The sequence below is a fragment of the Triticum aestivum genome, chromosome 5B (assembly GCF_018294505.1).
Source record: "Triticum aestivum cultivar Chinese Spring chromosome 5B, IWGSC CS RefSeq v2.1, whole genome shotgun sequence".
Classification (NCBI taxonomy): Eukaryota; Viridiplantae; Streptophyta; class Magnoliopsida; order Poales; family Poaceae; genus Triticum; species Triticum aestivum.
In genome coordinates, this window is record NC_057807.1 from 282,770,078 (window position 1) to 282,842,166 (window position 72,089).

A 72,089-nucleotide genomic window follows, 5' to 3' on the forward strand; every position below is an offset into this window, starting at 1 on the left:
CTTACTACAAACAAGCAAAGTTGCACTAATTAAACTCTGCAGACTATTTCTTGTCACCGACCTACGGGATGTACCCCACATAACTGACTAGGCCATGGACTTCGTGAGAGATGTCTACCGGCACCATCGTCATCTCGTCTACCTTGGAGAACCTAACATAGCGGTCTTTCCACTCGTAAACATGACGATGAAGACAACCCGCATCAGATTTGTTGGGAAGCTGTACAAGAACCACACCCTTCATAATCGAAGGCATAGCTAGGAAATTGTTGTGGAAAAGTACACCCTTGAGAACACGCCTGACAACAATGCTACAGGAAAACACTTGTTCACGACACGTGGCGACAAGGACACGTCAGCTGGATAGTTTAGTACTAGAACTCATTCTCAAGTCTTCCTGTTTGCACGGCATGATTTTGAGAACTTCATCTCCAACGCAGACCCGGTTCTAATTCAAACAGAAACCAAATATTTTACTACTACCTCCATTTGGAAATATAAGATGATTTTCGATATTTTACTCCATATAAGACTACATATACGCACAGAAAAATGAGTGAACAAAGACTCTAGAACATGTCTTCAATGGCATGAGAGCAGAGGGATTACCTGCAATATCTGTCACACAAGTTATTGAGGCTACTATCCTCTCTTCAAAGGCATGAGAGCTAAAATCTTGCATTTCCTACAGCTAGCATTGATGTTCATAAAGTAGTTGAAAGTAATCTATATGAAATCCGTGTTTTGTGCAAAAATCATATGTATGTCAACCCCTCGCATGTTTTGGTCAAAAGAGAAATTTAGAACCGTCATTTGGCACACAAAAATCACATGCAAGATCACCGAGAAAGTTGTACTACTAGTACTAGTATTGCGTGTGAGATGAAAAAACACGATCAAGATCACCAAAAAGATCGTCAAGAAGAGATATTACCTGGACTGGCTTAACGAGGGATCCTGGAGAGGGGGGCTTGGACAAAGCGATCGCCTTGAGCTTGTCTACAGTAGTCCTGGTGGGGTGCTTGCGCTTCTTCGTATCCTGAGCCTAGACACTTTTGGCCAAAGCCATAGACATCACTTTGGCCGGTGCTCCAGGGTCCATCAAGAAACTGTCAAATAGAAATAAAAGAAAAGAAACCATAATCACAAACCCAAAATAAGAACACAGAAGGAGTTATATGATCAGTCGCGGGGTTGCAAGACCGGACCTTGGCAAGAAGAAACACCATTGATGTGCTCACCTTTCCTTCTTTGGGAGAAGAACAATGGCAGAAGTGCGCCGGGGTTTTCTTGAAGAAATGAGGAACAAGACAAGGGAGAAGTGAGTTGGGGGTTTCTTCAAGAGAGGAAGATGAGGGAGAAGATTCAAATCATGGTTGCTTCGTCCATCCAACTTACTGCTGGAAAGGTGGGGGTTTTGTCATTTGACGGCTCGTTGGGCATTACGGTGGCGCTTCGACTGGTTTAGTCTACCATGCAGTTGTGCACTCTAGTACAGAGTAATTTAGTGCATGGCAAGTGGACCCCGATGTTGGTTGTCCCACATGTCAGCGAAAGTGAGTAGCAAGGTTCCCGATAACCGTCGAGGAGGATCCGCATGGTAGAGTGTGTCCACTATTTTTGAAAAAAATCATTACAGCAAGCGTTTCCACTCTTATGATGGAGGAGTGCAAAACACGGTAGCCACTTGAACTTACACAGTACTCCTACTACTAGGCATGTGCGGTGGTTCATACGTCAGTACTATAATCTTGTTGCTAGTGTAAGGAGATATGACGATAAAAATGATGTTGTGCGCATGTCAACTATATGAAAAGTAATGTAACATGCCCCTTTTTTGACTGTCCGGTCGAGAATGAATGGTGAGATCAATGTTAACAGAACTAGGACTACAGCGGACGAAGAGTGCATGAGCCCACACTAGGTTAACACAAATACACTAGGTTAACATGGGATCAGAGATGAGCATGAAAGGTGCATGAGCCCACACTAGGTTAACACAAATACACTAGGAGCATGTAGAGCATGCATGAAGAGGGGTGCTGAGATGAGCATGCACGAAGTGGGAACAACTATGTTGAGATGAGAATGCAACAAAACACACCCTCATGCTTTGTGCTACAGTGGCTGATGTGCACCGTCTGAGTTGGATCCAATGGTCATGTTGTGCTGAGACATGCGCAGCTTCTCAAGGCGCACGACGGTGGTTATGCAGGGTGCCACCGCCCGTAGAGCCCGCTCCCAGTCGACGGGTGATATGTCTCCAACGCATCTATAATTTTTTATTGTTCCATGCTATTATATTATCCATCTAGCATGTTTTATATGCATTTATATGCTATTTTATCTGATTTTTGGGACTAACCTATTAACCTAGAGCCCAGTGCAAGTTTCTATTTTTCCTTGTTTTTTAGTATCACAGAAAAGGGAAACCAAACGCCAATTGACCTGAAACTTCACGGAGATTATTTTTGGACAAGAAAAAGCCCACGGAGCATCGGAGATAGGCTAGAAGAGTCCCGAGGCATCGACGAGGGTGGGGGGCGCGCCCTACCCCCTTGGCGCGCCCCCTACCTCGTGGCCGCCTCGGGGACCCCCCTGACTTGTTCCCCACGCCAACACCTCTTATATATACCAAAACTTCTAGAACATAACCTAGATCGGGAGTTCTGCCGCTGCAAGCCTCTGTAGCCACCAAAAACCAATCGGGACCCTGTTTTGGCACCCTGCCGAAGGGGGGATCCCTCACCGGTGGCCATCTTCATCATCCCGACGCTCTCCATGACAAGGAGGGAGTAGTTCACCCTCGAGGCTCAGGGTATGTACCAGTAGCTATGTGTTTGATCTCTCTCTCTCTCTCTCTCTCTCTCTCTCTCTGTCTCGTGTTCTTGAGGTGGCACGGTCTTGATGTATCGTGAGCTCTGCTATTATAGTTGGATCTTATGATGTTTCTCCCCCTCTACTCACTTGTAATGGATTTAGTTTTCCCTTTGAAGTTATCTTATCGGATTGAGTCTTTAAGAATTTGAGAACACTTGATGTATGTCTTGCATCTGCTTATCTGTGGTGACAATGGGATATCACGTGATCTACTTGATGTATGTTTTGGTGATCAACTTGTGGGTTCCATGACTTCGTGAACTTATGCATAGGGGTTGGAACATGTTTTCGTCTTGACTCTCCGGTAGAAACTTTGCGGCACTCCTTGAAGTACTTTGTGTTGGTTTGAATAGATGAATTTGAGATTATTTGATGCATGTCATATAATCATACCCATGGATACTTGAGGTGACATTGGAGTATCTAGGTGACATTAGGGTTTTGGTTGATTTGTGTCTTAAGGTGTTATTCTAGTACTAACTCTTGAATAGATCGATCAGAAAGGATAACTTTGAGGTGGTTTCGTACCCTACCATAATCTCTTCGTTTGTTCTCCGCTATTAGTGACTTTGGAGTGACTCTTTGTTGCATGTTGAGGGATTGTTATATGACCTATCTATGTTATTATTGTTGAGAGAACTTGCACTAGTGAAAGTATGAACCCTAGGCCTTGTTTCCTACCATTGCAATACCGTTTACGCTCACTTTTATCATTAGTTACCTTGCTGTTTTTATTATTTCAGATTACAAAAACCTATATCTACTATCCATATTGCTCTTGTATCACCATCTCTTCGCCGAACTAGTGCACCTATACAATTTACCATTGTATTGGGTGTGTTGGGGACACAAGAGACTCTTTGTTATTTGGTTCCAGGGTTGTTTGAGAGAGACCATCTTCATCCTATGCTTCCTACAGATTGAGAAACCTTAGGTTATCCACTTGAGGGAAATTTGCTACTGTCCTACAAACCTCTGCACTTGGAGGCCCAACAACATCTACAAGAAGAAGGTTGCGTAGTAGACATCAAGCAATTTCTGGCGCCATTGCCGGGGAGGTTAGTGCTTGAAGGTATATCTTTAGATCTTGCAATCGAATCTTTATGTTTCTTGTTTTATCCCTAGTTTATTCTATAAAAGAAAACTACCAAAAAATGGAATTAAGGTCTCCTCATATGCTTCATCTTGTTAATGTCTTTGGTATGATGGGAAGGAAATTTGTGCTCAAGTACTAGAAGAAGAATTACATAGAATGCTTGGCATAAAATATGTGAATGATGAGCATGATTGCAATGTTGTTAGTATGAATTCTTTGAATACCCATGATGCTAATGATATGCAAAGCCACAAGCTTGGGGATGCTATGTTTGATGAAGATGATATGTTTAGTCCCCCAAGTTTTGATGAGAATATTTATTATGATGAAAGCATGCCTCCTATTTATAATGATTATATTGATGAAAATGGGTTTGGAAGAGTGTAAACTTTAGGAAGTAATGATCCCACTATTTTGGAGGATGCTGAATATTATTGTGATAATTATGAAAGTGGATTTGGAGAGGTCATGACTTTATTTAGTGATGAATCCACTATTTCGGAAGAGGTTCCAATTGATTATGAGAACAAAGTTGCTATTTATGATGATTATTGTGATGATATGTATTCGATAAAGAATAATGATAACCATGCAACTTCTCATCATGATTTAATTTTCAATTGGATTATGCCTCACATGATAGTTATTTTGTTGATTTTGCTCCCACTACTATTCATGATAACAAATTTTCTTATGTGGAGAGTAATAAAATTTCTATGCTTGTAGATCATGAAAAGAATTCTTTACGTGATGGTTATATTGTTGAATTCATTCATGATGCTACTAAAAATTATTATGAGGGAGGAAAATATGCTCGTAGGAATTGCAATAATATCAAGTTTCCTCTCTATGCGCTTAAAGTTTTAAAGTTATGCTTGTTTTGCCTTCCTATGCTAGTTGATTATTTTTCCCATAAGTTGTTTGCTCAGAAAATCCCTATGCATAGGAAGTGGGTGAGACTTAAATGTGCTAGTCATATTCTTCATGATGCTCTCTTTATGTTTTAATTCTTATCTTTTATGTAAGCATCATTGAAATCATCATGCCTAGCTATAGGGCCGTTAAACGTTAGCGCTTGTTGGGAGGCAACCCAATTTATTTTTGTTCTTTGCATTTTGCTCCTGTTTAGTAATAAACAATTCATCTAGCCTCTATTTAGATGCGGTTTTATGTTTTAGTTAGTGTTTGTGCCAAGTAGAACCTTTGGGAAGACTTGGGTGAATTCTTTGTGATCTTACTGTAAAAAACAAAAACTTTAGCGCTCACGAGATTAGTTGCCGTTTTTTACTGGAGAGTACTTTTTGACAATGATTATTTTTGCAGATGATTAATAGACAAATTCCTCACGTCCACCAATTTATCTCAGAATTTTGGGAATTCCAGAAGTATACGTTTGATACAGATTACTAGAGACTGTTCTGTTTTTGATAGATTCTGTTTTCATTGTGTTGTTTGCTTATTTTGATGAATCTATGAGTAGTATCAGAGGGTATGAACCATAGAGAAGTTGGAATACAGTATATATCAAACCAATATGAATTTATAATTAGTTCACAACAGTACCTAAGTGGTGATTTATTTTCTTATACTAATGGAGCTTTGATGTCTACTACACAACCTTCTTCTTGTAGACGTTGTTGGGCCTGCAAGTGCACAGGTTTGTAGGATAGTAGCAAATTTCCCTCAAGTGGATAACCTAAGGTTTCTCAATCTGTAGGAAGCACAGGATGAAGATGGTCTCTCTCAAACAACCCTGGAACCAAATAACAAAGAGTCTCTTGTGTCCCCAACACACCCAATACAATGGTAAATTGTATAGGTGCACTAGTTCGGCGAAGAGATGGTGATACAAGTGCAAATATGGATAGTAGATATAGGTTTTTGTAATCTGAAATTAATAAAAACAGCAAGGTAGCTAAGCGATAAAAGTGAGCGTAAACGGTATTGCAATGATAGGAAACAAGGCCTAGGGTTCATACTTTCACTAGTGCAAGTTCTGTCAACAATAATAACATAGATAGATCATATAACAAGCCCTCAACATGCAACAAAGAGTCACTCCAAAGCCATTAATAGCGGAGAACAAACGTAGAGATTATGGTAGGGTACGAAACCACCTCAAAGTTATTCTTTCGGATCGATCTATTAAAGAGTTCATACTAGAATAACACCTTAAGACACAAATCAACCAAAACCCTAATGTCACCTAGATACTCCATTATCACCTCAAGTATCCGTGGGCATGATTATACAATATGCATCACACAATCTCAGATTCATCCAACCAACACAAAGTACTTCAAAGAGTGCCCCAAAGTTTCTACCGGAGAGTCAAGAAAGGTGTGCCAACCCCTATGCATAGGTTCATGGGTGGAACCCGCAAGTTGGTCACCAAAACATACATCAAGTGGCACATGATATCCCATTGTCACCACAGATAAGCACGACAAGACATACATCAAGTTTTCTCAAATAAAGACTCAATCCAATAAGATAACTTCAAGAGGGAAACTCAATTCATCACAAGAGAGTACGGGGGGAGAAACATCATAAGATCCAACTATAATAGCAAAGCTCGCGATACATCAAGATCGTGCCATAGAGAGAACACGAGAGAGAGAGAGATCAAACACATAGCTACTGGTACATACCCTCAGCCCCGAGGGTGAACTACTCCCTCCTCGTCATGGATAGCGCTGGGATGATGAAGATGGCCACCGGTGATGGGTTCCCCCTCCGGCAGGGTGCCGGAACAGACTCCCAAGAGGTTTTAGGTGGCTACAGAGGCTTGCAGCGGCGGAACTCCTGATCTATCTTGATATTCGATGTTTTTAGGGTACGTGGGCTTATATAGGCGAAAGAACTCGGTCGGGGAAGCCTCGAGGGGCCCACGAGAGGGTAGGGCGCGCCCAGGGGGTGGGCGCGCGCCCTATCTCGTGGCCTCCTCGATGATCCTCTGGCTTGCACTCCAAGTTCCTGGGATTGGTTCTGTTCCAAAAATAACTTTTCCGAAGGTTTCATTCCATTTGGACTCCGTTTGATATTCCTTTTCTTCGAAATACTGAAACAGGCAAGAAAACAGCAATATGGGTTGGGCCTCCGGTTAATAGGTTAGTCCCAAAAATGATATAAATGTGTAAAATAAAGCCCATAAACATCCAAAAGGGGTAATATAATAGCATAGAACAATCAAAAATTATAGATACGTTGGAGACGTATCAAGCATCCCCAAGCTTAATTCCTGCTCGTCCTCGAGTTGGTAAATGATAAAAACAGAATTTTTGATGTGGAATGCTACCTAGCATAATTCTCAATGTAATTTTCTTTATTGGGGCATGAATGTTCAGATCCAAATGATTCAAAATAAAAGTTCATATTGACATAAGAAATAGTGATACTTCAAGCATACTAATCAAAGTAATCATGTCTTCTCAAAATAACATGGCCAAAGAAAGTTATCCCTACAAAATCATATAGTCTGGCTGTTGCTCTATCTTCGTCACACAAAGTATTTAATCATGCACAAACCCGATGACAAGCCAAGCAATTGTTTCATACTTTAATAATCTCAAACTTTTTCAACTTTCACGCAATACATGAGCGCGAGCCATGGACATAGCACTAAATGTGGAATAGAATGGTGGTTGTGGAGAAGACAAAAAGGATAAGATAGTCTCACATCAACTAGGCATATCAACAGGCTATGGAGATGCCCATTAATAGATATCAATGTGAGTGAGTAGGGATTGCCATGCAACGGATGCACTAGAGCTATAAATATATGAAAGCTCAACAAAAGAAACTAAGTGGGTGTGCATCCAACTCGCTTGCTCACGAAGACCTAGGGCATTTTGAGGAAGCCCATCATTGGAATATGCAAGCCAAGTTCTATAATGAAATATTCCCACTAGTATATGAAAGTGACAACATATGAGACTCTCTATCATGAAGATCATGGTGCTACTTTGAAGCACAAGTGTGGAAAAAGACATAGTAGCATTGTCCTTCTCTCTTTTTCTCTCATTTTATTTTATTTTTTTATTTTTTTTCTCTTTGGCCTTTCTTTTTTTTCTTTTTGGCCTTTTTTTCCTTTTATTCCCTTTTTTTCTTTTTGTAAAGTCCGAAGTCTCATCCCGACTTGTGGGGGAATCATAGTCTTCATCATCCTTTCCTCACTTGGACAATGCTCTAATAATGAAGATCATCACACTTTTATGGATTTACAACTCAAGAATTACAACTCAAAGGTAGAACAAGATATGACTCTATATGAATGCCTCCGGCGGTGTATCGGGATATGCAATGAATCAAGAGCGACATGTATGAAAGTTATGAAGGTGGCCTTGCCACAAATACGATGTCAACTACATGATCATGCAAAGAGCAATATGACAAAAGTAATGCGTGTCATATGAACGGAACAGTGGAAAGTTGTATGGCAATATATCTCGGAATGGCTATGGAAATGCCATAATAGGTAGGTATGGTGGCTGTTTTGAGGAAGGTATATGGTGGGTTTATTGTACCGGCGACAGTTGCGCGGCACAAGAGAGGCTAGCAATGGTGGAAGGGTGAAAGTGCGTATAATCCATGGAATCAACATTAGTCAAAAGAACTCATATACTTATTGCAAAAATTTAGAAGTCATAAAAAACAAAGCATTATGTGCATGCTCCTAGGGGGATATATTGGTAGGAAAAGACCATCGCTCGTCCCCGACCGTCACTCATAGACAATCAATAAATAAAATTTTGCTCCAACTTCATCACAAAGCGGTTCACCATACGTGCATGCTACGGGAATCACAAACCTCAACACAAGCATTTTTCATAATCACCTCAACTAGCATGACTTTAATATCACTACATCCATATCTCAAAACAATTATGAAGTATCAAATTGATCATGGCATCCAATTCACTTTCTATGATAGTTTTTATTATGCCCAACTTGGATGCTCATCATTCTAGGACCAAATTTGTAACCATAGCAAATACCATGCTGTTCTAAAAGACTTTCAAAATAATATAAGTGAAGCATGAGAGACTAGCAATTTCTACAAAATATAACCACCGACGTGCTCTAAAAGATATAAGTGATGCACTAGAGCAAATGACAAACTACTCCGAAAGATATAAGTGAAGATCAATGAGTGGTCGAATAATTGTGCAACTATGTGAAGACTCTCTAACATTAAGGAATTTGAGATCTTGGTATTATATTCAAACAGCAAGCAAAACAAAATAAAATGACATTGCAAGGATAGAACAACTCATGTGAAGAAGCAAAAACTTAGGCTCCACCGGTACTAACCGATAGTTGTTGAAGAAGAAAGGTGGGATGCCTAATGGGGCATCCCCAAGCTTAGATGCTTGAGACTTCTTGAAATATTATCTTGGGGTGCCTTGGGCATCCCAAAGCTTGAACTTTTGTGTCTCCTTAATTCCTCTCATATCATGGTTTCTCTTTTTGTCAAAAGCTTCATCCACACCAAACTCAACAAGAACTCGTGAGACAGGTTAGTATAAACCAATGCAAAACCTTATCATTTTCTACTGTAACAAATCACTAAAATTATAATTCAACATTGCATACTAAATGTCTCTGCATATTTAATACTCCTATCCTCAAATAGAATCATTAAACAAGCAAACATATGCAAACAATGCAAACATAACAGCAATCTGCCAAAACAGTACATTCTGTAAAGAATGCAGGAGTACCAATACTTCCCTAACTCCAAAAACTATGAGAGAAAATTCCCACTGTAGTAAATTTATCAGAGCTTAATATGCAAAAAAATTCAACATTATACCATTCTCTGACTTTTCTAGGGAATTTTTGCAACAGCGGTAAACTTTCTGTTTTATGTATACTAGCAAAATAAGCATGGTAAAGGCTATCCTTGACATTTTTATTGAAAATAAAGATGCAAAACATTAATATAAATAACAGCAAGCAAATACTAACGCAAGAAAATGATGCTCCAAGCAAAACACATATCATGTGGCGAATAAAAATATAGCTCCAAGTAAAGTTACCAATGAACGAGGACGAAAGAGGGGATGCCTTCCGGGGCATCCCCAAGCTTAGGCTTTTGGTTATCGTTGAATATCTTGGGGTGCCATGGGCATCCCCAAGCTTAGGCTCTTTCCATTCCTTATTCCATAGTCCATCGAATCTATACCCAAAACTTGAAAACTTCAACCACACAAAAGTCAAAACAAAACTCGTAAGCTCCGTTAGTATAAGAAAATAAAACCACCACTTAGGTACTGTAATGAAATCATTCTAAATTCATATTGGTGTTAAACCTACTGTATTCCAACTTCTCTATGGTTCATACCACTTTACTAGCCTTAGATGCATCAAAATAAGCAAACAACACATAGAAAACAGAATCTGTCAAAAACAGAACGGTCTGTAGTAATCTGTATCAAATGTATATCTCTGGAACTCACACAATCCTACCAAATTATGAAGACCAAATAGATTTGTGTACTAAACCAGGGCAAAAAGGATCAGATCAGAAGCACGTTTCTGTGAATTAACAAAACTAATTTACTGGGTGCAAAAGTTTCGGATTCTCAGCAGGATCAAGACAACTATCACCGTAAGCTATCCTAAAGGTCTTACTTGGCACTTCATTGAAACAAAAGCTATAAGACATCATTACTACATTAGCATAATCATGTGAACACACGAAAACAGTAAAGGTAAATATTGGGTTGTCTCCCAACAAGCGCTTTTCTTTAATGCCTTTCTAGCTAGGCATGATGATGGCAATGATGCTCACATAAAAGATAAGAATTGAAACATAACGGGAGCATCATGAAGCATATGACTAGCACATTTAAGCCTAACCCATTTCCTATGCATAGGGATTTTGTGAGCAAACAACTTATGGGAACAATAATCAACTAGCATAGGAAGGCAAAGCATGCATAGCTTCAAAACTTTAAGCACATAGAGAGGAAACTTGACATTATTGCAATTCCTAGAAGCATATATTCCTCTCTCATAATAATTTTTAGTAGAATCATGAATGAATTCAACAATATATCCAGCACCTAAAGCATTCCTTTCATGATCTACAAGCATAGAATTTTTACTACTCTCCACATAAGCAAAATTCTTCTCATTCGGAATAGTGGGAGTATCATAAGAGACTTAAACACTAAAAATTGTTTCCACATTAAAAGAGTAATGTTCAGAAAAGGGGTAATCATAATAATGACAAGATTTGTAAATATAATCATCACTTCTTTTTATATCATAAGTTTCATCACAATAATCATCATAAGTAGCAACTTCGTTCTCATCATAATCGATTGAAACCTCTTCCAAGATAGTGGAATCATCACTAAATAAAGTTGACACTCTTCCAAATCCACTTTCATCAATATAATCATCATAAGTAGGAGGCATGCTATCATCATAACAACTTTGCATATCAACACTTGGGATGATAAAAATATCATCTTCATCAAACATAGCATCCCCAAGCTTGTGGCTTTGCATATCATTAGCATCATGGATATTCAAGGAATTCAAACTAACAACATTGCAATCATGCTCATCATTCAAAGATTTAGTACCAAGCATTTTAATGCATTCTTATTCTAGCACTTGAGCACAATTTTCCTTTCCATCATACTCACGAAAGATATTAAAAAGACGAAGCGTATGAGACAAACTCAACTCCATTTTTTTTTGTACTTTTCTTTTATAGACTAAACTAGTGATAAAACAAGAAACAAAAAGATTCGATTGCAAGATCTAAAGATATACCTTCAAGCACTCACCTCCCCGGCAACGGCTCCAGAAAATAGCTTGATGTCTACTACACAACCTTCTTCTTGTAGACATTGTTGGGCCTGCAAGTGCACAAGTTTGTAGGACAGTAGCAAATTTCGCTCAAGTGGATGACCTAAGGTTTATCAATCCATAGGAGGATTAGGATGAAGATGGTCTCTCTCAAACAACCCTGCAACCAAATAACAAAGAGTCTGTTGTGTCCCCAACACACCCAATACAATGGTAAATTGTATAGGTGCACTAGTTCGGCGAAGAGATGGTGATACAAGAGCAATATGGATAGTAGATATAGGTTTTTGTAATCTGAAATAATAAAAACATCAAGGTAACTAATGATAAAAGTGAGCGTAAACGGTATTGCAATGGTAGAAAACAAGGCCTAGGGTTCATACTTTCACTAGTGCAAGTTCTCTCAACAAGGCCTAGGGTTCCCCTCTATCTCGTGGCTTCCTTGATGATCCCCTGGCTTGCACTCCAAGTTCTTGGGATTGGTTCTGTTCCAAAAATTACTTTTCCGAAGGTTTCATTCCGTTTGGACTCTGTTTGATATTCGTTTTCTTCGAAATACTGAACAGGCAAGAAAACAGCAATATACGGGCTGGGCCTCCGGTTAATAGGTTAGTCCCAAAAATGATATAAATGTGTAAAATAAAGTCCATAAACATCCAAAAGGGGTAATATAATAGCATGGAACAATAAAAAATTATAGATACGTTGGAGACGTATCAAGCCTACGAGTTTTCTGTTGAGTTTTGTTTTGTGAAGTTTTCAAGTTTTGGGCAAAGATTCAATGGACTATGGAATAAGGAGTGGCAAGAGCCTAAGATTGGGGATGCCCAAGGCACCCCAAGGTAATATTCAAGTACAACCAAGAGCCTAAGCTTGGGTATGCCCCAAATGGCATCCCCTCTTTCATCTTCGTTCATCGGTAACTTTACTTGGAGCTATATTTTTATTCACCACATGATATGTGTTTTGCTTGGAGCGTCATTTTATTTTATTTAGTTGTGCTTGCTGTTTGAATAATATCCCAAGATCTGAAATTCTTAAATGTTAGAAAGTCTTCACATAGTTACATAATTATTCAACTAGTCATTGATATTCACTTATATCTTTTGGAGTAGTTTGTCATTTGCTCTAGTGCTTCACTTATATCCTTTTAGAGCACGGCGATGGTTTTATTTTGAAGAAATAGATGAACTCTCATGCTTCACTTATATTATTTTGAGAGTCTTAAACAGCATGGTAATTTGCTTAGGTTATGAATTTAGTCCTAATATGATAGGCATCCAAGAGGGATATAATAAAAACTTTCATATAGAGTGCATTGAATACTATGAGAAGTTTGATTCTTTATGATTGTTTTGAGATATGAAGATGGTGATATTAGAGTCATGCTAGTTGAATAGTTGTGAATTTGAGAAATACTTGTATTAAAGTTTGTGATTCTCATAGCATGCACGTATGGTGAACCGTTATGTGATGAAGTCGGAGCATGATTTATTTATTGATTGTCTTCCTTATGAGTGGCGGTCAGGGACGAGCGATGGTCTTTTCCTACCAATCTATCCCCCTAGGAGCATGTGCGTAGTACTTCGTTTCGATAACTAATATATTTTTGCAATAAGTATGTGAGTTCTTTATGACTAATGTTGAGTCCATGGATTATACGCACTCTCACCCTTCCACCATTGCTAGCCTCTCTAATACCGCGCACATTTCGCCGGTACCATACACCATATACCTTCCTCAAAACAACCACCATACGTATCTATTATGGCATTTCCATAGCCATTCCAGATACATTGCCATGCACCTTTCCACCGTTCCGTTTATTATGACATGCTCCATCATTGTCAAATTGCTTTGCATGATCATGTAGTTGACATCATATTTGTGGTGAAGCCACCTTTCTTTCATACATGTCACTCTTGATTCATTGCACATCCCAGTACACCGCCGGAGGCATTCACATAGAGTCATATTTTGTTCTAAGTATTGAGTTGTAATTCTTGAGTTGTAAGTAAATAAAAGTGTGATGATCGTCACTATTAGAGCATTGTCCCAAGTGAGGAAAGGATGATGGATACTATGATTCCCCCACAAGTCGGGATGAGACTCCAGACGAAATAAATAAATAAAAGAGGCCAAAGAAGCCCAAATAAAAAAAGGGGAGAAAAAAGAGGCCATAAAAAAAGAGAAGGCCCAAAAAATGATGAGAGAAAAAGAGAGAAGGGGCAATGCTACTATCCTTTTACCACACTTGTGCTTCAATGTAGCACCATGGTCTTCATGATAGAGAGTCTCCTCTGTTGTCACATTCATATACTAGTGGAAATCTTTCATTGTAGAACTTGGCTTGTATATTCCAATGATGGGCTTCATGAAATTGCCCTAGGTCTTCGTGAGCAAGCAAGTTGGATGCACACCCACTTAGTTTCATTTTTTGAGCTTTCATACACTTATAGCTCTAGTGCATCCGTTGCATGGCAATCCCTACTCACTCACATGGATGTCTATTGATGGGCATCTCCATAGCCCGTTGATACGCCTAGTTGATGTGAGACTATCTTCTCCTTTTTGTCTTCTCCACAACCACCATTCTATTCCCCTATACTGCTATGTCCATGGCTCACGCTCATATATTGCATGAAAATTGAAAAAGTTTGAGAACATCAAAAGTTTGAAACAATTGCTTGGCTTGTCATCGAGGTTGTGCATGATTTCAATATTTGGTGTGATGAAGATAGAGCATAACCAGACTATATGATTTTGTAGGGATAGCTTGCTTTGGCCACATTATTTTGAGAAGACATGGTTGCTTTGTTGGTATGCTTGAAGTATTATTATTTTCATGTCAATATTAAACTTTTGTTTTGAATCTTATGGATCTGAATATTCTTGCCACAATAAAGAAGATTACATCGATAAATATGTTAGGTAGCATTCCACAACCAAGAGCCTAAGCTTGGGGATGCTGATACGTCTCCAACATATCTATAATTTTTAATTGTTCCATGCTATTATATTATCCATCTAGGATGTTTTATATGCATTTATATGCTATTTTCTATGATTAACCTATTAACCTAGAGCCCAGTGCCAGCTTTTGTTTTTCCATGTTTTTGAGTATTGCGGAAAAGGAAAACCAAACGCAGTCTAATTGACCTGAAACTTGGAGATTATTTTTGGAGCAGAAGAAGCCCACGGAGCATCGGAGATAGGCCAGAAGAGCCCCGAGGCACCCACGAGGGTAGGGGGCGCGCCCTACCCCCTGGGCGCCACTCCCCTACCTCGTGGCCGGCTCAGGGACCCTCCTGACTGGTTCCCGACGCCAACACATCTTATATATACATAAACTTCCAGAACATAACCTAGATCGGGAGTTCCGCCACCGCAAGCCTCTGTAGCCACCAAAGAAAAATTGGGACCCTGTTCCGGCACCCTACCGGAGGGGGGATCCATCATCGGTGGCCATCTTCATCATCCCGGCGCTGTCCATGACGAGGAGGGAGTAGTTCACCCTCGGGGCTGAGGGTATGTACCAGTAGCTATGTGTTTGATCTCTCTCTCTCTCGTATTCTTGAGGTGGTACGATCTTGATGTATCGCGAGCTTTGCTATTATAGTTGGATCTTATGATGTTTCTCCCCCTCTGCTCTCTTGTAATGGATTGAGATTTCCCTTTGAAGTTATCTTACCGGATTGAGTCTTTAAGGGTTTGAGAACACTTGATGTATGTCTTGCATGTGCTTATCTATGGTGACAATGGGATATCACGTGATCCACTTGATGTATGTTTTCGTGATCAACTTGCGGGTTCCGTGACTTCGTGAACTTATGCATAGGGGTTGGCACACGTTTTCGTCTTGACTCTTCGGTAGAAACTTTGGGGCACTCTTTGAAGTACTTTGTGTTGGTTTGAATAGATGAATATGAGATTGTGTGATTCATATCGTATAATCATACCCATGGATACTGGTGGTGACATTGGAGTATCTAGGTGACATTAGGGTTTTTTTGATTTGTGTCTTAAGGTGTTTTCTAGTACGAACTCTTGAATAGATCGATTAGAAAGGATAACCTTGAGGTGGTTTTGTACCCTACCATGATCTCTTCGTTTGTTCTCCGCTATTAGTTACATTGGAGTGACTCTTTGTTGCATGTTGAGGGATAGTTATATGATCCAATTACGTTATTATTGTTGAGAGAACTTGCACTAGTGAAAGTATGAACCCTAGGCCTTGTTTCAACGCATTGCAATACCGTTTGTGCTCACTTTTATCGCTTGTTGCTGTCGGTGTACAAAAGTAGGGGTTCTCCTTTTGACCCCTTTACTTGTGCACGCGTAGAGCCTCCCACCACGGCCGCGCACAGACACAGCAGGAAAGGGAAGCTGGAGAGAAGCCGAGGCCACAAGGCAAACAAAGTAACAACAAGGACCAAGACCACAAAGATCAGATGGGCTTAGCAGGTTCCCCTGGCAAGGACCCTTGCCGGGGCAGCTTCAGCAACTCCAGCAAGACCCTTGCTGGGGCAGCTCGCCCGCGCCAACCAAAGTGAGCCACCCTTGAGCCCACCAACATTCAACAAACGCGTTGGGGCAAGGCTCGGGAGGCACCTTTGTGGTGGCATGCAGATCTTTGTGAAGACGAGGAAGAGACAAGACCAAATGAGGATAGGAAGGCAACCATCCTCACCGAAGAAACCCACGAGGCCCCCGACAAGGTCCCTTGTCGGGGAAACCAGCGCGCCATGGCAAGACTCTTGCCGGGCTACCCGGCAAGACCAGGCCCTTGCCAAGCGCACCGGTAGGGCCACCGCCAGGCCCACGCCAACCAAGTCTTCACCGCCGTTCGCATGCAGCTGCCAACTCAACCAGCTGGGCAGGCACCTTTGTGGCAGCATGCAATCCTTCATGGAGGCTCCACCACCGCGCCACCTCAGCTGCCTGCCTACCTACATGGCACCGCATATATCGCTGGCCAGGGCGCGTGTCGAAGCGAGGGGGAGCAATGACGGAAGGGATGAGCCCCGCCCCCGTCCCCGATAAAGTAGAGGGACACCTAAGCCTCGCATTTAATGCACCTTGTCCTGTAATATGGGCAATAAGCTCGTGCTACTATATCACTTTCCACCTCGTGTGTGCCACTATGGCAGCCCCTTTCGCCTATAAATGGAGGGCCATGGCACACAGAGAAGGGATTCGGCTTTTTGAACCCCTGAGCACCCTGAGCTAGTTTGTGAGCTCAAAAACACTAATACATCCACCAAAGCAGGATCGTAGGGTTTTATGCGTCTTTGCGGCCCGAACCTGGGTAATCCCCCTTGTGTCACCTGTTAGTCCTGCTCTTCTCACGATCCCCGCGCCCCGCAACCCTAAAAGGAACTCTAGTGATCCCATAGGTGTCGTTTCCCACTGACATCTTTGGCGCGCCCGGTAGGGGGCAGCGCTATTGTGAGAATCTGGTCCAGCACTTGGCCTAGTTGTTCTTCATCGCCACGACTCCTACGGAGAAGGCGACCAAGAAGGCGATACTGCCCGTTGGCATGAAGGATGCCGAGCGGCACAAGAGAGCTAAGTCATGCTGAACTTTGAGTCTGTTTCCTTAACTACAAGGTTATTGTCCTTGGCGGTTTAGCTATGTATGGGAAGCCTGTACGCAGAGGGGCCCTCCTGCAATTGGCAATGCCCTTGTCCTGTTTTGAGCCCGCTCAACAGTTCAAAAGGTCGCGTCAAGAGTGGTAGGGTAGCCTTTCACCATTGGCAATGCTCTGGGTCCTGACTCGAGTCAAACTCGATAGGTCGAGTGGCCGCGCCAAGGGCGGCAAGGTGCTTTGTCCGGCAACAAGCACACCCGGTAGGCCAATGAGGATCCGTCCTCAAAACGCCGCCCTGGGTTTACGTGATGGCAAGCTTACCCAGTTGACGTGGGGTGGACATATAAAGGAAAATCGGACAGGAGAATAACATGCATAGTTTCAGGGGCATCACAGAGTTATATTACATAAATTGCCGCTGCAGTTCTAACTAAACATAGTTTTGTCTTGGTCATGAACCTGAAGCGGCGACGGAGAACAGGATGCCTAGTCCCGGCGCTGGCCCTCCACCCTCTTGATTTTGTCGATGCGGTTGAGGATGGGCTGGATACGCTCATTGAGCGCTGCGGTGTCGACACCCTCCGGCAAGCTCTTTAGCACTACTCCAAAGTCGAGGTCGGGGTGCCAGTGCGCGATCTTGGTGAGTACCCTGGTCATGGTCCCCCGACAGAGTATCCGGGATTCCTCAGCTAGGGACGCCGCCTGGTTGGAGTGAAGCCGCTTCAGCGCGCCGACGACTTTCTCGAAGTATATGGTCAGGTTGGCGTTGGAGCTCAGGCTCGCTTCGGGGGCGTACACCATCTCCGGCATCCCCATGATGGCCAATTTCTTGGCGGCCGAGTTTGCCACGGCAGCGAGGCGCCCGAGCCAGCGCTTCTCACCCGCCTTGTAGTCCTTGAGGTTGGCGGTCTCGTTCTTCAGTAGCTGCTTCTCCATCTCCGGCTCCTTGGCCAGGATATCCTCCCGGGTCATGGCCCCTGACAGCGTCTCCTCGAGCTCTCCTAGCTTCAGCTTGAGATCTTTGATGGAGGCGTGCCTCAGAGAGCTCTTCAGACTTGCTGATGACCTCGCCCTACGCCACCGTCAGAGCACCATCATGTGTGTGCTTCTCCTGGGCCAGCTTTAGAGCTTGCTCCTCCAGCTCCTTCACCTTGCCGGCATGGGCCTAAGCCAGAGCGTCGAGTGCCTCATCATGCCTCCGCTCCAGCTCCTGGGTCCACTACAGGACGAGCTTGTCCACCTCCTCGTCCTTACCGTGGAGCGTGGCGGCAAGTTTCTCCTCGCGCTCGGCAAGGTCCTCCTCCTGGGTCTTCAAGGCGGCCTCATGCTGGGACCGAACGGCCTCACCTTTGTCGGCCAACTTCTTCGCCGTCTCCTGGGCCTTCTCGATGTCGGCCAGCTTCAGGGCAAGCTCCACCTCATGGTTGGCCAGCTCACCCCAGGCGGCCTTCAGCTCGTCTTGAGCCTGGCGGAACCAGTCCTGCGCCTCGGCGATGCGCCCCCCAAAGTCCTCCTCCATCCTCTACACCACCGCCGTCCAGGACTTGGCCTTGTCCAGGTGAGCACGATGGAGCGCCTGAAGCTTACGAAAGCTGGCGCCCATGGCTTGGAGCAGCTGCTCCTCCTGGGAGCCAGCGCCACCAGTGCCCGGCTTGTCGACAACCTTGAGCCCGGTGGTGGCAAGTGCATCCTCGTCAAACACCTCTCCCTCGAAGGGAGCCCTGGTGCTCGACGCGCCAAGAAGGTGGACGAAGAGGTCGTCGCTGACCCTCAGGTACCTACCGGAGCCAGAGGCAACAGAGGAGGAGAGAAGGTCGTCGAACGCCCCCTCCTCGGCAGCGGCCTTGCCGGCATCCCCGGCAGGTCCCTTGCCGGGCTCTTCGGCGGACCCCTTGCCGGTGTCCTCGGCGGCACCCCTGGCGCTCTCCTCAGCAATCTTCTCCACCTCCGCTGCGGCCTCCGCAGCGACGTCCTTGATGGTGGCATCGACGTCCTCCGAAGAGGGGTCTGGATGCCAAGGAAGTGGGCGAAGCCAAGATCGAAAGCCGATGAGGAAAAGAGGAAAACAAGGATGCAAACAGAAAAGAAGGGCGAGTAGCCTACCTGTGCCGGGCCGAGAGGTGGAACCCCCTTCTCCGCCAAGGTCCGGCGTCGAGGCAAAACCGCCGGCGCCTGCATTTTCCTCACCCTTCCCCGTGTGCACGACCTCGGTACTTGGTGTCCTTGCCGGGGACGCCCCTTGGGGCGGTGTGGTCAACGGAGGTGGCACGATCGGAGAGGCCCCCTCTGGCTCCCTTTGGTGCTGCTCCTCTCCTGCATCCATGGCACGGTTAACACCGAAGCATCAACCATGTCACACGTTGATAGAGGGCAGATGGTGGACTTACGCTAGGGGCTGGGCCGGGGGCTGCTGTCCGGCTGCTCGACACCACCACTGGCATACTGGAGGTGCCTCCCGGGGGCTGGCCGCTCGCCGAAGTCCTGGCCCTCTTGATCCTCTGGGCCAGCGTCTCCACATCCCTGGAAGATGAAGACAAGTAAGCAACGCCATCAGGGAGGAGTGTGAGGAATGAGGGAGGGAAAGTGGAGGCTTACTCTTTGTTCTCTTCCTCCTCCTCCTCTGTTGTCTCCCTCTTCCGCACTGAGCTGAGAGGCCCGGGCTCTCTCTCCGAGCTGAGAGGACCGAAATCAAACAAGTCACTTCCAACCCCCACGCCAATGTTTGCCGGCGAGGGGGAGGCGATGGCATCCGGACGAGCCTGGACGATGAAGAGGCAGGTGTCCTCTTCTTCGATGCCACGGCTTTCGCCACCTTCTACATCGTCACCGCCCTCGTCTGGCGCATGGACGCCTCCTGGGTTGGACGCAGCTGCATGGCCTGGTCGGGGCGGACCGGCTCGCCGGAGGTGGCCCGCCGCAGGACCTGCCTTTTTCCAGTGATCAGGGGATCGGCCGTCGCGACCCTCTCCTCCTCGCCCTCCTCCTCCAATGACTCGTCGGCGACGTCCTCAATGAGGGGAGCCCCGGTGTCGGTGCCGCTGGCCTCCCTAGCGGCTGCAGCCCACCGGGCGAGCTACCTCTCCTCCGCTTCCACCGCGGCCTTGTCCACCACCCCGCCGGCGCTGCCAGCCGCCTTGACGAGCTTTGCCTCCTCCTCGGCAAGCCTCACCTCCTCCACACTCGTGGCAATATAATCCAGCTCTGCCGGGGAGGTGTCCTGAATGAGCCGCGGCTCGTCGGTGATGTATATCTCATGCAGAGTGTCGAAGAAGTCCTACACCACGAGCTCGTTCGGCTCAACCCAATTCGGGTCGAGGCCATGCGCGTTGAAGAGTGGCATCATGGCGATGATCACGTTCCGACGAGAGTTGTTGCTAACCGGGACCACCCTCGCCGGCAGCTTGAAAACAGGCTCCTTGTCGACCTTGCCGGCCTTCGCGGCGGCCCTGGAAAGCTTGCTAGACCACTCGACCTTGCCCGCGTTGTCGACCTCGAGCTGGAAGATTTGCTGCCAAAGATGGGCGTGTTGCAACACCGTCAGGTTGTTGTCGAGGACGGGACGGAGCCTCATGATGTCAGCGGCGTTCACGTAGAGCCAGGCCGGCCTCCCCTTATCGTGCAGAGGAGCAATCCGGCGGCGGATGAAGTCCGCCCTGATCTTCTCAAGGGTGAGCCCGGTCTGGGGAGCCAGAGAATCCTGGTGGTGGCGATCGTGAGCTTCGCGTCGTCAGCATCGACGTCGTCCCAATCGCCGCCACGGACCGGCGGCTTCTGGCGAACCTCGTAGAACGCTGGCGGGTCCTTCTCCTCAATCCAGCACCATTGGCCCCGCCATTCTTCCCACCTCTCCTTCGTGGCGCCGTCCGGGTACCCCCCCTTGGCCCTCGAGATCTAGGCGACGCAGCCAGCAATGGCGCCCCCTTTTTGGATCCGAGGGGAAAAATAATGGCGGAAGAGCGTCGTGCTGGGGTACAACCCGACGAAGCCCTCGCAGAGATGGGCAAAGAGGGCTGAGGGAGTCCTGGACTTGGGGGTGTCCGGAGAGCCGGACTATCATTATCCGCCGGACTCCAAGACTACGAAGATAGAAGATTCAAGACTCTGGCTCGTGTCCGGATGGTACTTTCCTTGGCGTGGAAGGCAAGCTTGGCAATACGGATATGAAGATCTCCTACCATTGTAACCGACTCTGTGTAACCCTAGCCCTCTCCGGTGTCTATATAAACCGGAGGGCTTTAGTCCGTAGGACAACATACATTACAACAATCATACCATAGGCTAGCTTCTAGGGTTTAGCCTCCTTGATCTCGTGGTAGATCTACTCTTGTACTACCCATATCATCAATATTAATCAAGCAGGACGTAGGGTTTTACCTCCATTGAGAGGGCCCGAACCTGGGTAAAACATTGTGTCCCTTGTCTCCTGTTACCATCCGCCTAGACGCATAGTTCGGACCCCCTACCCGAGATCCGCCGGTTTTGACACCGACATTGGTGCTTTCATTGAGAGTTCCTCTGTGTCGTCACCGATAGAGCGGATGCCTCCACCCATCTTCAAAGACGGTGTTTTCACCGGAGGGGCCTTGGCCGCCGGCCAAACTATCCGGCTTGGTGGTTTTCTCATGACCGCCTGTCCGGCCGCCGCTTCGGCAATGACTTCTCAAGTCGTCGGAAGCAATCTTCGCGTCAGCCCTAAAGCTGCCGAACAGTTAGATCCAATAGAGCTGTCGTCCGTTAACAAGCTCTTGGATCGAATCGCCGCCCTGGGAGTCGCCACGGACTACAACCAGATTGGGCTTAAAACCGATCTGAGAGAGATTAACTCTCCCCAGGCCACCCACCATGTCGCAGTGGTAGAGGAGCAATACGGCAATTCTTCGCCTGTGTTGAAAACAATTCGTGTCCGGATTCCCGAACCCTCCATGCCGGATTCCCGCGGAGGGACGGACTTCGATCAAGCATTGAACTTAAAATCATGCATCGCCCCGGACTCGCTGGATTGTCTCCAGCAAACCAAGCTTCCGAATTCGGAAGCCCCTCGACCTTTGAGCCACAAGATGGGCAGGGATCCAGATTTTATTCCACCCACCCGCCCAGACATATGCGATTTATCTCTAATACGGCAAGAGCCTTCAGAAACAGTACATCATTACTGGGCCAGATTCCTCCTAGTTATGGACAGGATAAAGGACTGCCGAGAGGAAAACGCAATCTCAATCTTCTGCAATAACTGCACGGACAAGGGAATACGGAACGCCATTGATCGTCGCAGAATTACGCGCTTCACCGATCAGGCGTCCATAGTACGAAAGTACTGTGCGATGGAGAGTTTCCGGAAAACCGAAAATCAATTTTGGGATAATCCGGCCCCAAACCCAGTCCGCAGTAAAAGGGCGCCTTACACTCAGGCCCCAGATGCAAAAATGAAAAAACAAAAACCCAATAAGGGAAACGGAACCGTACTGGAGGGATGGCTCAATGGACCCTGTAAACTTCATAGTACAGAGGGAGCCGTCCCAACACATAGCCTTCGAGCATGTTGGATATTACGGCAGGTGGCCAAAAGTGGCGAAGAGCTTCTAGCTCCGGGAAACCACTCCAACAATACCAGCATGGTATAACCAGTCTTCGAGACCTTCGCATCAAATAATATGCGAAAGAGAACAATCCGCGGACTCGCCGAAGTCTACCAAGTAGCAACAGCAAATCCATGGAGTGACACAGCTATCACCTTCAACGCCAGCGACGAGCCTAAATTCCGAACAACCAGAGCACCAGCCGCACTGGTACTTAGTCCCATAGTGGACGGCTTTCGACTGACAAAAGTCCTCATGGATGGCGGCAGCGGACTAAACCTCATCTATGAGGAAACTCTGCGAAAAATGGAAATCGATTGGAGCCGTATTGAGCGAAGCAGCACAACCTTTAGAGGAATAATCCCCAGCCGGGAAGCGCACTGCACTGGAAAAATCACACTCGATGTGGTGTTCGGCTCCCCGGACAATTACAGATCCGAAGAAGTCACGTTCCAGGTGGCCCCGTTCAGCAGCGGGTATCACGCTATATTAGGGCGAGAGGCATTCACAATTTTTCAAGCAGTACCTCATTACGGGTACATGAAGCTCAAAATGCCTGGGCCCAGCGGAATAATCACTCTCGCTAGTGATCCGGACATAGCACTCTGCACTGAAAACAAGACAGTCGCACTAGCCCTCGAGGCACTATCCGAAGCCTTAGCGGCAGAAGAACTCACCGCGCTGCGCTCTGCGGTGAACAGGGACGATGTGATACTCGATAAAAGATCCAAGTCCACCTCCTTCAAACCAGCAGATGAAATAATAAAATTCCAGGTCCATCCAACGGACCCAACAAAGACGGCCTCCATCGGGGCACAATTGAACCCCGAAGTAGACGCCACACTGCGCGAATTCCTTCGGGAAAATTGGGATATCTTCGCCTGGCATGCTTCAGACATGCTCGAAATCCCACGCAGGTTGGCAGAACACAGCCTAAACATCCTAAAAGGATTTAAGCCAGTCAAACAGGCTCTTCGGCGATTTTCCGAACCCAAAAGACAGGCAATGGGAGAAGAGCTAGCCAAACTATTGGAAGCCGGATTCATTAGAGATATCAAACATCCGGACTGGCTAGCAAATCTGGTGATGGCACCAAAGAAGGATAAATCCTGGCGCCTCTATGTCGATTTTAAAGACCTTAATAAGGCTTGCCCAAAGGATCCTTTCCCTCTCCCCCGCATCGATCAAATTATCGATGCCACAGCAGGGCACGATTCGTTGTGCTTCCTGGACGCATACTCTGGCTATCATCAAATCAAGATGGCAGAAGCAGATCAAGCCGCAACGGCATTCATCACTCCATATGGACCATTCTGCTTCAACACGATGCCCTTCGGACTTAAAAATGCCGGCGCAACATATCAGCGCATGATTCAAACATGTCTGGCCACCCAGATCGGCAAAACAGTCGAGGCATACGTAGACGACGTAGTCGTCAAAACAAAACACGTCGAAACTCTAGTAGACAATTTGAGGCTCACATTCGAAAACGTCAGAGCATATGACATCAAGCTGAATCCGGAAAAATGCGTTTTCGGCGTACCAGCCGGAAAGCTGCTGGGCTTCATTGTATCCGGTAGAGGAATTGAAGCAAATCCGGCCAAAATCCAAGCTCTGTCACAATTGCATATTCCAAAGGACCTCAAACAAATACAAAAACTAACAGGATGCGTGGCAGCCTTAAGCCGCTTTATCTCCCGTCTAGGAGAAAAGGCGCTGCCCCTTTATCGCCTCCTCAGGCGCACCGAACACTTTGAGTGGACGGATGCTGCCACTGCCGGAGTCGAAGAAATAAAGGCCATTCTGGCAACAAATCCGGTCCTGGCTGCGCCCACTTTGGGCGAACCAATGTTGTTATACATTGCAGCAACACACCAAGTTGTAAGCGCGGTCCTCGTCGTCGAACGAGCGACAGAAGGGAATAAATTCCCCCTCCAAAAACCAGTGTATTATGTATCCACTGTGTTAACCCCTTGCAAATCCCGTTACCCGCACTATCAGAAGATAGCGTATGTGGTGTTCATGGCGTCTCGGAAGCTCCGGCACTACTTTCAAGAGTGTTCGATAACAGTGGCCTCTGAAGTACCACTCAATGACATAATAAATAACCGCGACGCAACGGGCAGGATTGCAAAACGGGCCATTGAGCTCTTACCATTCGACATAACTTACAAACCTCGACGAGCTATAAAGTCACAAGTTTTGGCTGACTTCGTCGCCGAATGGACTGAAGCCGAACTCCCTAAAGAGTACGGCGCATACTCCAATTGGACTATGCATTTCGACGGCTCCAAAATGTTAGCCGGACTGGGGGCTGGCGTCGTATTGACGTCCCCAACCGGAGATATAGTCCAGTATGTACTACAAATAATGTACACGGACTCCAACAATGCAGCCGAATACGAGGCCCTGTTACATGGTCTCCGGATGGCGGTCTCCATGGGCATTCAACGCCTAGAGGTGCGCGGGGATTCAAACCTTGCAATATCCCAAATAAACGGAGACTTTGACGCCAAGGATCCGAAAATGGCAGCATATCGCAGCGCTGTCCTAAAAATGTCAGCTCGGTTTGAAGGACTTGAATTCCATCACATAGCCCGAGATAATAACCAAGCGGCCGACGTTCTGGCACGCATCGGTGCGAAACATGATGCTGTCCCTCCAAATATCTTCCTGGAACGGCTCTTCAAGCCATCCGTACTATGGGAGGAGGAGCCCGGTAGTAACAAACCGGAGAAAACCGCACCAACCGGTGATTCGGCAGACGACATAACACCTTCAGCCCACGTCATCATGGCAATAATCGCCGCGTGGACAGAACCTTTCCTAGCCTACTTACTTAGGCAGGAACTCCCCGAAGACCAAAATGAGGCCCGCTGCATAGTCCGGCGATCGAAAGCCTACAAGGTCCATGAGGGAGAACTTTATAAGAAAAGTACAACCGGAGTCCTTCAGAGGTGTATCTCCGAAGAGGAAGGGCGAAACCTCCTGGCTGAAATTCACGCCGGACTTGGCGGACACCACGCAGCAGCCCGGGCCCTTGTAGGAAAGGCATTCCGTACAGGATTTTATTGGCCGACGGCTCAGGCAGACGCGCAGGACTTGGTCCAGCGATGCATTGGTTGTCAGCTCTTTGCTAATCAGAGCCACATGCCACCCACCGCCCTCAAAACAATACCCATTACCTGGTCGTTCGCGGTCTGGGGGCTTGACATGGTTGGACCCCTTAAAGGGGGAACCCACAAGCAAAGGTACCTATTGGTCATGGTTGATAAATTCACCAAATGGATAGAGGCCAAACCAGTTAAAACGGCAGAGTCCGGACCAGTGATAAACTTTATATCAGGGGTGGTGCACCGCTACGGAGTCCCCCACAGCATCATCACCGACAACGTCACTAACTTCACAGCCGATGAGGTTAAGTCATGGTGCAAAAATATGGGCATCAAGCTCGACTATGCTTCAGTTTATCACCCTCAAACCAACGGTCAAGTGGAAAGAGCAAATGGTCTTATAATGAGCGGCATTAAACCCAGGTTAGTAAGGTCACTTACTAAATCCGACACACAATGGGTCGAGGAGCTCGACTCCGTACTCTGGGGGCTGCGGACAATGCCTAACCGTACTACCGGATTCACACCATTTTTTATGGTATACGGCGCAGAGGCAGTCTTGCCCTGTGACATTATTCACGACTCACCTCGAGTGCGCACGTATGAGGAAAGAGAAGCCGAGCTCGATCGGCAGGACAGCTTGGACACATTGGAGGAAGAACGTGACGTCGCGAAGGCTCGTTCCGCATTTTATCAGCAGTAGGCCCGAAGATATCAAAGCAGAGAAGTACGGGCCAAGACATACAACGTTGGTGAACTAGTTCTACGCTTGCCAGACAAGAAAAAGGACAAGCTCAAGCCTAAATGGGAGGGGCCCTTCGTTATAGATCAAGTACTGACCGGTGGAGCATACCGTCTACGAAATGCGTCGGACAACCGACTCAAGCCGAACCCATGGAACGCAGCCCGCCTCCGACGATTCTATGCCTAGCGCAGGACTAAGAGTTCGTCCCCTTCCCCCGTCCAAACTTTTACACTTCGGCTATCTTTTTGTTTCTCTTTTATCCTCCTTATTCGAAAGCCCTTGCGGGCCTATTTCCGCATTCTTTGCATACACGTGATGTGCCATCCGCACTCATTATTCCTGGGGGCTTCTTTTACAGAAGCTTAATTATACGGGTTTCATACCCAACACATGTGTCAAGCTTCCACATGTACCTTTTACTCGCCATTATATGCATCGATATGACTTAAGTTTTGGCCAAGCTGGGTTGCCTGGCTCCTGTGCTTACCCCTACGTTCCCGATTGTTCGGCTAGGAGGTAAAGGGAGCACCTCTGCGATTGTTACTGCCGGGTTAGCCGGATGTGTACCTCAGACTGGGTGAAGCCGAAAGCTAGCGTTCTTAAGGGAATATTCGGTCAGTGATTTAAAAGATGACTTTTTACCCATTTTATCCATCTGCCCCCAGATGTTTTACTGCTTTCTTTGCAGTCCGAACATGCACTTTAGGGCATGCCTCCCAGCGAAAGGAACCCTTAACGGAACTATTCTCCCTGGAAGATGTTTCTTACTAACCATGTAATATAACATAACTAGTTGGGCACTTGTCTGATAAAGCACTAATGACCCCTACGCCTGGTCTCCATGCATACCACGGTTGTGTTTCAACCAAAGAGGTATTCGGACACACTCCGGACTCTAGGGTCCAGAGGTTGAAGCGAAAAGGTCGGCAAAGACAAACGATCTACAATCCGGCTAGAAGGCATTTCACATGTCACTTTAAAGGATAACATACATTGTCAAATTTACTGATTGTATTCCTCCTCAATCCCGTCTAACAGGCTGTCTAGTTTACAGTCCCGTTGGGAAAATTTGGCGGCCAACTCTACTTGGCTATATACTAAACTCACAGGGATCTCTTTCCCGTCGGGCCCCACCGGTCCAACTTCGGCCATGTGGTTGGGATCCGCCTTCTTGTACCGCGTCTTCACCATGGCCCAAGCCTCCCTGGCACCTTGACGGCAAGCCGATATCTTCCATAAACGGAAGCGTTGCCGTACTCCCTGCAGCTTCTCCGCAAGCTCCCCGAGGCCCTCGGGTAGGGTGAGGGCTGGCCACAAAGCCTGAACGACGCCGCTCATTGCCTGCAGAACTCGTTCGAGTAGCTGCAACAGTTCGGGAAGTTGATCACCCGTTGATATGGGCATCTCCTCCTGGAGCAGCAAGTGCGGCCTCCAGTTGGGCCTTGCAATCTTGCAGCTCCCGGGACAGCTGGGCGCTCTTCTCGGTAAGCGCCTGCATTTTCAAATGATCCTTAAATCAGTTTGCATAAACTACTTTAAGTCTCGGGGGCTACTGGTATATAACCATTGAAATTCCCTTACCCGTGTGTCTTTCACATACTGCTCCGTGGCTCTGGTAAAACCATCTTCAGCAGCACGGAGATGTGCGTCCCCTGCATTAAAGGCATCCAATGCCTCAGGGCAAAAGCACGCTTCACGAAATACTGTCTGTCGGTGGCGGACAGTCTGTCGGTATCCTCCATTGGAGAAGGATCCGGCTCGCGTCTTGCGCTTGCCTCCTCCTCCAGGACGGGCGCTGGAGCCTGGCCGGTGTTGGTCGGATCGGCAATTCCTACGCTCGCAGCCCGGCGAGCGCTTTTTCTCCTACAAAAATCATGAGCACTCAGTCGTTTCCTCGGAACGTTGCTCTAAAAATTCGAATACGAGCTATACCTTTGCGGCGATGTTTCCGTCCGCACTGCGCTCCTTTTCCGCCTGCTGGTTTGGACTGGCATTTGTTGGTCAGCCGCCGCGGGCTCGGCTTCCTGCCGTAAAGGCGCTTCCTGCAAAATACCATCGTTCGCGAAGGTCAGAAATGGGCAGGGAAGAGATAACGGTGTCCGGACTTCGGTCGCGGTCACCTGGGAAGCCGGACTTAGTCCGGGGTAGTCCGCCGTGATGGCGACCAGAGCATTGTCTATGCTGAGCTAGTGATACACCCCATCGATCAGCTCCACCTTGATGTCCGGGTCCTCTTCGGAGGCCGGATCCAGGGACCCTTCCGGATCCTCGGGTTGCGGAGCAGGACTCACCATGTCCTCAACAGTCCGGCGTAGATCCTGTGCCGAAGACATAATGTAAGAAGCTTAAACTTCGAAAGCATGGGTAGAGCCCTTCAAGGTGTTCACTTACCCATCTTCTAGGGTTGATCATGGAAAACCCATTCAAAGGGTTTGTTCGAAGGAAGTCCTCCTTCTCCCCCTTGTACAAGCCGGACAGGATCTTTACCAGATCCTCGGTTGAATCCGGCCCTTTGTGGCCGTGCCGGGTGGCATCATCTTCCCCGTTGAAATCCCACATGGGGTGGCCTCTGTATTGTAGTGGCTGCACCCCTCGCCCGATGCATGTCGCCATGACTCCAATCATGGTCAAGCCGGAATGAGCCATTAATCTTATCCGGCCCATCAAATAATGGACGCTCTTGTCTTCCTCCAATCGAGGGCTCCGCGGGCGCCAGCTGAGGCGTTTCTTCAAGGGAGCAGCACTAAACTCCGGGAGGCCGATCCGGACTGGGTCTGGCAGCGGAGCGTCTCCTATATAAAACCACACCGAGGGCCAGTCTTCGGACGCCTTCTTGGGAGTGCCAGATAGGTATCCGGTCCCGGCGATGCGCCATATTTCGGCGCCGCCCACTTGATATGTGGACCCCTCATGAGAACGGGGTACGAGGCAAAACAGCCTCTTCCACAAAGCAAAATGGGGCTCGATGCCCAGGAATAGCTCACAAAGAGCTACGTAGCCTGCGATATGCAGGATAGAGGCGGGCGTGAGGTGGTGGAGCTGGACTCCGTAGAACTTCAGGAGCCCGCGGAGGAACGGATGTATTGGAAATCCGAGCCCCCTTATCAAATAGGGGACGAAGCACACCCGCTCCTCCTTATTGGGGCTTGGGGTGTCCTCCGCCTGCCTCCCACCTTGATAAGTAACCAGTCCGGCCCGGACTAGAACCATGAAGGCCAGAGGGAGAAATCCCTCCGTTTGGAGCTTCACTAGCTCGTTGTGTGAAATAGAGCACCTCCTCCAATTCCCCGGCGGTGGGCTGGGAGCGCGTGAAGAAGAGCCGCGTCGACGATCCATGATGGAATGGATTTCTGGGTCAAAGGCGCTTCGATGGAGTATTCGCGGGAGGAAGACGGTGCGGTTTGAATCTAGATTCTTGCCTCTTTTATAGGCGGACGACTCGCACAATTAGGGGGTGGAACGCAAAATACACCCTGGCTTTTTGCATTCGTGCGACGCATGGAAGAGGGCCATTATTTGGCGTAGAAGCCGAGGGACACAGTATTCAAGATGAAGCCGGACACTATTCGGCAGGTACATGGAATTTGAAGGGAGAACCCGCCTTGCAATGCCGAAGACTATGAACGCGCTGGACTTATCGTCATTGAAGCCAGGTTCGGGGGCTACTGAGGGAGTCCTGGACTAGGGGGTGTCCGGACAGCCGGACTATCATTGTCCGCCGGACTCCAAGACTACGAAGATACAAGATTGAAGACTCGGGCTCGTGTCCGGATGGTACTTTCCTTGGCGTGGAAGGCAAGCTTGGCAATACGGATATGTAGATCTCCTACCATTGTAACCGACTCTGTGTAACCCTAGCCCTCTCCGGTGTCTATATAAACCGGAGGGCTTTAGTCCGTAGGACAACATACATTACAACAATCATACCATAGGCTAGCTTCTAGGGTTTAGCCTCCTTGATCTCGTCGTAGATCTACTCTTGTACTACCCATATCATCAATATTAATCAAGCAGGACGTAGGGTTTTACCTCCATCGAGAGGGCCCAAACCTGGGTAAAACATCGTGTCCCTTGTCTCCTGTTACCATCCGCCTAGACACACAGTTCGGGACCCCCTACCCGAGATCCGCCGGTTTTGACACCGACAGGTGGCCTCTGTATTGTAGTGGCTGCACCCCTCGCTTGATGCATGTCGCCATGACTCCGATCATGGTCAAGCTGGAATGAGCCATTAATCTTATCCGGCCCATCAAATAATGGACGCTCTTGTCTTCCTCCAATCGGGGGCTCCGCGGGCGCCAGCTGAGCCGTTTCTTCAAGGGAGCAGCACTAAACTCCGGGAGGCCGATCCGGACTGGGTCTGGCAGCGGAGCGTCTCCTATATAAAACCACTCCGAGGGCCAGTCTTCGGACGCCTTCTTGGGAGTACCAGATAGGTATCCGGTCCCGGCGATGCGCCATATTTCGGCGCCGCCCACTTGATATATGGACCCCTCATGAGAACGGGGTACGAGGCAAAACAGCCTCTTCCACAATGCAAAATGGGGATCAATGCCCAGGAATAGCTCACAAAGAGCTACGTAGCCCACGATATGCAGGACAGAGGTGGGCGTGAGGTGGTGGAGCTGGAGTCCGTAGAACTTCAGGAGCCCGTGGAGGAACGGATGTATTGGAAATCCGAGCCCCCTTATCAGATAGGGGACAAAGCATACTCGCTCCCCCTTATTGGGGCTTGGAGTGTCCTCCGCCTGCCTCCCACCTTGATAAGTAACCAGTCCGGCCCGGACTGGGACCATGAAGGCCGGAGGGAGAAATCCCTCCGTTTGGAGCTTCACTAGCTCGTTGTGCAAAATAGAGCACCTCCTCCAATTCCCCGGCGGTGGGCTGGGAGCGCGTGAAGAAGAGCCGCGTCGACGATCCATGATGGAATGGATTTCTAGGTCAAAGGCGCTTCGATGGAGTATTCGCGGGAGGAAGACGGTGCGGTTTGGATCTGGATTCTTGCCTCTTTTGTAGGCGGACGACTCGCACAATTAGGGGGTGAAATGCAAAAGACACCCTGGCTTTTCGCATTCGTGCGGCGCGTGGAAGAGGGCCATTCTTTGACGTAGAAGCCGAGGAACACAGTATTCGAGATGAAGCCGGACACTATTCGGCTGGTATATGGAATTTGAAGGGAGAACCCGCCTTGCAACGCCGAAGACTATGAACGCGCTGGACTTATCGTCATTGAAGCCAGGTTCGGGGGCTACTGAGGGAGTCCTGGACTAGGGGGTGTCCGGACAGCCGGACTATCATTGTCCGCCGGACTCCAAGACTACGAAGATACAAGATTGAAGACTCGGGCTCGTGTCCGGATGGTACTTTCCTTGGCGTGGAAGGCAAGCTTGGCAATACGGATATGTAGATCTCCTACCATTGTAACCGACTCTGTGTAACCCTAGCCCTCTCCGGTGTCTATATAAACCGGAGGGCTTTAGTCCGTAGGACAACATACATTACAACAATCATACCATAGGCTAGCTTCTAGGGTTTAGCCTCCTTGATCTCGTCGTAGATCTACTCTTGTACTACCCATATCATCAATATTAATCAAGCAGGACGTAGGGTTTTACCTCCATCAAGAGGGCCCAAACCTGGGTAAAACATCGTGTCCCTTGTCTCCTGTTACCATCCGCCTAGACACACAGTTCGGGACCCCCTACCCGAGATCCGCCGGTTTTGACACCGACAGGTGGCCTCTGTATTGTAGTGGCTGCACCCCTCGCTTGATGCATGTCGCCATGACTCCGATCATGGTCAAGCTGGAATGAGCCATTAATCTTATCCGGCCCATCAAATAATGGACGCTCTTGTCTTCCTCCAATCGGGGGCTCCGCGGGCGCCAGCTGAGCCGTTTCTTCAAGGGAGCAGCACTAAACTCCGGGAGGCCGATCCGGACTGGGTCTGGCAGCGGAGCGTCTCCTATATAAAACCACTCCGAGGGCCAGTCTTCGGACGCCTTCTTGGGAGTACCAGATAGGTATCCGGTCCCGGCGATGCGCCATATTTCGGCGCCGCCCACTTGATATATGGACCCCTCATGAGAACGGGGTACGAGGCAAAACAGCCTCTTCCACAATGCAAAATGGGGATCAATGCCCAGGAATAGCTCACAAAGAGCTACGTAGCCCACGATATGCAGGACAGAGGTGGGCGTGAGGTGGTGGAGCTGGAGTCCGTAGAACTTCAGGAGCCCGTGGAGGAACGGATGTATTGGAAATCCGAGCCCCCTTATCAGATAGGGGACAAAGCATACTCGCTCCCCCTTATTGGGGCTTGGAGTGTCCTCCGCCTGCCTCCCACCTTGATAAGTAACCAGTCCGGCCCGGACTGGGACCATGAAGGCCGGAGGGAGAAATCCCTCCGTTTGGAGCTTCACTAGCTCGTTGTGCAAAATAGAGCACCTCCTCCAATTCCCCGGCGGTGGGCTGGGAGCGTGTGAAGAAGAGCCGCGTCGACGATCCATGATGGAATGGATTTCTAGGTCAAAGGCGCTTCGATGGAGTATTCGCGGGAGGAAGACGGTGCGGTTTGGATCTGGATTCTTGCCTCTTTTGTAGGCGGACGACTCGCACAATTAGGGGGTGAAATGCAAAAGACACCCTGGCTTTTCGCATTCGTGCGGCGCGTGGAAGAGGGCCATTCTTTGACGTAGAAGCCGAGGAACACAGTATTCGAGATGAAGCCGGACACTATTCGGCTGGTATATGGAATTTGAAGGGAGAACCCGCCTTGCAACGCCGAAGACTATGAACGCGCTGGACTTATCGTCATTGAAGCCTGGTCCGGGGGCTACTGAGGGAGTCCTGGACTAGGGGGTGTCCGGACAGCCGGACTATCATTATTAGCCGGACTCCAAGACTACGAAGATAGAAGATTGAAGACTCCGGCTCGTGTCCGGATGGTACTTTCCTTGGCGTGGAAGGCAAGCTTGGCAATACGGATATGAAGATCTCCTACCATTGTAACCGACTCTGTGTAACCCTAGCCCTCTCCGGTGTCTATATAAACCAAAGGGCTTTAGTCCGTAGGACAACATACATTACAACAATCATACCATAGGCTAGCTTCTAGGGTTTAGCCTCCTTGATCTCGTGGTAGATCTACTCTTGTACTACCCATATCATCAATATTAATCAAGCAGGACGTAGGGTTTTACCTCCATCGAGAGGGCCCGAACCTTGGTAAAACATTGTGTCCCTTGTCTCCTGTTACCATCCGCCTAGACGCACAGTTCGGGACCCCCTACTCGAGATCCGTCGGTTTTGACACCGACAAGGGCCATGCACGCCACGGCATTCGGAGTGAAATCCAAGAGGTGGAAGCCTTAGGTGTGCATGATGTCCTTGAAGAAATCGGATAAGGGGGGACAGAGCCCGCAAGTGAAATAATCGATGAAAAAAGGGTATCGGTGAGGGGAGGACCCGACGCTGGCGGGGACGACGGTCGTGGCCGGGTGCCCGGTTTTCTCTCCCCCTTCTTCACGCCCCACAGACACTTGAACATCTCCCGAAGCTCGGGCAAGCCGACCGTCGAGGGGAGGAAGTAGGCGAACTGCGCCCTTCGCACCACCAGCTCGCTCTCCGGCTGCTCCGACACGCCAGCATCCTTTGCCGCTCCCTTGCTCTTGGTGGGCACAGGTGCCATGGCGGTTGCGGAAAGCGAAAAGGCCGAGGATGGCGGAAGCGCGACGGAGATAGACAAGAATAGAGGGGATCAAGGAGAAGGGGGCGGCGGTTCTGAGATTGGAAGTTGGGCGCAGGGGAAGGGTAAAGTGAGCAGCGCGCCCGCGGTTATTCCTTTTTATGGGGAAGGCGCGGGCCGCCTCCTTTTCCATTAACTGTGAGACGACACATGCGTGCGGGCGCTGTCCCACGCATGCCTCCCACATCAAGCACGTGCATGACCCCCACGTCGCGCGTTCAACGCAGGTCATGGGAAGCACAGCGGACGGGACAGAGGCCGCGGTAAAAATCCGCCCCAACTACCCGCGCACCGTTCTGGGCCTGGACCAACAACGTGTTCCGCTTATGTATGGCCCAGGCCCGGGGGCTCCTGTCAGTGTACAAAAGTAGGGGTTCTCCTTTTGACCCCTTTACTTCTGCACGGGCAGTCAGAGCCTCCCACCACGGCCGCGCACAGACACGGCAGGAAAGGGAAGCCAGAGAAGCCGAGGCCACAAGGCAAACGAAGCAACAACAAGGACCAAGGCCAATAAGATTAGATGGGCGTAGCCGGTTCCCCCGGCAAGGACCCTTTCCGGGGCAACTTCAGCAACCCCGGCAAGACCCGTGTCGAGGCAGCTCGCCCGCGCCAGCCAAAGTGAGCCACCCTTGAGCCCTCCAACGTTTAACAAACGCGTTGGGGCGAGGCTCGGGAGGCACCTCTATGGTGGCATGCAGATCTTTGAGAAGACGAGGAAGAGACAAGACCAAATGATGATAGGAAGGCAACCATCCTCACCGAAGAAACCCACGAGGCCCCCTTGCCGGGGAAACCAACGCGCCATTACAAGACCCTTGCCGGGCCACCCGACAAGGACCTCGCCAAGCGCACCGGCAGGGCCACGGCCAGGTCCGCGCCAGCCAAGTCTTCACCGCCGTTCGCATGCAGCTGCCAACTCAACCAGCTGGGCAGGCACCTGTGTGGCAGCATGCAATCCTGCGTGGAGGCTCCACGACCGTGCCACCTCAGCTGCCTGCCTACCTACATGGCACCGCATGCATCGCTGGCCAGGGCGCGTGTCGAAGCGAGGGGGAGCGGCGACGGATGGGACGAGGCCCGCCCCCGTCCCCGATAAAGTAGAGGGACACCTAAGCCTCACATTTAATGCACCTTGTCCTGTAATACGGGCGATAAGCTTGTGCTATTGTATCACTTTCCACCTCCTGTCTGCCACTGTGGCAGCCCCTTTCGCCTATAAAAGGAGGCCCATGGCACAGAAAGAAGGGATTCGCCTTTTTGAACCCCTGAGCACCCCGAGCTAGTTCGTTAACTAAAAAACACTAGTACATCCACCAAAGTAGGATCGTAGGGTTTTACGCATCTTTGCGGCCCGAACCTGGGTAATCCCCCTAGTGTCACCTGTTAGTCCCGCTCTTCTTACGATCCCCGCGTCCCGCAACCATAGAAGGGATTCCAGTGATCCCATAGGTGTCATTTCCCGTCGACAGTTACCTAGCTGTTTTTATAATTTCTGATTACAAAAACCTATATGTACCATCCATATTGCACTTGTATCACCATCTCTTCGCCGAACTAGTGCACATATACAATTTACCATTGTATTGGGTGTGTTGAGGGCACAAGAGACACTTTGTTATTTGGTTGCAGGGTTGCTCGAGAGAGACCATTTTCATCCTACACCTCCCGCGGATTGATAAACCTTAGGTTATCCACTGGAGGGAAATTTGCTATTGTCCTACAAACCTATGCACTTGGACGCCCAACAACGTCTACAAGAAGAATGTTGCATAGTAGACATCAATGGGAGCTAGCTCGTCAACGACTGCTTCCAATGGCACGAATGGATTCCGGTGACGAAGCCCTGAGAGGATTCGCGTGGCAACAGCGACGGCCGCCCACAACCCCTCCTTGTCCAGCTCCGCCCCCACCACCGCACAGACGGCTGAGCTCCTTATAGTTGAAGAAGGAGACCAGGTCTGGAAGACGCAACTCGCTGAAGTTGATGGGGGTGGTCGAACGGGTTTAGCCCAACGGCCAACAAGGTCGTGCTGGCATGATGGTAGGTATCGCACAATCGTAACATGTGCGGGGCAACATGGTCCAGCAAGTGGTTGAGGCGATCCTGGACCTCATGACAATCGGACTGCTCGCGCTCCAGCCGGCTCGCCTGAACGCCTATCGTATCTCCCGCTTTCTGCAGGAACATTGTCGAAGCCTCGAGCATCTTTGTGGTGTACGCCTGCCACTTTTGAAGCTCTGTGAACTCCCGCACATAAAGGAGGAGCATGGCACTGCTCTCCTCCTTGAACTGACGGAGCACCACGTCCTTGGCCCTAAGCTCCGCATCATTGGCATGGAGCTCCTGTGTTAGGTGCCTCACCTTAGAGTCTGTCATCTCATGCGCCGCCATGGAACCAGGTAGAAGTAATGGGGAGAGGAAGCAAAGCGGGCGAAACGGCTGAAAGGCAATGCAATCTACGGGAAGGAGGAGGGAGCCAGGTGAGGAGAGGGGTTCATATTTTGGTTTTCACCATGGGAAAACTCCAGTCGATGACTTTTCACTTCAGGGGACAGTAGGTTTTATAGGCGGAGTCATCATGACTAATTGTTCACGCGCCTTCTCCCATCAATCAAAAAAATAAAAATCATGTCGCGCCTGTCGCACCCAAAGACCAATGCAACACAGTGGTGGATATTTAAATTTACCTACCGGCAAGGAGAGAAAAAAGGGGTGAAAAAACAAATGTGGTGGCGGCCTAGCTAATCGGTCGCACTAACCCAAATAGCTAGCCACTGTGCTTCACTGATGTACTCGGTGGGAAAGGTGGGATTTTGTGATTTGACGACTCATTTACTTGCTTCAGCGCTACGATTGAGGTGGACCCAGAAAACGCGCGGTAGGGCGGCCCACGTCTTGGCAAGGAAGAAAATATGTGTGCACCACACGGGAGGACCCAGAAATCGCGCGGTAGGGTGTGCCACGTCTCGGCACGGAGGGAAAAAATGTGCGAGTAAAAATAAACTGTATCAAACTACCTATGGTTCGACCTCGGGACCCAACCACTCGGTCGAAAACACCCCACTAGCCACACAGCTTCATCATGCTAACGTGGCACGGAGGATAGGTGTGGTTAGCTCCGTCTCGACTAGCCACAATGTCTCCTATTCTAGGTGATTCATCTATTTTCCAAGCATTTTTTTAGTTATAGTAACACCACGGCAAGCTCGCGCCACTCTTCGTTTGTGCCCGTGTGTCTAAGCGTTGTACTACTAGATGGAGAGGAGAGAGAGATGGAAGACATGGGACCCACTAGTAAGTCAGTCAATGTTCATGTACATGTTGATGGGCCACTCCGTCTACTCTACTCAATGTAATACTGTATAAAATCAAGTTATGCACCAAAGCCAACAACCGTTGCAGTTTTAGGCTATCGACGTATGCTTTGTACTCCAAGTTCCTAGTTTGAATCTCGTCCTTTAGATTTGTTAGTTTTAGGTCCAAATTTGATCAATGATAAGTGGGCCTCCCGTGTGTTGTTCCGATATTTCAGTGTTGGGTGGTTTTTTGCACAAACACTTTGCGCGATTAGACAAGTTACGGCACCAGTTACACGTATTTTGCAAGTTTAGGAACAAAAATGACAGCGGCATAGAATATCACATGCTCCCCGTAGCTTAGATGCTATGGTGATATGAGATTTTACGTCATTGGATCTGAGATCCAAAGCATTGGGAGTAGTCCTTGTAATTATGCGCAATTTCCAAACTCTCCAAGGTTTTTTTGCAAAAAAAACATTCAGGCCTCGTGTGAGCCGCTGGATCCTGGATCCAACGGCTCCCAGTAGCTCATATTAGGTGCTCCCCACAGCTTAATTAGCCGCTACGCTGATACGAGCATCTAGGTCGTTGGATCTAAGATCGAATTCCATGTGCGTAGTATTTGTACTTTCTGCGCAATTTACAAACTCTTTCAGGCCTATATTGCAAAAACATTCAAACCCCCTACTGTGAGCCATTAAATCTCCCTTGAACTCATATCATCATAGAATCTATGGTGTGGAGCACCTCATATTCCCCCGTGCTAGAAAACATCAGGTGCTCTCACAGCTTGGATGCTATGGTGATATGAGCTTCAGGTGATTCGATCTGAGTAGTCTTTGTGCTTGTGGGCTTTGCCCGAACTCTTTGGTGGCTTTTCCGCAAAAAACATTTGAAGCACCAAGGAGTCATTGTATCTCAGATCCAACGGCTCCGAGGAGCTTGTATCACCACAGCATCTAAGGTGTGGTAGCATGTGATATTCTTAAACACAAGATAATATGAGGTATTCCCTTATATTAGATGCTACGATCGTATGAGCTTCAAGGCTGTTGGATATGGGACCCAAGGGCATCTGAGTAGTTTTGGTACCAATTGTGTGAAATTCCCAAACTCATTAAGGTTTCTTGTAAAATTATTAAGACATCTTGTGAGCCACTATATCTCGGATCTACACGCTCCAAGGAACTCGTATCACCATACAACATATAAGGTGTGGGGGAACATGATATTCTCCCGGGGGGTGCACAACCGATCGGTGTTTGGGAGGGTGGGGAGAAATATAATGTTCAAAAAATATAATCTAAACAATCCTAAATAGAGCTTCACAATTTTGTCAAAGTCGAGGGGTTACCCTCGGACAATCTACAGAGCTCCGCCTATGCAAGAGGTGTAGTGCGAGCATCTAGGTGTGAGAGAGACGACGCGAGAAAGCGATGTCAATCGAGTCATTTATAGAGGGAGAGATCGAGTGAGTGTGGCCTAGTGTACACTCAAATGTTAAAGACGATACACCGAGTTATCGTGCTGCAAAGCTGCAGTGAGGGCTGGAGGGAGATAGTTACCGAGATAGGGGCCTATATAGACTTTATGTGTGTGCGCACAGTGAAGGTGTTTTACAAAGGCACCGTACGTGTCTTGAGAGAGAGAGGGAGGGAGGGTTTGTCATGCAGGGCACGATGAGGTTGTGAGTCAGAAATACATTTTTTGAGAGTGTGTGGGCGGGTGTGACATAAATGGAGATCGAAACATGCACTATTGCAGGATGCATCTAACACGACACTACGATCAGACACCCTTTCACTAAACAGTGTGTGATACGTCTCCAACGTATCTATAATTTTTTATTGTTCCACGCTATTATATTTTCTGTTTTGGATGTTTAATGGGCTTTACTAAGGACTTTTATATTATTTTTGGGACTAACCTATTAACCGAAGGCCCAGTGCAAATTGCTGTCTTTTTGCCTATTTCGGTGTTTCGCAAAAAAGGAATATCAAATGGAGTCCAAACGGAATGAAACCTTCGGGAGAGTTATTTTTGGAACAAACGTGATCTAGAGGACTTGGAGTGCACGTCAAGAAAGAAGCAAGGAGGCCACGAGGCATGGAGGCGCGCCTGCCTCCCTGGGCGTGCCCCCCACCCTCGTGGGCCCCTCGCAGCTCCACCGACCTACTTCTTCCTCCTATATATACACATATAGCACAAAAACATCTGAGAGCACCACGAAACCTTATTTCCACCGCCGCGACCTTCTGTACCCGTGAGATCCCATCTTGGGGCCTTTTTCGGCGCTCCATCGAATGGGGAATCAATCATGGAGGGCTTCCACATCAACACCATAGCCTCTCCGATAATGTGTGAGTAGTTTACCACAGACCTTCGAGTCCATAGTTATTAACTAGATGGCTTCTTCTCTCTCTTTGGATTTCAATACAAAGTTCTCCTCGATTCTCTTGGAGATCTATTCGATGTAATTCTTGTTGCGGTGTGTTTGTCGAGATCTGATGAATTGTGGGTTTATGATCAAGATTATCTATGAACAATATTCGGATCTCCCCTGAATTCTTTTATGTATGATTTGTTATCTTTGCAAGTCTCTTAGAATTATCAGTTTGGTTTGGCCTACTAGATTGATCTTTCTTGCAATGGGATAAGTGCTTAGCTTTGGGTTCAATCTTGCGGTGTCCTTTCCTAGTGACAGCAGAGGAAGCAAGGCACGCATTGTATTGTTTCCATCGAGGATAAAAAGATGGGGTTTATATCATATTGCTTGAGTTTATCCCTCTACATCATGTCATCTTGCTTAATGCGTTACTCTGTTCTTATGAACTTAATACTCTAGATGCATGCTGGATAGCAGTCGGTGTGTGGAGTAATAGTAGTAGATGCAGAATCGTTTCAATCTACTTGTCGTAGACGTGATGCCTTATACATAATCATGCCTATATTCTCATAATTATGCACTTTTCTATCAATTGCTCAACATTAATTTGTTCACCCACCGTAATATTTATGCTATCTTGAGAGAAGCCACTAGTAAAACCTATGCCCCCCGGGTCTATTTTCCATCATATAAGTTTCCAATCTATTTTTACTTTGCAATCTTTACTTTCAATCTATATCATAAAAATACCAAAAATATTTATCTTAATATCTCTATCAAATCTCACTTTTGCACGTGGCTGTGAAGGGATTGACAACCCCTTTATCGCGTTGGTTGCAAGGTTCTTATTTGTTTGTGTAGGTACGCGGCGACTTGTGTGTAGTCTCCTACTGGATTGATACCTTGGTTCTCAAAAACTGAGAGAAATACTTACGCTACTTTGTTGCATCACCCTTTCATCTTGAAGGAAAAAACCAACGCAAGCTCAAGAGATAGCAAGAAGGATTTCTGGCGCCGTTGCCGGGGAGATCTCTGCCAAGTCAAGTCAAGTCAAGACATACCAAGTACCCATCACAAACTCTTATCCCTCGCACTACATTATTCGCCATTTGCCTCTCATTTTCCTCTCCCCCACTTCACATTTGCCGTTTTATTCGCCCTTTTCCATTCGCCTTCTTCCCGTATGTATATTTGTTTGTGTTTCCATGTGCCTTCTATTTGCTTGCATCTTTGCTTGCTAAAAATCTATTGATATGGATCCACTTAAAGTGTTCTACTTGGATCATCTTCGATCCTTACACGCTCATGCAGAAACCCCAACTAGCCTAGTTGATGGGAAATATTTAGACGGGCATGCTCATTTTGTGCGTCACCGTTTGTCTGAAAAAGGGAGACTCTTATGGGATCAAATAAACAGATTGTTGTGTTATGCTTGGAATCTTTGTGAAATTTATGATTTTACTTGTTGCTCTATGAACCCTAAAAAACACCTCCCCTACCTAAGTGAGTTTAATGATAATGAAATCTTATCTTCTTATGCAAAGGGTGTTTATAGTTACTACGATATCGAACAAATTGAAGAATTTGTTGCTTTTAAGGGTGCTTATGAAGTTGCTTCTTTGATTGAAAAGTATGATATTACTCTCTACGAATCTGAAAATTTTGACATACTTAAATATTGCTATGAAAACTATGCTCATAATGTCTATGTCAAAGAATTTATTGAAAGAATGACTGTTGCTTCTGAAGAAAATAATGATATGCATGAATCTATAGATAATTATGATTCCGATGATTTGATTGAAATATCCCTTGATGAACATGATGCTTGCTATTCTTGTGGACATGATGCCAATATTTATGGAGATGAATTTGCTATAGTTCCTTATGTTAAACATGAGATCATTGCTATTGCACCCATACTTGATAGTTCCTTCAATGAAAAGCATGGCTGCAATGATGTTAGTATAAATTATCTTAATGTCAATTGTGTTAATGATATGCAAAACCTCAAGCTTGGGGATGCTAGTTTTGCTATGACTACTATTTGTTGCAATGATCATGATTGGGGTGATTCTTCTTATAATCTTGAAAATTTATTTATGCCCCATGATGAATATGAGATTGATAATAATGTTTGCAATAATATTGAAAGAGGTCATGACTTTAGTTAATGTTAATCCCACTATTTTGGAAGAGTGTCAACTTTGCATACATGTGGATCGTGTTAAGAATATGTTTTGTGATAGCTATCTTGTTCAATTTGCTTATGATCCTACATGTAATTATTTTAAGAGAGGAAAATATGATTGTAGAAATTTTCATGTTACTAAGTTACCTCTTGTTATGTTAATATTGCTATTCTTTCTTTTCGCTTCCTTGCATATGCTAGTTTTTGCTTGCCTTGATAATTTGTTTGCCTATAAGATTCCTATGCATAGGAAGTATGTTAGACTTAGATGTGTTTGTCACGTGTTTTATAATGTTGTCTTTATGCTTCAATTCTTGTCTTTCATGTGGGCATCATTGAAATCTCTTGCCTAGCTAGGGGCGTTAAACGATAGCTCTTGTTGGGAGGCAACCCAATTTTATTTTTGTTTCTTGCTTTTTGTTTCTGTTTAGTAATAACTAATTCATCTTGCCTCTGTTTAGATGTGTTTTCATGTTTTAGTTAGTGTTTGTGCCAAGTAGAACCAATAGGATCTTCTTGGGTGATAGTTGTTTGATCTTGCTGAAAAAGACAAAAACTTTACGCTCATGAAAATAATTGTTAAAATTCACCAGAATGTGATAACATACCAATTATTTCTTCAGTAGACCAATATACAAATTTTCAAGGTTGTCCTAGTTTTTCAGAATATTTGGAGTTCCAGAAGTATTCGAACAAATCTGATTGCTACAGACTGTTTTGTTTGACAGATTCTATTTTTCGTGTGTTGTTTGCTTATTTTGATGAATCTATGGCTAGTATTGGAGGGTATGAACCTTAGAGAAGTTGGAATACAGTAGGTTTAACACCAATATAAATAAAGAATGAGTTCATTACAGTACCTCATGGTGGTGATTTGTTTTCTTATACTAACGGAGCTCATAAGATTTTCTATTGAGTTTTGTGTTGTGAAGTTTTGAAGATTTGGGTAAAGATTTGATGGATTATGGAATAAGGAGTGGGAAGAGCCTAAGCTTCGGGATTCCCAAGGCACCCAAGGTAAAATTCAAGGACAAATAAAAGCCGAAGCTTGGGGATGCCCCAGAAGGCATCCCCTCTTTCGTCTTCGTCCATCGATAACTTTACTAGAGGCTATATTTTTATTCACCACATGATATGTATTCTACTTGGAGTGTCTCGTATGATTTGAGTCTTTCCTTTTAGTTTACCACAATCATCCTTCCTCTACACACCTTTTGCGAGAGACACACATGAATCGGAATTTATTAGAATACTCTATGTGCTTCACTTATATCTTTTGAGCTAGATAATTTTGCTCTAGTGCTTCACTTATATCTTTTAGAGCACGGTGGTGGTTTTATTTTATAGTAATTATTGATCTCTTATGATTCCCTTATATTATTTTGAGAGCCTTTTAGAACAGCATGGTAGTTTGCATTGGCTATAAAATTAGTCCTAATATGATGAACATCCAAGATGGGTATAATAAAAACTATCATATTAAGTGCATTGAATATTATGAGAAGTTTGATACTTGATGATTGTTTTGAGATATGAAGATGGTGATATTAGAGTCGTGCTAGTTGAGTAGTTGCGAATTTGAGAAATACTTGTTCTAAAGTTTGTGATTCTTGTAGCATGCACGTATGGGGAACCGTTATATGATGAAGTCGGAGCATGATTTATTTATTGACTGTCTTCCTTATGAGTGGCGGTCGGGGACGAGCGATGGTATTTTCCTACCAATCTATCCCTCTAGGAGCATGTGCGTAATACTTCATTTCGATAACTAATAGATATTTACAATAAGTATGTGAGTTCTTTATGACTAATGTTGAGTCCATCGATTATACGCACTCTCACCCCTCCACCATTGCTAGCCTCTCTAATACCGCGCACCATTCACCGGTATCATACACCCACCATATACCTTCCTCGAAACAACCACCATACGTACCTATTATGGCATTTCCATAGCCATTCAGAGTTATATTGCCATGCAACTTACCACCGTTCCGTTTATTATGAGACGCTTCATCATTATCATGTTGCTTTGCATGATCATGTAGTTGACATCGTTCATAATTCTTTCATACATGTCACTCTTGATTCATTGCATATCCCGGTACGCCGTCGGAGGCATTCACATAGAGTCATATTTTTTTCTAAGTATTGAGTTGCAAGTAAATAAAAGTGTGATGATCATCATTATTAGAGCATTGTCCCAAGTGAGGAAAGGATGATGGAGACTATGATTCCCCCACAAGTCGGGATGAGACTCTGGACAAAAAAAAGAGGACATAAAAAAGAGAAAAAGGCCCAAATAAAAAATATAAAAAATGAGAGAAAAAAGATAAGGGACAATGTTATATCCTTTTGCCACACTTGTGCTTCAAAGTAGCACCATGATCTTCATGATAGAGAGTCTCCTATGTTGTCACTTTCATATACTAGTGGGAATTTTACATTATATAACTTGTCTTGTATATTCCAATGATGGGCTTCCTCAAAATGCCCTAGGTCTTCATGAGCAAGCGAGTTGGATGCACACCTACTTAGTTTCTTTTTGAGCTTTCATACACTTATAGCTCTAGTGCATCCGTTGCATGGCAATCCCTACTCACTCACATTGATATCAATTGATGGGCATCTCCGTAGCCTGTTGATACGCCAAGTTGATGTGAGACTATCTTCTCCTTTTTGTCTTCTCCACAACCACCATTCTATTCGACATATAGTGCTATGCCCATGGCTTACGCTCATGTATCGTGTGAAGATTGAAAAAGTTTGAGAACATCAAAAGTATGAAACAATTGCTTGGCTTGTCATCGGGGTTGTGCATGATTAAATACTTTGTGTGATGAAGATAGAGCATAGCCAGACTATATGATTTTGTAGGGATAACTTTCTTTAGCCATGTTATTTTGACAAGACATGATTGATTCGTTAGTATGCTTGAAGTATTATTATTTTCAAGTCAATATTAAACTTTTATCTTGAATCTTTTGGATCTGAACATTCATGCCACAATAAAGGAAATTACACTGAGAAATATGCTAGGTAGCATTCCACATCAAAAATTCGGTTTTTATCATTTACCTACTCGAGGACGAGCAGGAATTAGGTTTGGGGATGCTTGATACGTCTCCAACGTATCTATAATTTTTGATTGTTCCATTCTATTCTATTATCTGTTTTGGATGTTTAATGGGCTTTACTAAGCACTTTTATATTATTTTTGGGACTAACCTATTAACCGAAGGCCCAGTGCAAATTGCTGTTTTGTTGCCTATTTTTGTGTTTCACAGAAAAGGAATATCAAACGGAGTCCAAACGGAATGAAACCTTGTGGAGAGTTATTTTTGGAACAAACGTGATCCAGAGCACTTGGAGTGGACGTCAAGAAAGAAGCGAGGAGGCCACGAGGCAGGGAGGCGCGCCCCCACCCTCGTGGGCCCCTCGCAGCTCCACCGACCTACTTCTTCCTCCTATATATACACATATACCCCGAAAACATCTGAGAGCACCACGAAACCATATTTCCACCGCCGCAACCTTCTATACCGATGAGATCCCATCTTGGGGCCTTTTCCGGTGCTCCGCTGGAGGGGGAATCGATCACGGAGGGCTTGTACATCAACACCATAGCCTCTCCGATGATGTGTGAGTAGTTTACCACGGAGGGAAATACTTACGCTACTTTGCTGCATCACCTTTTCCTCTTCAAGGGAAAAACCAACGTAAGCTCAAGAGGTAGCGGTGTGCACTACAAAAAAATACACTTCCATGATGATACGTGTTTGTCACAGTAGGTCGCGTTTTTTGTCATGCATGTACATCCATGACGGTTTTATGACAGAATCAAGATAGTCATACATGTGCTGTCATAGAAGTGTTCCATGACATTACCAAAATTATCATCACGGAAATGTCCACTTCCATGACGATAAATCATGCGTCACATAAGTGCTTTCGTCAAGGGTGACCGACACGTGGCATCCACCGTAACGGAATGCTGTTAAGCTATCGGGTCGAGTTTTGGATCCGATAACCCGTTAACAGCCCCGACCAATGGGGATTTTCCATGTGTCGGCTCATCGTTGGGACAGATGTCATCCTCTCATTGGACGGAAGGTGCCTATGATACGTCGACACGTGGCACAGCCCAACAGAGGCCCATTCCTGTGAAAAGGCCGGCCCAGTAAAAATTAGTAGGCCAGCCCATATAAGGCCTACTTGTGTCAGGTCCATTTAAGCCCACGGCCCATACGAGATGTGCCAATTCGGCCCGTCAACGGCCCGTTAAAGATGTGACACCATTGCAGCCCATCGTCATTTCGAGCCCGTTAACATCCTGCTATATATTTGGGCTCAATATCAGCCCGATGAGATTTCGGCCTGTTAACGGCCCATTTAATGGATGGGCCAATTTCCAGGATGTACATCTTTCGGCCTTTTAGCGACCCATTTAAATGTTGGGCTAATTTCCAGCCCGGTGTGTCTTTCAGCCTGTTGACGGCCCATAAATCTGATGGGCCATTTGTTGTCGGACCTGAGTTTCGGCCTTTTAGAGGCCCATTTAAGTGTTGGGCCAATTTCTGGCCCGGTGTCACTTTCAACCTGTTGACATCCCATAAATCAGTTGGGCCATTTGTAGTCGGACCTGAGTTTTGGACTTTTAGCGACCCATTTAAGTGTTGGGCCAATTGCCGGCCCTATGTGCCTTTCGGCTTGTTAACAGACCATAAATGAGTTGGGCCATTTGTAGTCGGACCTTAGTTTTGGCCTTTTAATGGCCCATGCCCTTCATGGTCCAATACCAGCCCGGTTTCTCTTTCGGCCTGCTAAAGGACCACAACACAGTTGGGCCATTTACAATACGACCTGACCTTCAGCCTCTTAGCGGCCCATGGTCTTCATGGTCCAGTACAAGCCCGCTGTCTCTTTCGGCCTGCTAAAGGCCTACAGTATAGTTGGGCCATATGTAGCCCAAACTTAGTAACAGCCTGTTAATGGCCCGTGAAATAAATTGGGGCCACCTGTTGCCCGCTTCGATGTCGGCCTGTTAACGACCCGGGAGGTAAGAGGGCTGACTATTAACTTTCGGCCTAGTAACGGCCCATTAACTTAATGGGCCCACTAAAGTTCGTACATGTCTTTAGGCCAAATTAGATAATTTGAGCCCATTACGACAAGCAATTATGCACAGGACCAGAACTGATCAAGCAAAGGTACAACATACATGGAATAACGTTGCACATCCAGCATATATTACAGGAAATTACATCCACTAGGCAATCAAAGATTGATGCTAGTGCAAATAAATGAGCAGAACCTAACCATCTACAACGTCACAATCTGCAACCTCAGCACAGATGATTCCCATAAGCATGTGGGCAAGTTCTTTCTGCTTTGCTACACTGTCTCTGAAAACATTGATCAATTGTTATGTCGCACGAGTCTGCACTCTGATTCATCCACGAGTTCCATCATTGCTTCAGCCATTAATTGGTTCACAAACATACATTTATTCCGTTGCATTCGAGATAGAGGATACTGAACAGATTTAGATGGCGATTTTGGCAGGCTTGTATTATTGATAGTGGATAGTGTCTCGACCACTGCATCATAACATAAATTAGGACGGGAACCAAACAGATTAATCATGAGTTATTGCCATATTACCTGGCCTAGATTTAATGGAAAGAAACAATGGGGTTGCCTTGCTGTTTTCAGAGTTTGTCTTCTTATCTTCAGCAACCTGCACAAAATTAACATGCTAGCATTGCTATCATTGGCCAAGTCAGATAATAGGAAAGCAACATTGACACAACGAACGTTTGGGCAACTAGCCTACACCAAATTAACACAATATGGCACAGCTATCATCAGCCAGGTAAGGTAGTACGAAAGTAACATTGACACAATGAATGAATGGGCAACCAGAGAAGCACTACAATTCAGTAATGTGCGTGATATGAGTTAGTACATTCATGCAGCTCAGTATGCAAAACTACCAGGCAGCTTTCCTTACAAAAATCAACATTGGCGCCTTTAACATTTTGCTACAACTAATTTTAGATCAGATAAAGGTTAGATTCACGCCGATTAACAAAATACATGTTGATGCAAAAATATAGTGATATACAACAGGTACTTACATCAGCATTGGAGCACAGAGAATTCCCGCAAGATATTTTCCTCGAATATGATCCCAATGGCGGAAGTCTTCTATCATTTAACCTTATTTTCTAAAAGAGAGATGGGTAAGAAACATGTAGAAAATATGATCAGAATGCCATAAAATTTCATGATGCGAGGATACGCACACGCTTCTTAGAATGGAGTTGACATTCTTTTGCTGGACTGGAGCGGACTAGTTCTTTGGCCACTAGAATCTGCTTATTATCAATGGGAGTTGGGTTTCTCTGTGCTGGAGCAGTATCTATGAAAAATGGAGTTGGTTTATTATCTCCTTGCGTTTGGATCTTTTGCAAAGACCTGGTTTGTAACCCTTCAGATTCTAACATAGCCGTCTTCCCCTTGCATGCCTGATATAGAAGAATGGTGATTCGGTTATAAAACATGCTACAGCAGAGATAGAATAGGTACTAAAGAATAGAAATGTATGACATATTGACATGTATTCCCTCCATCCGGAAATAAATGGACGGGTCTAGGCGTATTTCAGTTGTAGATACATCCATTTTTATCCATTTCTGCGACATTTAATCCGGACGGAGGGAGTATGATGTAAGAGCTAGGGATACGACAGGACAACACAGTAAAAAAACACTGAAAAACCCACTGCAGAACCAAAGTATTCAAACCCACTGATATGAGATAGTACACTCATGCAGCTCAGGATGCAAAACTACCAGGCAGTTTTCCTTACAAAAATCAACATTGTACCCTTTAATCATACATTTTGCTACAACTAAATTTAGATCAGATAAAGGTTGGATTCACGCCAATTACCAAAATACATGCTAATGTAAAAATATAGTGATATACAACAGGTACTTACATCTACATTGGAGCACAGAGAATTCCTGCAACAATCTTTCCTCATAAACGATACCATTGCAGAAATTCTTCTATCTATTAAGCTTATTTTCAAAAAGAGAGATGGGTAAGAAACATGTAGAAAATATGATCAGCATGCTATAAAATTTCATGATGCAAGGATACGCACATGCTTCTTAGAATTGAGTTGACATATTTTTGCTGGACTGGAGCGGACTAGTTCTTTGGCCACTGGAATCTGCTTATTATCTGTAGGAGTTGGGTTTCTCTGTGCTGTAGCAGTATCTATAAAAACTGGAGTTGGTTTATTATCTCCTGGTGTTTGGATCTTTTGCAAAGGCCTTGTTTGTAACCCTTCAGATTCTAACATAGTCGTCTTCCCCTTGCATGCCTTGTATAGAAGAATGGTGCTTTAATTATAAAACATGCAACAGCAGAGAGATGGAATAGGTACTGAAGAATAGAAAGGCATGACATATTGACATGTATTCCCTCCATCCGGAAAAAAATGGATGGGTCTAGGCATATTTCAGTTCTAGATACATTCTTTTTTATCAATTTCGGTAACATGTAATCCGGACGGAGGGAGTATGGTGTAAGAGCTAGGGATACGACAGGACAACACAGCAAAAAAAACACTAGTTGAATGTAAAACTATATGCTAGTGGAATACATACAGAAATAACTAAGGCAAAATACACGTGTATGATTGGGAAAATAAGATGGCATTGCAACAGAGCACTAGAACAGCACTTCAATGTAAAAAACATGGTATGGCAGACAGATGAAGTACATACTGATGAATAGCAATGCATAAGATATTCAGAAGCATGATGTCCAAATTAAGCAGATGGCATTGCGATAGAGTAGAATGATAGTACTTGAATTTGAAAACATGTTATCATGAATGGAATAGGTACTGAAAAACAGGAAGGCATGACATATTTACATGCATGATCAGCATGCTAAGCACATGGCATTGCAACAGAGTAGATACACTCCAGGACATTATATGCATGTTGTACCCATATCACAGGTCAAGTTAGAGCAAGGACCTTGTGGGGTGAAGAGGATTCATCATCTTTCTGCAAGTCTTCTGAAGAACTGCCTTTACATGTTCCATCATATTGGGTATCATTGACATCAAGTTTATTGGCCTTTACATTGCTCCGTGAGGTTCTTGTGGATATATCAGTGTGTGCAATTATATCTGACATGCATGGAAGACAACTGGTAGTTAGATTTATGTAAATGAGTGCCTGTAGGAGACGACATAAATAGTAGGACTGGGTTAACTAGCAGCGACATGTCTCATAAACTAAAGGGAGAACACAAATGAAATCTACAGAATATGTATCGTTTGTACTCGATATTAACTAGATGGCACACAAAAGTATTAAAGAACAACATAGGTAATACTAGAAGTGGTATAATACTATAATCACCAGCCTGTGGGATAGCATTGGCTGATGGATGATAACTATGGAACATCGTTACCTAAAGAACAAGTATCTTAGCTGAACTATGGAACAGCATGAACTCCTGAACAAGACCCATAAGAGATCATCATGAATATATAGTGAAATGTGATGATCTATTTTCCGTGCTTAGATGAATAACAAAGCCATAAATGTTGCACACAAGTAAGATGAGGGTACAACCTATCTAGATGCCATCCATAGGAGTGAGCATCATGTGCTGACTTGTCGATGGCCCTGCAGTTGTTGTGGCTGTCCATGTCGGGCACGTGCATTCAATGCAGGGAACTGTTGAGTGGGGACTGTAGCTCCCTTCTCGTGTATGCTTCCCTTGTTGGAGCAGCAGCGGTGAGTCGGAAGACGTTGTGTCTGAAGATGCAGATAACGCATAATGTTAAGAACAACATATCTCTTTGATCTGAAGAAATACACTAAGAGATCAACAGCAAGGTACGAGAGTGGTCACACGTCTGTTGACTGAAGACTAAATTGGGGTCACATGATTTGTTTTATTTTGGTACTGTCCGATCTACGCCGGATGGCTTGATGGCCGTCTTGTGCCTCCCGGCTGACACTGTTCGGAATCTTCCCCGAAGAGCCAGCGACTAACGGCAGAGCAGCCTGCCTCCGCCGTCCGTGGCCCCGGCCAAAACCCTGCTCCCCATCCCACCGCACTGCCGTGGTTGCGCCACCCCCGGGCCAATCCACAAAGACTCCCTGTCATCCAGATCCGGCGGCGGTAGTACCTTCAACCCACGCAACTCTAAAAGATAGCCATCTAAGCGCTGCTTCCGCGGTGAACTTGCGCCCTGCACCCTTACGTTAGACACCAGCCAACCGGCAACCTAGGAGCTCCGCCGCCTCGAGGGGTGTTGCTTCCCATTGGGAATCGACTGGCCCAGAATAAAAATTCAGACAACAGACGCCTAAGTAAAGTGATTTGAGATGAGGGTGCGACCTATCTGGTGGCATGGTGAAGTACACAGGTCCAGGTGTAGAGTCGGTGAGGCCGGCGCGGTTGCGGTGGCGACCAGCGGCAGGGAAAGAGCGATGCCGAGACGGTCAACGGTACACGGAAGCAGCGCCAGGACTCTGGACGGATCTGAAGTTGGAGCCACTCCAGCGCCATGAACAACGACGGAGGTGAGTCGGCTCCGGTACGGTTCACGCGGTCGTCGTCGAGGTAGCACCAGTAGCACAGAGTAAGAGGCACATGGCCCAGTGCACGACGACAATTGGACATCGTCTCCGGCATTAGGGAGGAGGGCGGCTGTGAAATTGGTGCGGTGGGGGGCTCCATGGAGGTGGGGCTGAGGTTTTGCGGCTCGGGAGAAGGGAGCTTCCTGGGGAGAAGGTGATTTGGCGCCCACGAGGTATGAATGGCGGCGGGCGGGGGGAGGGGGCGGAATTGGGAGGGGAGTGGAACCATGTCTTACGAACGCATTTGTCTGAAATGTGAGGGGGAGTTACAGTTCTACCCTTGCCTATAGGCTTCTCGGCTTGGGTCTGTGTACTGAGGGTCGGGGATGGTAGAATAACTTTGCTTCTCTCCAAATAGTGGGCGGGAGCGATTTCGAGCGAGGAGGGCGTGTTTTGAACTATTGTGGGCGCGAGCAATTTCGGGCGAGGAGAGCGTGTTTTGAAATAGTGGGCACGACCTATTTCGGGCGAGGAGAGCGTGTTTTGCCGACCATGGATTATGAATTATTCGGCACATGTCATTTTGGCCGAGGAGAAGGCGCGCTTGGATGAAGTTACGAACCTACCATCGATGTACGACGGGCCAATTGATGCGTATCCCACATAGGACGGTAATTTCGTGTCTCCCATTTATTTTCTCGGGCGAATTCCACCGAGCAGAGAGGATGTTTAACGGTTCGTTCAAATTTTGGGAGAACGAGCATCCACGTCTACCTTACCAAGTCGATTCGAATCAAATTTTGAAATATTAGCTTGCCACTTCTTTTTTAGATGGAGAGATGATGCTCGGGAGTAATGTGTTTTTACACGCTCGTTGCTAGCGCTTTACTATATGAAAAATAGTTGACCCACTCAAAAACGTGAATCAAACCCAAAATGAAATATCTTGATTGAATGAACTAGCTCGTTCAGTAGGTCAAAATAGTGAACTAAATCCAAAATTGAACACCTCAATCGAGTAGCATGTTTTATAGTATTATAGTACTCCATGAACATGTTGAAAGTCAAATTAATGAACTTGTTTGATATACGCATATATCCGTTCATGTGTGGATTGCAGACAACATGTTCTCCAATTTAAATATTTGAATGCAAGTTTATATCAAAACATGGTTTATATCAGTCTTTGATGCATAAAACGCGACCTCCCCCTCTCCCGGACTCTTGTTCTCTCTCTCTCTCTCTCAATCTCTCACCGACAATCTTCAATTCTGTCGCACGCATCCGACACAAAAACCTTGTTGGTCCCTCTCCCTTTCTCTCCATCTCTCTCTCTCTCTCTCTCTCTCTCTCTCTCTCTCTCCCTCGCTCCCTCGCTCTCTCTCTCTCTCTCTCTCCCTCTCCCTCTCTCTCTCTCTCTCTCTCTCTCTCTCTCTCTCTCTTTGTGTGTGTGTGTGTGGGGGGGGGGGTCTTTCTAGTTCGCATTCATATATACAGCATCTATAGGTCTCTCTCGCACACTATATGATACTCTAGCTAGTCCAAGCTAGATATCTTGGGTGCACTCATCGTACGCACACAAATTCCTTGGCTCTTTGCCCGTAACTCTCTCACTCATCACTATGTCGTCTCGGAGCTCTCCCCCCCTCTCTCAAACTCTCCATCCACCTGGGTCACACATACACATGCATATCTCACTCGCACTCGATAGGCCCATCTAAAACTCTATCTCTCTCCCTCATTCTCTCTCCATCTCACACGCACACACACACAATCTCATGCCCAGCTAGCCAAGTATGATGGTCTCTCACTTAATTGTAGGCACACGCAGTCCCCCTATGTATATGACTAGCTAATCTTAGTCTCCATCACAAACATGTGCATGGTCTATCTCGATTTCTCTCGGGGCATCTTTCTATCGCGCATGCACTCCCTCGATCTCCCACCCATATAGTCCCCTCACGATCTCGAGGGGATCTCTCTATCACAAACAACCCTCTCTCCCTCCCCATGCGTCCATGCCATCCATGTGTCCCTCTCGACCTTTTTTCCTTGTTGGCCAGACCTCTATTGGATATGTGCTACAGGGGTGTCTCTCTCTGTTGCAAACAATCACACACTAGCTATCTTCGTGTATCTTCTCTCCTCGCTTTTCCATCTCGGAGATGCATGCGTGATATGTTCGCATAAGAAACGAAAAAACACACTCTCTCTCTAATTTATCGTTTGTTGTCACTTTCTCTTTCACACACATACTCTTTTTGCACACTTACTCATTCTCCTTCACACGCACTTGATCTGTCTCGACTGAGGCACTCTCCTCCGTCCATAGCATATAGATTTATTGAAAAGTCAAACATCACAATGTTTGACCATGTACGTGGAGAAAAAGAATTACATCTAGTACGGCAAACATTTACCATTAGATTCACCATGAGATGTAGTTTTGTATGATGTATCTTTGGTATTGTAGATGTAAATAACATTTGTGTAAACCTGATCAAAGTTTCCAAAGTTTGACTTCTAAAACATTTACATGCACTGCATTATCGAGCGGATGGAATATCTCTTTCCCCCTCTCAGCTATGTGACGCATCACTCAGCCTTATCGGGGCTCCTCAATCTCTCTCAAACTTTATTGGTCAGTTTGGTTCGTGACCTGACCCTCATGCCTTGATGGCCGGTACTGCCTGGTGTGGACGTGAGATGCAAAATATTTCTGCCTGGCCAGGCTTGTGTGGTGTTGAAGCGTTTGGTTCATGCCTGGGCCAGGCAAAGCATCAATGTCCCATCAATCAATCCATGCATCAATTATTTAATGCTAATATCCATCCATGTTGCTGTTAGCCTCGTGGCCGCACGACCAGGCACGGCCAGGCGTTCGAAATCGGTTGCTTGGGCCAGGCTACTTGCAGTGTCTGGAGTTCAGCCAGGCTAATTAAAGTGCAAGGGAACCCAGCCCAGGCGGGCTTTCTTTTTCACGGGGTAGCAACCAAACATGCGTGCATGAAATCCAGCCACAACCCCAGGCCACGCAAAAGATGCTCACGACGCAAGCCAAACTAGCCTTATATGTCCCTGGTTCACACATACACATGTCTCGCTCGCGCTATACATATAGACCCATCCAACTCTCTCCGCCCTTGTTCTCTCTCCATGTGACACGCACCCCGCTAAGTACCGTAATCCCTCACTCCATCATAGGCTCTGTTTGGATCCATGGGTTAGAGTTAGTTTGGGTTAGTTTGGAGTCAACTAACCCAAAAAGATCTAAACAGGAGGGTTAGTTTAGGTTAGATGCATCTAACCCATCCAAAAAAACTAACCCATCCAAGAGGTGCTTATTTGGGTTAGTTCTTCTCGGGACCACTAATAAACACTTTTTTCTCTCGCTCTCCCCGCAGCAGATCCCCCCCCCCCACTTCCTCGAAGCTTCTCGTCCTCTCCCTCCCTCCCTCTCGTACCGCCCGTGAAGGTGCCTCGCTGTATCCGCGCTCCATCTAACCCTGCCATCCAAACACCTCTTTACTTAGAGTTAGTTCAGGGTTAGTTCAGGGTATGAATCCAACTCTAACCTCTAACTGAGTTAGAGTATCCAAACAGTGCCATAGGCGCAAGCACTCCCCCCTCCCAAGTATGATTATCTCTTACTAGCCATCAGGAACACACGTATTGTCTCCTTCCATCCATACGTCTATCTTGATATCTCTCGAGGCATCTTCTATCGACTCCCACCCATGTAGTCCCATCACGATCTCCAGGGGATCTCTCTATGACAAACATACACTCTCTCCTCCCCATGTCTGCATTTTCTCCGTACGTCTCTCTCGACCTCTCTCCCTTTTTTTTAGACCCCTCTTGGCCACGTGCTAGGGGTCTTCCTCTCTCGGTTCCAAACAACCACACACTATCTCCTCACCTTGCCTCTGTTGTCGAAGATGCATGTGTGATATGTTTGCATAAGACACGCAGGCTTTTTCTCTACTTTTATCGTGTGTTGTACATGTCTCTTTCACACAAGCACACACACTTCTCTCTCTCTCTCTCTCTCTCTCTCTCTCTCTAGGGACTCTGTCACGTCCATAAGCATATGGATGTTTTGAAAAGTCAAACCTCAAAAAAGTTTGACCAGGTATATGTGGAGAAAAACATTTACATCTGGAACGATCATTAGATTCATCACAACATGTACTTACTTCATACTATCATTTATCTTTGGTATTGTAGATATAAGTAATTTCTTTATAAACTTGGTCAAAGTTTCAAAAGTTTGACTTAAAAGAATGTTGTAACTACATTATCGAATGGAGGGAGTAGCTCTTTCTCTCTCAATCTCTCTGCTATCTCTCGCGGGCCTCCCCTCTCACTCGAACTCTCTATACCGACGGATTATATGCTCACTGTGTCAGTGTATGGCTCCATATATTGTTTAGTTGACCGGTCAACCAATCCACATGCTGCGTTGTCAGCTCGTGTTCTGTATCTTGGTGTGCTGGCCCATGTGGCAGTGGGTGAAAATAAGTAAACTAGAGGCCCATCTGACACGCGGTGAAGTAAGCAAAGTTGAAACCACTCGGGGTAGCACCCCGCACACTAGTAAATTGAGGGCGCATTGAGGACAAACTTCTTGCGCGCAAAGGACGCACTCGCGCACAATTCACCACTGCGCGGCGACATGCACAGAAGGACGCACTCGCGCACACCAAGCACACAACACACACTAGCACACGTGAACACCGGCGTCGCCGCCGGTTGAGATGGACGGCGAGGCAGCCAACAAGTGGAGGCGGCTCGAGCCAAAACCGCATCCAGCGAGCCTGGACTTCATCAGCAGCCTCCCCGACGACATGCTGCTTGTCATCATCGGCCTCCTCCCGACCAAATATGCCGTGCGGACCGCCCTGCTCTCCCGGCGGTGGCGCCCCCTCTGGCGCTGCGTCCCCCTCAACCTCACCGTCGACAGCTGCCTCTGCGACGGGGATTGCAAATGCATGGCCGCAGTCTCCAAGATCCTTTCATCGCACCCTGGGCCAGCCAGACGCCTTGACATCCGCATGTTCAGTACCAACTGCAAGGTCCAACCCAAGTTCGACGAGTGGTTCTTATCCCCCAGCCTAGATCAGCTCGCTGAGCTCAGCTTTGAAGCTGGACGATGTCGCTCTCTGCCGCCGTTCGCGCTCCGCCTCACGCCAACGCTGCGCCGCGCCAGCTTTAGCTCCTGCTATCTTCCCCAGATTAATGCCGCGCCCGCCCTTCTTCTCCCTCAACTCAAGCAGCTCGACCTCTTCGACGTTGTCATCTCGAAGAAAGCTATGGAGCACCTGCTCCGCAGCTGTACTGCGCTCGAGTACCTTCGTCTTGAGAAGATCCACGGGTTCATTAGCCTCCACATCGCCTCGATGAATCTCCGATGGATTTATGTGTCTTGCTGGCCCCGCAACAAGACATCAACTAGGAAGAGATCACTCCAGCTGTTCCACATTATGGTCATTGAGAATGCGCCTTTCCTTGAGAGATTGCTTGTATCGAATCTAGAAGGTCCAACAAAAATCAAGGTCATTGACGCGCCGAAATTGACAGCGTTGGTGTACTCCTCTGCCAAATTCTCCGAACTCTTTATTGTATCCGTAATCGTTCAGGTACAGCACTCATCTTGTTCTCTGTCTTCTTGAAATTAACACTTTTAAATTTCTGCTTGATGTATTTACGACTGTCTTCCAGAAAATGATTCCCACAAGCCTGACCTGGTCCATGCGCATAGTGAAGATCTTAGCACTAAAATCTATCGGCCCCAATCTGGATCAAGTTGTTGGATTCCTTACATGCTTTCCGTGCACGGAGAAGCTACTCATCGAGGTGAAACTTCTTTCCTATAAGTAAACGGTAATCACAATGTTTTCGTAATTTTCCCAAATTACGATGACAAGTGTAGTGTTTACAACTGCATCTACGCACTGCACCGAAAGAAATGTTTTTAGTATTTTTTTCTCACGTGATCACCTGCATCATTTTTATGTTGTACTACTATAGTAGCCTAGGGTAGTCATAGTGGAAAGTAACTTAGACTACTCCAGTAACTCTGTGGTTACCCTAAGAGCAAGTACTACCTCCGTCCTGGTTTACTCATCCAATTTTGTAATATCAAAATTTGACCATAGATTTAACTGACAAAATGTTAATGCATGTCACTAAGAACTATATCGTTGGATTCGTATTTGAACATAATTTCAAATGGTGTAATTTTTAGTGACATCACTACTAGGAAAAGGACTATAGATAGGATGGACACTAATGGCGCACTGTACATGTGGTGTGCCATTACTAAATACTAATGGCGCACCATGTGTTGGTGCGCCATTAGTGTGCAAATACTAATGGCGCACCACATCCCACGGTGCGCCATTAGTAAAAAAAAATTTAATTTTTTCGAAACTACTAATGGCGCACCGTGGGAGTGGTGCGCCATTACTAACTTGACATAGTAATGGCGCACCACACCCACGGTGCGCCATTAGTAGTTTTGAAAAGAAAAGTAAAAAAAATAAAAAAAATTTGTTAGTAATGGCGCACCTGTGGACAGTGCGCCATTACTAGTTTAACTAGTAATGGCGCACTGTCCACTGGTGCGCCATTACTAAGTTTTTTTTCAAATTTTTTTAAAAAATCATTTTTTTTTCCAAAACTAGTAATGGCGCACCGTGGGGTGGTGCGCCATTACTAGTTAAACTAGTAATGGCGCACCATCCCACGGTGCGCCATTACTAACTTGGCCCAACACCGAATGCACCCCCCCGGTGGACCGCCATTTCAGTTTTAAAAAAATAAAAGAAAATGATGGAAATATCAAAAAAAATAAAATAAAATAAGTTTCCCATGTAATATGTGGTCTAGTTATTGGGAAAATTTACAAATATGAATTTCTACTTTATTTGCAAAATCTCTCTGGAAATTTGTAAAATGGCCATAACTTTTGCATACGAACTCGGATTAAAAAGTTTTTTATATGAAAAATCATCTACTCGAAAAGTTACATCCAAATTTAACGGGGCGAACCTCGTTAAACATTTTCAAATTCCCCAAAAACCTAACAAAAAAAGTTACGGGGCTTTCAAGATCTAGAGGTAAAAAAATTCAAATTTTTTTTAAAAAAATTGGTTTTCAATTTTTTTTGAATTCTTTTTCAAAAAATGATACGTAATATGACCGGGAAGTTTGAAGTATTTTTCAAAATTTCATCATAGTCATGAACATGAACAAAGTGCTAGACATCAACAAGGTATAATAGGATTGATATGCTAGATATATCAACAAGTGCATGTGAAGTGAGTTGTTGCTGGGGTTGGATAGAACTCTGAAGTTAAGTGTGCTTGGGTTGGAGTAGTGTGAGGATGGGTGACCTTTCGGGAAGTTTGACCACGGAGTGCGATTTGACCCGAGATTAAGCATATTGACCTGAGATTAAGAAAAAAACGAAAAAAATAATTGAAAAAAAAATTTTAAAAAAAAATTGAAAAAAAAAAATAAAAAAAATTCTGGAATTTTTTTTTGAAAAAAAATGTTACTAATGGCGCACTTCTATGTGGTGCGCCATTAGTATACCAGATACTAATGGCGCACCATGTGCTATACTAATGGCGCACCGGAAGTGCGCCATTAGTAGGTAAAACCGGTGCACCATTAGTAGGCCTTTTCTAGTAGTGCATGCATTGGCATTTTCTTAAGTAAATCTATGGTCAAAATTTCATACTAAATACGAGGTAGTATTCCCTCCGTCCCAAAATTCTTGTCTTACATTTGTTTAGATACGGATGTATCTAACACTAAAATGTAACTAGATACATCTGTATTTAGACAAATTTAAGACAAGAATTTTGGGACGGAGGGAGTACAAAAGTAGGCTATGTAGGCCAAAACACGTGCCAAATTCACTTATGATGCATTTGGCATCGATGCCCCTCCATTGCTCACCTGGTGCCCCAATCTGGATCACCTCCTTTGCTCCGGTGCCAAAATAACTCACGCAATGAAAAACACTACGTGGGAGAGAGAGAGGACTGAGGCAATAAAAAAACACTTGTTTGGGAGAGTGAGAGGCTGGTGTAGTTGGTTTGATTGATTTGTTTATACATGTGGGTCTGTGTGCACATCGGTGCCAACTCTCTCACATCGCGAGAGCGGTGCCAAAATCTTTTGATTTTAGATTGATGCGTATTATGTGGCATACTTTTGCGAAATATGGCATCGGTCACATAGTGGAAGGCAACAAATTCCCAAGCTCTTCACGTGCTCCTAGTTAAATGAGAGGAAATAGAAAGAGAGAGAGTGAAAAAATATCACTAGCCAGCCAACCCTATCGTATGAGCGAATGATATTGGTACCTCTTGATGACACGGCAATCTTATGCAGCCAGCTGCTCTAATATGTTCTCTTCTTTTGTAGATAAAAAAAGACCCGTAAGTGAAAAATGTGCTGCACTATAATGATCTCATCGGATGCCTTGATCTCCATCTTACAGAAATTGATTTGATCAACTACCGAGGCAGCACATCTGAGATTAAATTGGCTAGGTTCTTTGTTCTGGAGGCAAGTGTGCTCAAGGTAATGAGGTTTGGCGTTCTCTGGCGCAACAATGAATGGTGTACTGATCACCGCAAGCATCTAAGCCTAAATGACAAAGTCTCCGCAGAAGCTGAATTTGTTTTTGAAACATCAAGTGGCCAAATACTCGAAAACTTATTTGCCCATTAGTGACTTCAGGGCGGTGGATTTTAGTTTGTACGATAATGCTGCATCCACCTAAAGTAATAAAAGTTCTTACGTAAACTTCCTAGTAATTCCCTCTTCCTAGGTGCAGCATTACTCCTAACATTTGTAATATCAGTTTGAAACTTGTAATATTGCCGTGTCCTTTTCCTGCGTTTTCAAAATCCTGCGAATCAAACAGGTCCTGAGTTGGTGATGATGTTGTGCCTCCCATCTTTCACCAATAGCCGTCGGATCTAGATCTGACGCATACAAACCAAGCTTCTCCATTTTTGCAAAAAGATGCCTGCACTTGTTCCCTATTTACAAACAACTCCTTGTCTCTCACAATTAGCCTTATCTCCTCCCCACCACATCTAGAAGGCCGTGGAAAAATCTGGCACGATGGCCACTGCCGGAGCCGTCCACCCGCAATCTTGGTGTTCCGTGCAATGCACGGGCATCCACGCACAGGAAATTATGTTGAACAGGGCTAGTTGTAAGCAGGCTAGCTCTACAGCCATGATGATAGTGACTGCAGATGGTGAGGCTGACTATGGTATGCCGAACACGGCGCCTATACTTAGGCGTCATCTCCAGCACAGGGTCTTGTCACTTCACTATGAGGAGCAGCACGTAATAATTTGCCCAACGGGTAGTACAGTGCTAGTACTCCTACTACTACATTGGTAGTACTACTACTAGTACTAGTAGCATGACCGTCTGGATTTAGGAGTACTACCACGTCCATCTGGATTTTAGTACTTGACTAGCAATATCTAGTAATGCATGTCACAAAAAATGTACTACTCCCTCTGTAAATAAATACATGGTGTTTTATTCCTATCGGCGAGAGAACTTAATGTTTTTTTTGCTAACTAGAGTACTAATAGGATTACATGCAATGAACTAAACACTGCATGCCATGTTTGGTAGTCTCAAGTCATTGAAAGCATGCACGACCCACATCTCTCATTGGTTGATATGTCACGAAATAAGAAACAAGGAGGGAGTTAATGCACCATGCCTATGTGTTTTGGGATTATTTGGTTTTCGTAATGTGACTTACACAACATTTTTGTTTACATGCATTAACATTTTATTAGTTAAATCAAAGGTTAAAACTTGGCGCAAAATGCAAAGGGGACCAATAAACCAGTAAACATCAAACTTCTCTCGTTTGGCCCCAACTAGAGGTCCGGTGAGATGACTATACTGCATTGGTACGGAGGGGGACGCAGCTTCATTGACTTAAGGCAACTGCCTTTGGGTGAATGACACGTGGGCCCAGGGGGTGGCTGGCCCACCTATCATACAGCCAAAGGTAGGTGCAGTAGAGGGCCGAGGAGTAGTACGAAATCCTACACACCTACGCACGCTAACCAAGGGCAAGAGTGATCACTCGAATCGCAAGATTAGTTGACTAGAAGCTAAGCTAGACCCATGGAGGCGATGAGCGCGAGCATCAGCCGGCTGTGCCAGATGGTCCACGGCGCCGGCCTACGGCCCGACAACGAGGAACGTCTCCAGGTAGTATTTCTTGAGGCCGCCAGGGCGAGGGGCCGCTTGGACGACAGCTTCGTCTCCTTGTTTGATGAGGTCCTCGTTGGTTTCCTCGACAAGTTCACCATCGTCAATAAGCTCACGGACGACTTTGGCGTAAGCCTCCAGCCGACGCACCCAGGCTCTGCAATGCACGCTACCCTCAACGGCCACTATGGTGACAACCTCTTCGATGCACTTGTGGCCCTGCGACTGCCCGCCGTCGCGCCGGAGAATGTCCACCTCGAGGTCGCGCTTGCCGCACAGCGCCTGGCGCAGCAAGACACCATCGACATAATCACCCACGTCTACGTGCAAATCGTCCACAAGGACTACGAAATGCAAGAGGAGGACGATAGGACGCTGGCCTTCTTGGACCGGAGGGAAACCTTGGACGGCACTGTTCAGAAGCACGTTGAGCTCGCCGCCAACGCTGCTGCTCCTCACACGTCGGTTGGTGACCCGGCGCACTAGGGCGTGAGGATGTCGTTGATGGATCCGTATGTATTTTTATCTGTCCGTCAAATCCATGTAGTAGTATATGATACTACAGTAATTATCTTACCTTTCGCATCAACTTCATAATTTTCGTATGTACTCCATGCATGAACGGCACCAGAACCAAACTTCTCATTACTCTAGGCAAAATCGTTATTTTCTATCTATCGATCGCGCCATGGAGCAGAACCAAATTTTACAAGTTACGAGTTCAAAAGGAAAAGCCTACCGTGTTCGTGTTGCACCCCCACACAGTTGGTCCGGCACGCCGCTCAAGCGGGAATGCGTGCGGTGTTGCATTTTCACTTACAAGTGGGACCGCAGTTGAGCAAACTGACTATCGCAAACCCCCACCCCGCCCACCGCGTGATGCCTGAGAAAACAGGAGGGAGAAGAGATGGCTGTAGCACGGACTCCAAGAAAATTGGTGTCAGATGGGACTCATGTGGGTGGCGTGTGCCGTACTACTAGACGTGAATTCTAGTTATGGCCCATGCCACCCCACTATATCGAGCCTATATCGAGGTACGTAGAACAAATTTCCTGTAGTCCCTGCTCAGCCCTCCTCTATCTCTCTTCTCAGCCAGCCAACGGACGCACAGAGCCCATCGTCTATTTGCTCACATGCAGTCCCACATGTCAGTGAAAACGCAAGCTGACCCACTGAACCTGCACATCTTTCACCTCGACATGCTGGTGATGAAAAACAAATCCAAGAAAGATCTTCGGTGGCCGCTTTTGGAGTTACTCAAGAATAGTAAGATTCTATTTACAGTTTAATCCAAGATGTACATCTCGTGGCTTCAACTTATCAACTACCACTCTATTTTATTTCATGACATGACCTGGATGCTGGATGTCCCACGTGTCGGCAAAAGGAGGAAGAACCCGACCAAATCTTCGGTTGTGCTCTCGGATTAGACTAGTTGTGCTAACTTAAATTTTTTATTGTGTACTCCCGCCGTTCCAAAATACTTGACTTCCATTTGCCCAAAAATGGATGTGCCTATATACTAAAACATGTCTAGATACATATATATTTTGACAAATAGAAGGCATGTATTGTGCAACGGAGGGAGTAGAATGGATGCAAGTTTTGGTATTGGGAAGAAGAGTACATCCATATATTGATAGAGCACAATTTAGTAGATGTTCTATCACTTTTAGCTAGCACAGAGGCTATAGATGAGATTAGTGCACTTGTTGATACTCCTACTTGGTATGCGTGTTGCTGCTTAGCAGAGAAAAACAGACTGGAGGGAGTACTAGAATAGAGGCTAGACATGAGACTAGATGCGAGGAAGCAACATCTACTTCTTTACACTCGAAGAAGAAAGAAGCACGCAAGATCGAGCCTCCACAGATCTACAATGAATGCATTGAGAAGGCACTAATCCAACTTACAGGAGTAGTAAAATGTATACTTGTGGTTCTTGTTTTCTTTAGTCTTGCTTTTCGAGTCAAAATTATCGTTGGAGTTCGTGCAAAACGGAGGTCCATTTGGGGTCGTGCGTTGCTGTTGGCCTTACAAGTGGGACCACAGTTAAGGAAACCGACTATCGGCAAACCCCCACCTCGCCCGCCGTGCGATGGCTGAGTTAAAGAAACGATGAGGTTGAAGAGATTGCTCTAGCACGGACTCCAAGAAATATGGTGTCAGATGGAAGTCGTGTTGGTGGTGTGTGCTGTACTCCTGGACGTGAATGTTTGTTCTGGCCCATGCCACCCTACTAATCCTACTACTTACTATATAGTACTACTAGTATTGAGGATTCGAGGTGCTGGTTACGTAGTACAATATGGCTATAGTAAAAACACCCGCACGATGTGCGAAGCATGTGAAGCTAGTACAAATAGTGTACTACTATTGTTGATTGGCCTCATCCGATAACCTATTGCAATGCACGTACAATTATGTATTTGGAAAATTATTTTTTGCCTGGTCGCACCACTCACTCACAGAAGCGACTCGAAAGCCATTCATAAATTTAGTAAGTTTATCACAGGCATATCATTTTATTACATACAACAGGTCATCAACCCACATCGACAACGAGGATACATTATAAATACTACAGTTTTCACCACACAACAAATAACAAGCAATGAAATAAACTTCAACTCAACCATTCCTCGGCGTTGGAAACTCTTGCTTTGAACCACAAGTGATTCTATGGGACGGGCCATCCATTGTCAATCTGGAGACCAACGCAGGACTGATCATCCAGGATGAAGCGGCCTACTATATCAGTACCAGGGTAGGGAACCACCCAAATGTCCGAGGTATAGACACAGTTGCTTCTCATAAATGGTAGTAACGTTGTGTCAACAACAGTTGGATTGCCTTTCACCATCATTGGATAGTTTTGTCCAAGGAAGAGAGCGCTTTCTCCAAGAAGTTGGCGCTAGCACACTAGTATCCATCCCGAATACCATGCAACGGGTGTTGGAATAGGTCCGGAGAGTGCGACCATGGGAGACTACACCTGCTTCCTTAGCAGTAACATCATCAGTGGGCTGTATACACACGAGAAGAGGTGATCCATCAGAATTAGTTGCCAGGCGCCAAATAGTATATGGGTGCTGCTCGTCCTTATGCTCGTGATCATCACCATCGTCATCTCCCCCTTGGTTATAAAAATCTTCAAGTATAGGTGGTGGAATGTTCGCAGGACCTTGGAAACACAAGAAGAAGGTTAATTAGTAAAGGGAAACTTGCTAACCCGCATGCATGTGGATGAAACAATTATAACTACGGTGGAAGACAAACTACCGAAACAACGATTCCACGCAAAAACAGTGCCACGAGTGGTGGCAGCAAACACAAGGCCCTCGTATTCAATTGCATCATAGTACTCATCCGTGCACAGAAAGTGATTTTTGAGCAATATCCATCGAGTTAAACCAGCAAGGACGACAACAAGCTTGTCGAAGATAGCAACAACTTCATAGTTGTTGTAATTCCAAGAGCAGTTGGGAACTCGAGAAATTGCTATCTTCCATAGAAGACAGTCACCATGATTGTATTTGAACATGCGTACAATACCAGTGTGCTCAACCTTTGGACAGTCTACTGAGATTTTTGGAAGTGGAACACGGTCACGAGTGTACACATTCACAAGTTCCCAATCGCAGTTGGACCCAATGTAAACAACCCAATCTCCATTTGCGCCTGCCCAAGCCTTGCCCTCAAGCGATGCCATATTAACAGCATACGTATCATTATCAAGCAGCATCAACTTGCACAAGGCGAGGCCTCTGTCGTGACGGCGCCAGTCGTCAGGGTCACGGCGAAGAAGATAGGGGAGATCAAACCACTGCTTGACTCTTGGGTTCCTTGTAATGATGTTATTAGTTGAGTCAAGAATGGGCTTGAACGAACCTGCCATGCTAGCCAAGGTGATGACATTGCACCGATCAATGAGTTCCTCCACCACGTCATCTTTCAGATCGGGGCAAGAATAACGGGGTTGTTTCCGTCCTGTTCCCTCCATGGAGAAGACGATCGAACAATGGTAGAAGAAAGGGTGAAGGGCTGAAGGAAAATGGAGGAGGGAGAGGAAGAGCGTGTGACAGCAGTTCCAAATCGAGAGGGAAAGGCGAAGAGTCGGTGGACGGTTGCCAGTTTGCCACAGTTCACAAAGGGGTGCCCCGGCCTACACGTCAGTTCGTAAATACTCCTACTACTCGCCGTCATCTCACTGATATGTTGGAACGGGACCACATGTCAACGAGACATGGTGTGTAATTTCTCGTGCAAAATGCGATATGGCCATGCTGGCCCGAGGAGCCGCATTAGTTATCGACCTTTATTTTTTTAATGGCGTGTCGTTCAGTTTTGAAGCACGACTAACTGGTACTGTACGCAGAGAAAATATAAACTACTCTACCACTACTCCACCTCCAGTACTAGTAGTATAAAAAAGATATATAGGCTGGAGCTTCAGCGCTTTCTTGCCAAGGGCTGCCCACTTGCTTCTCACACTACCACTCTCTCTCTAGATCTAAAAAAGACGGCCCCTCTCTCCCTCCTCATCGGTGGTCACAGATCCGCCGGGGAAGAAAAGGACGTGCAGCGTTGACGCACTCGTCATCGGCGAGCGAGGTCACGCACTGACGACAAGGCCGTCCTCTCAGACCTAGCGCCCGCGCAGGATGGCGTCCATCCCCAAGCTCGCTGCCGTAGTGTGTGTGCGGAGGACGACGACCATAGGGAAGCCACTTCCCGCCGACCTTCAGGTATGCTACCTATTTTCGAATCATACCCTTGTTCTATTGCCCCATCTGGCACGTCATTGCATGTGGATCTTTTTCCACTCCACCATCTTCCCAATTTGCTATCCTCTGCTCTGCTCGCCATGCAGACGAAAACCATAATTTGCACTATTAAAGGAAACCCTACTTCATGCAGACTAATCCATGTCTGGGTTGAATAGGAAAAGGAAGGGAGACTGTACTGTCCAAGAGAGTAGGCATCGAACCCGCATCTAGGTTGAAAAGGGGAAAATCGGTAGCTAAGGAATGAGTATCGTGTCTCTTGGTTGAAGAAGGGTAGAAAGGCATGATAACGCAATAGAGAATGACCAGGTCGATCGGTTTGTTGTCCTCACATAGGAAAAACGTGGCTAAAGAGAACAAAAATGGGACGTAATCCACATATGCTGCTTGGATATTTGTTGCTCTGGGCAACCATACCTCCCTCACCACTTTGTGTCCGTGGAGGTACATTGTACTGGTACGCCCACTTTCTAAATGGGCCTCCCATGCTCTTATTGCCACTTTTTTGCTGTGAATATAATGCCAGCAGTCAAGTCAAGCAATGTTACTACTAAAGTGATGCCACATTTAACTAATGCTGCTCTCAGTCTAATGCCACCGATAAATTTGAGCAATGCCATTTAATGTCACTGGATTATTTCAGGGTTAGCTGTTTATTATGGATGTATTAAAGATTTTTCAGCTAAGGCTTTCTAATGCTGTTGCACAACTAGTATACCAACGATGAAACTTGTTACTACCTTCAGATTTTTGCACTGTTAATGCTTATAGATTTCATACCTCACTTTCATGAGATAAGTTAATTATTTTGTACAGTGTCACCAAAATGCCAAAGCGCTGATGTCATTTTACTTTCATTAAACTGCACAGACAATTACAAAGACAAGAGGAAAGGTCACGAGTGGGCACCTCCTCCTATGGCTATTCTTTTGATTCGTTCGATCAAGTTTTTATGTTTGATCGATTATCAAGATTGGGATAGCAATTTTTAAGGTCCCCCCGAGTTCAAAATGATATTTACCTTGGAGGTACATGGTTTGCAATTTTTTTTATACTGTCATTAGTTAATAATGCTAGTTACATTCAGACTTCTGTATTTGGTTTAATGCTCATGGACAACTAGTATACCAATGCTGAAACTTGTTACCTTTACATTTTGTATAGTTAATTCTTATAGAAACCTTCCAGTGCTAGAGTTTATTGAAATCTGTTAAGTAAAACCATTGTACTGTACCCTGTAATAAACTAACTACTCTACTGTTGCACTAGCCACTGGATTAGTGCATATTTGTGGTATTCGAATGGTGTTGCATTAGCGTATGGACATAAATAAAGTGTGGCAAGCTTTCCCAGATATGTGCTCAGGAAAACTAGTACCTGTTTTTCTAAATACTAGACGTTTGGATACTTTAAATTGAACCATGAAAACGTCTTATATTAAGCAACAGAGGGTGTAGTGTTCACTCAAATTATCCCGGTAAAGCTAGTCACACCTTGTTAAAATTAATGTTCATTATGTTATCGGAGGAGGTCTGTATGTTTGTCTCTAATGCCTGTCGACTACATACCCGACATCATGATGTAATGTTAAGTCATTTCCTTTTGTACAGTGTCACTGAATTGTCAAGGCGGTGACGGCATTTTATTTTAGTAGAACTGCACAAAATTTGCTTAAAAGAAGAGGAAAGGTCAGGAATGGCTCAGTTTTTCAGAAAAAACTATGTATGCCTTCCTGACATCAGTTGCTGTTGCTTTATTTATTCCTTCAAATAGGTGGTTAGAAACAGTCTTGCTACCTTTTCTCATTAAGAAATTGGAATGCTTATATTTGTGAGTCTATGTTTCAAGTAGTGCCACTTTTATAGTAATCACACTTTCAATATCTATGCAAACAGGGATGCTCAATTTTAATGGAACTGTACAAAAAGTCCAACTGGTTCAACATTAGGAGCATGTTTTTTTCCAAACCTTTATATCCAATTGGTGGCACTATGAGCTATTCATTAGGAAGGTACATGGTTTGCTACTATCTTGCTACTCTATTTGTACTGTCATTAGATAGTAATACTAGTGGTTTGCATGTGAATTTATTGGCAGGGTGGACCTACATTGGAGGTGTAGGACAGGATTCAATGATTGGATGCTCAATTTCGGTTGTATCGATTTCACCTCTTCCATCACTGCGAACATGGTGTGGTATATGTTTACTAGCTACTTGATATTTGTGCTGACAGAGATGTCCGCCCGTTGCTATTTGGCAAACAAACAAAGTGTCCACAATTTTGGTTAAACTGCACAAGAGAATAGTATAGTCACTGCATGCAGTGCCATTTGAAAATAGACACAAAGATTGGATAGTCACTTCATGGACTGCAGAAAAGTAGTACTGTACTATTTACTGGCCAACACTAAGTGCTTCATTGCTTTGGTCTGATTATACAATGGGCATCATTTTCCCTAAGTTAAAGTTTGTATTCCGAAAATAGTCTCGCGGTGTGATCGAGAGAAGACCAAATCATATTGTATTGGATGTTCCTCCATCATGTGTGGTTCATTCTCATGGTTCCAGCTATTGGTGAAACCACTTACGTTTGTAAGAGGAATTGTAGACTTCACAAACAAATTTGTCTTTCAGTCTGTACTGAATGTTGGCCAAAAGAAGCATCCATGTTAGTAGGAAGAACAGATGTTTTTTCTAGATCTTTGCTTTTGGAGCTACATATTTTTATATGATCTGTGAATCATTGAGATGCATTAACATGTTGATCTTATGTATGGGAATAGTACTAGTTAGTTTTAGTTGTGAGTCTTGCGATGCAAGATCCGAAGTGGATGATCTTTGCTTTTGGAGCTACATATTTGTATATGATCTGTGAATCATTGAGATGCATTAACAGTTACTTATTTCTGTTCACTCAGTGTTTAGAAGTTACTGATCGATCACTAGCTAGCCTACAAATGCGCTCCTGGCAGTTTTATTTGCGATGCAAGATGCGAAGTGGCAGTTTTTTTGAATAAAAATGCCTACCTCTGAAGAAACTGACAAGCTACACTATCGATCCTACACGGATAAAAATGCCTACCTATGAAGAAACTGACAAGTTAGACTATCGATCCTACATGGATAAATAGCGGATCACGCATGTACTACCTCCTTTCAGGTTTCCAGGGCTCAATTCAAGAAATGACCTACTCGATCCTACACGAATAAATAGCGAGCGGATCACGCACGTACTAGTACCTCCTTTCCGGTTTGCATGGCTTAATTCAAACCTCTCACCAACCAAGGTGCTCCCTCCGTCCGGGTTTATTAGTCCCGTGAGCAAAGCAGCAAGACCAAGGCATGGCAATAATTAACGGCATGCAGAAGTTTAAGCCTAATTAATTCCAGCGATTTAAGTGGCTGCATGCGTGCCCTCGGCTGCGACTCGTTGCGTGCTGCTTCGCGTACTGCCTGCGGGCGATTCTGAGTGCCTGCATGCAGCCAGCCGTAATTAAGGCAGCTAACTGATGCGAAAAAAGATACGCTTTAATTGTTGCGGGCTTTTTAAATCCGTGAAATTATTATTGACAAGGAGGGAGATGATTCGAGTGCACTCGTTTGACCGCTGTGCCGGCGTGCGACCCAGACGGGATGGGACGGCACAATCATAATTTCAGTTTCCCTAGTTTTCCACGGCAAGCTGGCGCGCTAAGACATTATGCATTGACTTCCGATGACCGTCGCGCTACCTTCCCCCTATAAGTATTGTTTCCCGGCCTTCTCCGGTGCCACCGTGACCCAACTCACCATATCCTCATAAGCCCCAAACGGCCCGACGTCACTCGCCACGTCCGCCATGCCCCCGCCCGTCCACGGTAGGCGACGCCGGAGGCGGTCACCGCCGGAACTAGTGTTTGATTTTTCACCGGAAGGCAGACGGAGGGAGGAGGCATTCTATATGTCTTTAGATGGCAATGGGCATATCGAGGAGTTGTTGGAGCGCGACCGCATGGCAGAGGAGCAGGAGTTGTTGGAGCGCGACCGCCTGGCGGAGGAGCAGCGTATCGCCGATTTGCACGGCCAGCGGGACATGGAGCAGCAGCGCACCGACGCTCTGAGTCGCGAGTAGAGCACCCGCAACTGGGCCGACTACGTGGAGGCCGGCGCCCGACAAATAGCCCTGGAGGCTGTCGGGCACGCACGCGTTCGCGACGCCGATTTTTACTACCAGCTCGTCAAGTGGGTTTCTGGCTTGGAAGCCGAAGCTTCGGTGGACCATGCCGGCATGGAAAGGGCCAACGCGCGCGAGCAACACGCCCTATCGCACCTCTGGCAAGTCCGAGGCGAGGCACAGGACGCCGATGCTGGCGTTTAGCGTGTACCACAGATGGCAGCCGGCATCGTCTAGTTAGCTAAGGGTAAGTTAGTACTTGTCTAGTGGGAGTAGATAGTTAACTTGGCTATGATGGTTGTCAACGGGGAAGTTCAGTACACTATATGTGGATCAGACCTGTTACTTTGCTCTGAATGATGAACTTTCCGTTTGAACGTATGGAATGGGCTGTTATTTTTTTAAATGGGTTGTATTTGTCCTCCATGGGTTTAGACGCTGACTTGTGGGCCTAGCAAGTTGACGCGTACACAATCAGGAGATGATTGTATGTGGAGAGGATGACAGCAGGGACCCGCCAAGGTCATGGCAGTACGCAAGCAAGTGCCTCCTTATTTCAAGCCAATAAAAAAATGACTCCTCCTAGTGGATTTCTGACATCTGGTTCCCATGCCATTGTCAACGTAGTAAATAAACGAGAGAATTTCCACTGCAATTTCCAAACTTTGAAAAATGCCATTTCATGCCATTTCTAGTGGCATTTTTTGAAGTCTAGAGTTGCGTTTTTCAAAGTTTGCAAACTCCAGTGGCGTTTTTCAAAGTTTGCAAAAATTGCAGTGGCATTTTTCAAAGTTTAGAAAT